Source organism: Cyanistes caeruleus, chromosome 16 (genome assembly GCF_971803275.1).
Source record: "Cyanistes caeruleus chromosome 16, bCyaCae1.hap1.1, whole genome shotgun sequence".
In the NCBI taxonomy this organism is placed as follows: Eukaryota; Metazoa; Chordata; class Aves; order Passeriformes; family Paridae; genus Cyanistes; species Cyanistes caeruleus.
Window position 1 is genome coordinate 12,558,220 of NC_141716.1, and position 69,942 is coordinate 12,628,161.

A 69,942-nucleotide genomic window follows, 5' to 3' on the forward strand; every position below is an offset into this window, starting at 1 on the left:
AAATGGATTATTCTAAACCATCTCTCTGTGTGGCTGTCCCATTTGTCAGCTTCCTGCAGGCACATTCCCTGCTTGATGTTTTCATAAACTCCACTCCTTTTCCTTGGCTTCTGGTGATTAATTGTAATGGCAAGTGAAAATATTCCAAAATAAATCTGTTTTCATGGCCCTCTGCAAAGTCCACTCTGAGAGCCCTGTGCAGATGTAGCACTTTGGGAGGAGGTGGGGCAGCACCAGGTGCACATCACACATCAGCCCTGTGGTGTCCACATTTTCAAACCCTGCCCCAACTCTGGCCATGAAGTTGGGAATGCACAGGAAATGCCTCTAAAGTTTTGCTCTGAGGATACAGGTGAGATGAACTCAATTTCTCCTCCTGTTTCCTTGAGAATACTTCCAACTTCCTGCTGTTATTTTGGTAGGGTCTGTATTTTCAAATAAGGAGCAAATTATTATTATTATTATTATTATTATTATTATTATTATTATTATTATTATGTCCAGGAAACCAAAGGAACATAAGGAGAAATAACAGAAATTTTTAGGTTGGAAAAGATCCCAAGATCTAGGAGATTCTAAGATGCAATCCAACCATGAAGGCAACCTTTCCAGGCCTCCCAGTGATCCCATGGAGAGGGAGGTGCCAGCAGCAGCCCCAGAGCTGGGCTGTGACAGAGCAGGGATGAGGCCAAGTCCAGAACTGCTTCCCAATGACCCCCCCTCACCCCTGAATCCTCTACTCCTGGTACCAAGGCTGCTGTTTTCCCTGGAAATGTGTCTTTCCAGCCCAGAAACTCCTCTCCACTGGAGAAGCCCCAGCAGCAGAGCCCTTCTTGCGCTCTGTGGATGCTGCAGGGCAAAGCCTGTGGTGGCCCCTTGGTTTGGGCTCTGCAGCTCTCAGCACCCAGAAGAAGCTCTGCCAACACCTCCTGCTTCTGCTGCATCCTTGCACACTGTCTGATGATCTGAGAGCTTTTCCCAGCCCAAATGAGCTGCAGTGAGCACAGCAAGAGATGAAAATGAACTCCAGTGATGCCTTTTTCCTGCAGGAAGATGAGGATGGGCAAGTCCTTCCTCTGAGGTGCCCTTCAGCCCAACACTGGGACACTGCTGCCGAGCTGGGCTCAGCTTTGTTTTCTCTCCCAAAGTAAAAGACAGGCTGAAACTAGGACAAAACAACAAAGAGGGAGAGACAAAAAGGGAGAGCCTGGGTTTGAATTGACAGAAACCCCAGGAACCGGAGTGCAGCCCAGTAAATATTGGAATGACATTACCTGAGCTTGAGAAAAAATTGACAAATTGTTAGGCTGAATTCCTGTCTCTAGTGGAACTGGAGAGCAACCACCATGGAGATAACGTTATTTCCTTTAATCATTTTCTTTGGCAAGAGAATCAGAAGGAAAAAGCTCCAGAGTGACTCTTATTATATTTTCCCTCCCTCTGCCTTTTCTTTCTGATTCCCTCCATCGTTCCCAGCTCTGTCAAGATTGTGACAAACTTAATTACCAGCAAACAGCAGGAATCCCAGATGACATATCCATGGTTTTTTCTTTCTTCTGACTTCATGAGATCTTTCTGGTCTTTAATGTAGAGTGAATGAGGACGGGGAGCAGATGGTGCTGGTGTCCAATACCAGCAGCATCTGAGCCCTTATCTCCTTGAGATCTTCAGTGTCAGGATGGGATGTGGATAACAAAACCTGAGTGATGAGATTCAGGGGTGGAGGTTCAGAAAACGGGATTGTGCATGACAGGCCCAGATCTGCCATTTGGGGGCTGTCATAGAAACCTGCACTCATTTCAGGGCTGCTCACAGCAGGGACTGCACAGCCCAGGCCTCTTGCTCCAAGCTCCTGGCACCAGGATAAGGCACCTTTGTGCCTCCTGCATCTGTAAATTTGATGCTCGTTGGCTATAAAACAAGAGCTGGGTGAAACATTGTCATTTGCAGGGAGTTTGCTCTAAAACCATGTTTCTAGGGCGTGAAACAGCTCAGGGTGAGGTTCAGTGAATGGTTTTGAGCAAGAAAAAAGATTTAAAAGAAAAATTCCCTAAAATACTTTGAGTATTTTTAAGTGGAGTTTTGCCCTTTGATCTTTTCAAAGGGAATTTTATTGTCTTGCTGTCTTGAAGATGTTTTGGCTGCAGGGGTCTGGAGAGGCTTTTCAGAGTCCTCACCAGTTCTCCAAGTTCAAGAAAATTGTGGCCAGCCAGGTTTTGGCTACCTGTGCTCCCATTGCTGCAGAAGCAGGGAGCCCTTGCCTCCACCCTGCCATCATTATTACTATTATTATTACTATTATTATTACTATTACTATTATTATCATTATTATTATTTTTACTATTTGCTATTACAATATTATGTATATGTTTATGATATTTATTTTTACACCCAGGCAATTCACTGTTTTGCAGGAAATGTCAAGATTTTCCACACAGGCACCTCTTTCCCCTGTGCACCCATCTTGAGAGAGAGAAAATGGTCATGTGCCACTTGACCAAAGCAGGGGCTTTGCAAACACACCAAACACTGGAAGTTTGGTAGAAAGAAGCAGCAAATCTCTTTTTTATCTTAGTTTTATCTTCACCAAACCTTCTCTGAACAACTCTGCACCCCCTTCTGCATTCATTTCCTAAAGCTGGGTATCTCAATGGCTCCTGACTTGCAGAGCAGCTCCTGCTGGTCCAGCTTCTTCTGCCTGCAAGGAAATAAGTTTTCTGCCAGGATTTTTGTTTTTCTGGGGCTCAGAGCATGGCTGGGGCCCTGTGCCAGCTGCACTTCAGTAAATCTCTGCTCTGAGCACGATGCAGCAGGGCTGGGACAGGAGAACGTGGACAGTTTTGGCTTTGGGCTGTTCATCAGCCCAAAGTGATTTAAACTGCAATCCTGCATTCCTGGATCATGAAAAGGCTCATATGGGGATGAGGATTTAGCAGGACTCTGGGTGTGTCTCACTGCCCACCAGTTTGGGCACCGGAACCTCTGGTAAAACCCAAATTTTATGGATATTTGGCACAGCTGAGGCATGTGCCACGTCCAGGCTTCCTAAAGGAAACCCCATTTTGTTATTTACAATTAAACAAAGGCACGAGAGAAAGAGAACCCAAATCAAAAATTATCTCCTAAGCAAAAAAAAAAATACATCATCATATAATTTTATAAAATCCTTTTTTTTTTTTAATTTTATTATTTTTCCTCTGTCTAAAGAGAGTGGGGAGGTTGCAGGAGAAGGTGGTGGGAACCTCTCCTCCCTTGGGCTGTTGAGTGCAGAGTTTATTCCTGCTTTCAGATGAGTCCTCAGGGAGGGCCAGGCCTGCCAAGGGGTGGGAGAAGAGACCATTTGCAAGGGGCATCTTCCAGCAGAATTCCCAAGTGTGACACATTCCTGTCACTTCCTCCTTTGTTCCAGCCTCAGCAGCTGAGTTATATCTTTCTTGAGTGAGGAAGCAGGGAATGGATGGAGGCTGTGCCTGATCAGCAGCAAGGGTTCATTCTTGGAAACACGCAGGGAAGGACTCGGGATGTTCCAGCTCCTCAGGGAACAATTTCTCTGTGGCTGGCTTGGTTTCCTCACACAGAAAACAGCCCTTTTAAAAGGTTGTATTTCTACTGAGTTTTTCCTTTGGGAGCCCTGGGACTTTGCCCTTAACACAGAGGAGAGGATGGTTTAAAATGAGCAGCTCTCCAGCCAAGGGGGCTCTGGGGAGATGCTGCTGAGGGATGGGGAAGTTCAGCATTTTGGGAAAAAAAAAAAGGAAAATATTCCATGCCTTTCCTGGCTGGAATTACTGCAAAGAGAGCAGCTCTTTTTGCCTTGCTACTCCAGAGTGAGCACATGCCATCCCTGTCCTTCCAGGGCATTCCCAGGCTGTCACCTCCTCTGTCAGCTCTCCCCGATGTCCCCAGCCTGACACCTCGGTGTGGCTGGGACTGCCCGAGCTCCCTGCCATGCACTGCCACCCCTGGCTGGATTTATCAGCAAACAGCTCACTCTTTGAGCAACAGCTCAAAAACCAGCTCATTTTGCACTAAAATCAGAACAGTGTCCTGACATTTCTCTGCTTGCTGCCTGCCCTGCCCTGCCCTGCCTGGAGGATTTTGCATCACCCAGTCCTGTGTGTGTGAGCACAGCCCAGACTCAGTTCCACATCAGGGCTGCAAAATACAGATTTCATGGATTAAATAAATGGTTTGGGAGTGTCCCTCTGTGATCCTGGGCTGCTCTGCTCACCCCAACCCAGCTGGGCTGCATGGGGACGTGAAGAAAAGGTCCAGGACAAAGAGGGTGGGAAGGAAGGGAAGGAACAAGCAGAGCATGAGGAATGGAGAGAGCAGAGGCTGAGCACGAGGCAGCCCAGCCTTCCTCAGCAGCTGGATACTGAGCTTTTCTAAACTGCTCATTAATTTTTCACATCACTCTTCAGAGACTCTATTATTGGAGTTGGACTTTCAGCCTGCTGTGTGACAAATCCCTCTCCTGAATTCTTCTGGGAAGGGAGTGAAGAGATCCATCTCTACCCAGGTCTAAGTACACCATATTTCAGAATCTGCTGGAAGTCTCTCCAGTTCTCCTCCTTTTGCTCTCAGGAATGCACAGGGTGGGATTGTTGGAGTGTCTGTGCAGGGCCAGGCCTTGGACTGGATTTTTTTTGTTCCTTCCAGCTCAGGGTATTCCATGATTCTATGAATCCTGAAACAGAGATCTGCTTTGTAAAGCAATTTATGTTCCCAGTTTGGCTTAACTGGATCCACACCTTGATGATGTTCCCTGGATGTCACTCATATTTTTCAGACACATTCCCTTCCCATTACAAGGAATCTGTAGGATTTATGAGGAGCTGCAGTGTGTGGTTTGTTCCATCTCTTCTTAGACTGTCAAACCAGCAGAAAATCTATCACATTTCTTCTGCTTTTCTTCCATATCAACAGTACTTTAAGAAAGAACATCAAGTGGAAATTAAAGAAGTTTAGTTATAAAACTCATAGGGAAGCACCAACAGGAAAGATCAAAAAAGCAGAGAACAAAGAAGGCAGAAATAAAATAGTCTGACAAACATTAGAATCGATATTAAAAGGGGAGAGAAGAAGTACAAAAGGCTCAAAAAAGCCCCACAGAAACTGTGTAAAAAAGCAATGCCTGGCTTTAGAAATGAGAAATGCAAGGAATGTAACAAATGATTTCAGATCTGATCCTATCAGAGAGAAATCTGATTTCAAAAAAAAAAAGCAGCAGCTATAGAGACAGTTTGATAAAAGGCTGTACAATAAAAGATTTGAAAATTGCATCTTCTGACTACTTTAGAGAATGGCAAAAGAAAGGGATACATATTAAAATACACTAATGCTGCAACATCGAATACAAAATGTTCTGTTAGTGGGAAAAAAAGGTGTTTTGACAAGTGTAGAGATTTACCAGCAATCACAGTGACCCCATCAATAAAAAAAAAAGGCACTGAAAGAATAATTTTTAAATAGCTCCAGCAACTGACTGGGAAGAGCATGGAAGCAAACAGCTCACAATTATTTCTGTGGCTGGAAAAAGATCAAACCTTATTTCAGGGCTATTTTTACGGGAGGCAAAGTAGGGCAGCCCTATCCCACTGCTCGGGATAAAAATGCAAACAAAGGCTCCTTGAGAGCACCACTGGGATAAAACCCCAGCAGCTCGTGGGCTGTGAGCCCCAGATCCATGGCACACAGGCATTTCTGGAAAAGTCTGCAGTCCCAGTGATCCCAGTGAACAGGGAGAGGAGCTCCAGGCCATGGCTCACCACTGCCAGGAGCTCGGAGCCTCCAGGGCCTCAGAAAGATTTATAGAAATGCACATTCTCCTCTCAGAGCATCCTGCCACAAAGCCAGGGCAGCACCAGCTTGGAAATGGGGCTGATGGAAAATCCCCCTTTGGAGCTGAAGGCATCACTCTAAAGTCAGCTCTAACATCTGTGACTTCTGCCCTCAAAAATCCAAACCACTAAAAAAAGGCAATGAAAAAGCTGCTGGGAAATGGGGAAGCAATATGTGAGTGTTACATGCAAGTCACCTCTGATTGCAGCGGGGTTATCCCATAATATTCCCACATTTATAAGTTATCTCAGCTCCCTGCCACCGTGTAGCCATGTAAGATTGGATGTTTATTTGCAGAACCAAGCATTAAAGCTGTTTTAGCCCTCAGGCCGCCAGGTCTGAAATTCAAATGCAGAATAGCTGAGCTGGCGCACAGGCTGCTGCTTCCATCCCCACCACATTCCCAAAAACTTCCTGGGATCCAGCAAGGAATGCCTGGCACTGGAGTTCCAGCCAAGGGCACAGGGAATGGCTGTGACCCATCCTGACCCTGATGGCATTAAATTTCAAATTGAACCATGGAGAAGTGAATCTCCCAGCTGCACTCCAGCGGTGGCAGCACATCCCGAGTGTTCTGTGGGCATTCCGAGCCTCAGGGTTTGGGCTGGGAGCTGGAATCCCACTGGAAACCTGCACTGGGACACACACAATCAGTGACTCCCATCCCTGGTCTCTCCCTGCCAAGGGGCATGGCACAGATTATCCCCTGTGGAATGATGTTTCCAGGGCTCTACATTTCATCCTCATCCTCCCGTGAAAGCCTCAAGGCGTGGGGAAAAGAGGTTTCCCTTTGGGATCAGCCAGTGGTACAGTTCAGACAATAATGGTCAGGTGATTGTCAAAAAATAAAGACAATAAACAGGAGGATTCAAAACACCCAAATGCCCCAACCATTCTTATCCATCTCCTGCAGTTCCTGGGACTCTCTTCTGCCTGGAAGAAGCATCCCACACTCTCCATGGCCTGTGAGCCATGGCAGTGACCAGGGGTGAAGGGAACAGGGATTTTTTGGGGGTTTAGCACGATTTGTGCCCAGGGGAATAAGCGAGAGAAGACCCCAACCCAAAGCAGTTGGAAACACCACGGGTGGGAGGTGAAGATCATCACACCTGAGTTACCCACTCACCTCTGGGGCAAAGCCCAGGAGTTCAGGGACAGCTTTTACAATTAAAAACATAAATATCCACACACACACAAGAAACTTTAGTTAATAATGTGCTTTCTGAGCTTTTCCTTCTCATTTGAGTTATATTTTTTATTCTGTAGATGATGAGCTGAGGGTGCTGTTCTGCCCAGAGAGAGGTTCCTTGAGTGGGATCATCTCACTGGTGGTGCCAGGCACTCCAGAAATTTCGGTGGGAAATGAGGGGTCATGCAGGACTGGAATAAATTTCTCAAAACTCTATCATGATGTCAGCCAAAAAGGAAAAATTGTAATTTCTGTGGGTAAATGATACTCAGCTGGATCAATTGTTATTTCACATTGCAGAGTAACTGTCTCCTTTGGGTGTTTAAATTGTGCTTTCTGCATCCATTACTAAATTTCAACCAGATCTTAGAGAGCACGAAAAAGGTTTCAAAGGTAATTAAATTCTTACAAAATGTTTAAAAATAGGCAGCTGGCTAAGAGACAGGCAGGGGAAACATCCTAAATGATGGAGACATCGCTGTGTGAGCTGGGAGCACAGCAGCCAGCGGAGGATTGGGTGGGGAGTGTCCAGATCCCAGGGGAAGCTCAGCCAGGAGCTGGAATCAGTCCAGGGCCCCAGCGTGTGGGGACAGCGTGGGGACACACAGGACTGAGATCCTCCTCAAGTGCTCCACAGCCTCTGCAGCATCAGGCCTTGATGCCAGAGAACTTCTGGCCTTACCCCACCTTCTGCAAGAGCCTGGAGAGGTTTTTGCTGCTGTTGAGAACAGGAGTTGGTGCATGCAGTCACCACAGGAAGGGTGGTCTAGCAGTGCATGTTATTTATTCATGGTCTGGAGCTGCCCTGGGCCCTGGAGAGGCGCCATCCTCTGCTCTTTTCAATGCATCTCATTTTATTTATGTTTGTAAACAATTCTTTTCTGGGCCCTTTCCCCCATAACTCCCAGTGAAAATTCAACAGGGAGTCTCAAAAAACTGGAAATGCACGTTTCCCAGAAATACGAATTTTTAGTGATTGTTTCTGGGTATTTAAAATAACTGTGGCCTGGGTTGTAATTATTCAGCATTGCCCCATCCCTGCAAGAGTCCAAGGCCAGTTTGGAGCGGGGTTGGAGAACCCTGGGATAGTGGAAGGTGCCCTTTTAGGGAAGCTGGAATAAGATGAGCTTTAAGGTTTCCTTCCAGCCCAAACCATTCATAGATTTTATGATTCAAGGGAGGTGTGAAATGAGTTTCCTACTTCCCCTGTACAATATTCCATCTTTAAATGCAAGAGGTAAAGCACAAAGGCTTTACTCATGTCCTTCCTGCCCTGCCTCATCCCTGCTGTCCCCAGGGATGTCACTGGCAGGAAAGCTTTTCCTGGTGGGTGATGCTGCCCCTCAGGTGGGGCTGTGTCCACAAGGACAATCTCTGGGCCACTGGGGGATTTGCAGGGAGCCTCAAGGTCCCCACAGCTCCCTGGTCAAAGCTCCTCAGCCTTTGCTAATACAGCAAAAAAATGGCCCCAGTGTCCTTCCTAGTTTTATTTTCTTTCCCAGCCAAGCTGCCCGCTCCTTGGATTTGGATTCCTTCAGCTGCACAGAAGGGCACGTGATTTATTGAAATTGGAAAGCTTGCAGACAAAAAAAGGCTGTGAAATTATTTTGTATCTGACACAATCATTAGTGGTATTATTTCTTTTGGAGCTGGGAAGGACACTTATAAAACATCTAACAAGCTGCTAAGGAGATTGCCTAAAGCAGTGATTTTCAAAATGTGCTGCTGGAGCCCATTCTTTGTGCTCTGCACATATATCAAGCTCCAGTTTCTTTTTATGGAAAGGACTTCGAATAATATTTCTGAGGGCTGTTTATGACAGTTTGCTGGTCACCCTCTTCAAATATATGCCACCTGCTGATGGCTTGATATGGAGATGTCTGAAAGAGGCCAGGGCACTCTAAACAAGTGTGTTGTGGGGCAGAGGGGCACCCAGAGCTCCTCTTCTGCTTTGTGACTCCCTCTGTGCACGTGCACCATGCCAATCCTCCAATTCCAATACTGAGCCCAGGATCATTCTCTAAGGATGCTGTTGGAGGGGTGTGGATGGTGTCCTCTGGGTCTCCACTTTGCCTGCTGCAGCCAGAACTTGTCCAGCAGTCCAGCCTGCTTGGATAGCTTGGTCCAGCCGATGGTCTGGATACAGGGGGTGCTGGTGGAAGGCACCTTCTGGGGGGACAGACATAAAATCATCACAGAATGGGTTGGAAGGACCTTAAATCCCATCCAGTGCCACCCCTGCCATGGCAGGGACACCTTCCACTGTCCCAGGCTGCTCCAAGCCCTGTCCAGCCTGGCCTTGGGCACTTCCAGGGATCCAGGGGCAGCCACAGCTGCTCTGGGCACCCTGTGCCAGGGCCTGCCCACCCTCACAGGGAAGAAATTCTTCCCAATGCCCAATCCAAATCACCTCCCTTTCAGTTTGAAGCTGTTCCCCTTGCCCTGTCACTCCAGGCCCTTGTCTTTCCATCTTTCCTGTTGACTCCTTCAGGCACTGCAAGGCTGTGATTAGATCACCCCAGAGCTTTCTCTTTTCCAGGCTGAACAACCCCAACTCCCCCAGCCTTTCCTGACAGCAGAGCTGCTCCATCCCTCTGATCACCTCAGTGCCTGTCTGGAGCCACTCCAGAAGGTTCCATGCCCTTGCTGGATGTGTTTCCTATCTGGAGGAGGAGCAGGATGGGCTGGAGAGCAGAGCCCAGCCTGACCCCTGGCAGCTCTGCTCTCACCTGGACTGGAGCTCCTGCATGAGAACTCTGCCACGTCAGAGACTGGCTGTGCCTCCTCCTCCCAGAGGGGAGAAAATCCAAGGATTTGGCAACTTGTGCTGGCCAGATCTGCTCTGGGAAACTCTTATTTCCCTGGCTGAGGGGCTGTGACTCGAGCAGGATGTGGTGAGTGTGGAGTTTATTAGCAGTGCCCCCAGCTCTCCCCTGGCACTTTGCATCAGCTGATCCCAAAGCCTGTTGTGGAAAAAGGTCACCATCGTGGACACCATTTTAAAGCTGAGACACAAACCCCAGCAGCCTCAGACAAAGTCACCCCACAGGCAGCTGGCAGGGCTGCACACTCAGTCCCACAGTCCTGAAACCCAGCCCAGGGCTCCAGCCCTCCCATTCCCATCACCAGCACTGGGATGGACACTTCAGTTGCTGTCAGCTGGCTGAGGGTGGCTGGAAGGAGCTGTTGTCATGGATACAGCATCCACAGGCTGTGTCCACAGGAGCTCTGTGGGCTTCAGACACCTGAGCAGCCATCAGCACAGGAAGGGTGGTTAATTCCCAGCCTGGCACCTCTGGACCCACCCAGCTGGTGCTCACCAACCTCTCCAGCACCAACAGCTGCCAGGACCTGCTGGAGTCACCTCCATCCATCCTGGAATCCAAATTGCAGGATTTACACACAGCTGGTGCCCTTCCAGCACCACAGCACCTCTCATTCCCTGCCTTGGGGGTGTCTTTCCTCCAAAACAGGTGGAGAGAGACACCCCAGCCACACACACACACAGGCATCCCCTGCAGGTGAGAACCAACCTGTAACGCTGAGAACTCAGCTGAGATTGTCTGGATTATGGGGAAAAAGTGCAGCCAAAGCCTGTTTTGGCCTCTTCCCATGCACTTTTTCTTTCATAGGATCATGGAATATCCTCAGCTGGAAGGGACCCACAAGGATCATGGAGCACAGCTCCTGAACAGACACCCCAACAACCCCACCCTGAACATCCCTGAGAGCATTGTCCAAACACTCCTGGAGCTCTGGCAGCCTCGGGGCCTGGCTTGTGCTGTGCTGATAAGCCAGAGGAAGCTCGTTCTCTGGAATATGGTAGCTCCCATTTCAGCAGGTTGAAAATCCAATTTCCCATGTAAACATCCTCAGAAGATGGAATCAGAATCATGGGATCATGGAATTATTAAGGTTGGAGAAGGCACTTAAATCATGAAGTCCAACCATTCCCCCAGCTCTGCCACCAAACCATGTCCCCAGGCTCTACACCCACAGGATTTTTGTGCATTTCCAGGGATGGTGAAGCCACCAGTGCCCTGGACAGCTGTTCTAATGCCTGACCACCCTTTGGGTGAGGAATTTTTTCCCAATATCCACCCTAAACCCCTCCTGGTGAAACTCAAGGCTGTTGCTGCTGCAGGCAGAGGGGACTGCCTGGACATCTCAGGCCACCTTTTTGTCCCTGTATGAGGTGACAACCAATATGAGCTTGCTCATCCAAAGGCTTCCAGGAGCAGTGAGACTGAGCTGTGGGAGCTCTGTGCAGGGGGGTGACACCTTCCAGGGTTGCTGCTGTCACAGCCTAAAGCAGAAAGATGAACCTTGAGGCAAAGCACAACCACTGCTCCCCCCTCCAGGGCTGGTGGATCCTCCTCCAGGACCTCAGCACTGCTCCAGGGCTTGTCTGGAGGACAGGAGGTGCTTGGAGGGGTTTTCTCCTCTCTTATAGCACAGACCCCAGGGAACACACAGAAACATTTCACTGATCACTCTCCTGGCCTCTGCTATGGGGATAGTGAGCTCTGATAACAGAGCTGATAGCAGACAGTGTGTCAGAACCCCCAGATTTCCTGGGTGAGCCTCCAGCAGCGAGCTTGCAGCAGCTCCATGGCCATTAAAACAGGTTTCTTTGGCAGCCCCACAATCAGCCAGGCTCAGCACATACAAAACTGCTTGGGACTGTGATCTTTGTGCAGCCAGGCCATTCCAAAGTGGTTTTTTTTTTCCTTTTTCTAACAGTGAGTTTACCATTAGATGTGCCTGAGAAAGCACACTTAATGCCATCTATTTAGTGTAGGAATTATGATCTTTGGTACTGTCTGCCATCAGAAAACCCATTTTAATAAACAAATAAAAACCTCAATTACTTGCAATGTTCAGAATCCAGGGAGATTCAGAATCTAAAAGGAGAGCTGTAGACAACAGGTCAGAGAGCTCTGAACATGCTTGGCAAAGGATTGTAGCACCTCAGACAAATTTAGGAATTAAGTTGCCCTTAAATAACCCAAAATCTTACTGCTCATCCCTAATCTAGGAGCATAATTAATCATTAAATATCATTTATGCAGGAATAGGAAACTGCTTTCACACATTCCCATACTCACTGCTGATGAAGTGAAGATCTCCAAGTGAAGCTACTGCCCCCAGGACAAGGTGTGCCAGCCTAACCCAGAGGAATTAATGAGCTCCAGCAGGGCCCATTTCAGCCCCATTCCCCTCTAATTGCCCAGGACAGGGCTGGGCTCCCTCCTGCTGCTCCCCAGAGCTGAGGCTCCTGCCCTGCCCCATCCCAGCCACTATAAAAAGGCAGGAGGGGCTGATGGAGCATGGTGGGTGCTTGGTTCTTCCTTGCTGCTGGTCTGTTCACCTCTAACAGGTTAAAAAAAAAGGTACTGTTCTGGAATATTCACGTGTTGGGGTGTTATAGCAGCCCCCTGAGCTGTGTTTTCTCCCAGTTCTGCTGTTGTTGTTTCTTTTATTCAAGAATTTCTTAAAGCCTTGGTAGGAAGGTGATTCTTTTTCTGTGTTTCTAAAAACAGAGGCTGGGCAAAATTAAGAGACTGAAAAAGCAATTCTATATATTTAAGGGCATCCAGGTGCATTTCTGGTGGACAAAGCCTCTTAGGGGCTGCACCCAAAATGGACCAGGGGTCATGGGGGTTTCACACTTTTATAAGTTTGGTTCATTTGCACATTGGGGGTTAATATTCCAATTCCAGCTTCAGGTAATGAAGTCATTTACCCCAAGTTTGCTCCCTCAACTCCCTTTTGTTTCCATCTCTCAGGCCTGAGGCAGTGAGGTGTCCTTGATTGCCAGGCCTGGAGAGGAATTGTTGTGTCTGCCCAAACTGGGAAAGCAGCAGCTCCCAGTGTGTGTGGAGTTTAGAGTTATACACTGAGAACTGCAGGGTCACAAATAGATGGAAAATATAACAGCTAAAATCCTAAGGAGTCAGAGGAAGGAAGTACCCTGTGCCTCTCCTAAACATATTAATAATGTTTGGCCTCTAGGGTGAGGAAAGAATGTTCTCCTTGTTCCTTTGATTATCACAAACCACCTGGAATTTAAACTTGAAACCAGGAAGATTTGCAAGAGGCACAGAGCCCTTCCTATGAGGCCATTTTGGGATTTCCCCTGAACAGGCACTAAAGGAACTTCTCTCTTTTATGACTTCAGAGTGTCCCTTTGGAAGGGGAGCTCTTTCCTAAAGCCTCGGTGTTCTTTGCATTCCAGCTGCCATGGCCTCTGCTGTGCCCGACAAGGAGGAGGTGGCCCAGAGCTCTCTGGAGGAGGAGGTTGGTGCTCCCTGTGGGATGTGAGGAGTGGCAGCTCCTGGCTGCAGGGTGAGGAGGTCCTGCTGTGGCTGAGGGGAGCTGAGCCCCAAAAATGGGAGTTTCCTCTGCTCAGGCTGTGCCCTGCAGCTTCTGGGTGACAACCCAGACAAAGATGTGGACCTAAAGTCCCTGTAGCCTCTTAGACTCAGCAAAATTCCCTGGTTCTTGGCTAGGAAAGTCTCTAACTCAAGGCCCTGGCTCCTGGCAAGCAGTGCTCCCAGGGAAAGACTCCAATGCCTCAGCCTCCCTGAGACCTGCTGCTCTTGCTCTGCTCTGGGACCAGCAGCATCCTTGCAGGCAAGGGTGATGTCTGTCAGCTTAAAACCAGCTCAGTCCTGGCTGGTGGAGCTCTTCTTGTCATGTTGGCTTGTCAGAGAACCATTCCAGATGAAGTGGAGATGGGTGTGTGGCAGAAGAGCTGAGGTTGCCCCCAAACTTGGTTGCTCTTTGTGCTAGAGGAACATTTTCCTGGGGTGGACCATCATTAATGGCAAAGCTCCCCAGCTTGTGTCACAGCTGAGTTATGGATTTAATTGTGTGAGCAAGGCAAGAGTTTCTCCCTGAGGTGGGCCAGGTGATTTGGTGACAATTCCTCCCAAGCAGGGAGTTTCAGGGCAGAACTGCTCAGGGCCGTGTTTGGAGCTTCATGGCTGCACTTTGCTTTGCTCTTCCAGGCTGTGGTGAAGGAGGTGGCCAGTCTGAGCCTGGTGGGCTCTGCCTGTGATGTGGTTTCTGCAGCTTATGCCTCCAGCAAGGAGAGCCACCCCTACGTGAGGTCTGTGTGCGCTGCTGCGGAGAAGGGAGCGCAGAGCGTGAGCGAGGCCACGGCCAGCTGCGTGCAGCCAGTGCTGGCCACCCTGGAGCCCCACGGTAAATCCCTGGGGAAGGCCATGGGAGGGACTCTCCAGCTCCTTCCACACCTGGGAGGAGTCCTGGGGTGAGGAAATGCACCTTTCCATTGCCACAGTGAAAGGACAACTCCTGGCTTATAAATGAGGCTACAGCTGGGCCCCAATCCCAGCAGTGAGACGGAGAATCAGACATTGACTGTGATGCGGGCTTTCCTAAAACTGATTTTTGCAAGGTAGAACTTGAGGTGTAATTGCAGAAAACCACATTTTGACACGTTTTTGGTTCTCTCTTCAGTTGCTGCAGTGAGTGAGTATGCTTCCAAGGGTTTGGATAAACTGGGGGAGAAGCTGTCACTCCTTCAAAAGCCAGTGGAGCAGGTAAGAAATAAAGGCTGTGCTGTCCCTGGCAGGCAGAGGGGCCTGGCTCTTGTGGGATTTCTCAGCTAGGGAGTGATGCAGGCTCACACACCTGAGTGTGTGATGTGAGCTCCTAGCAGAGTAAACAACTGACTGTGCTGTTTGTCCTCTTGGTGCAGTTCAGAATTTCAGAACCCACTCCAATATCTACCATTCCTCCTGTTCCCCAGATCCTCTCTGGCACAAAGGAGCTGGTGTCATCCAGCGTGGCTGAGGTGAAGGAGGCTGTGAGCAGCAGAGTGCTGCAGGCCCTGGATGTCAGCAGGGAGGCTCTGCAGAGCAGTGAGGGGGCTGCAGGACCCGCTCTGACCAGCACTGCTGGGCTGGTTCTGGAGCCTGGAGCGGGTGTGTGTGGAGCAGAGGTGATGGGGACAGCACAAGGTGACTCCCTCCCTCTTGGAAATGAGGAGCTAGGTAAGGAAAGGGGGATGTGCCTGTGGAAGTGGGAACTATTGGGGATGGTCAGCCCCATTCATCACCCTGCTACTCTGGAGTGGGCCTAATGGGAAGAGAATCCCAGAATGGTTTGTGGTGGAAGGCACCTTAAAGCTCATTTTGGGTTTCTCACCTTGGGCAGGGACACCTTCCACCAGCCCAGGCTGCTCCAAGCCCCATCCAGCCTGGCCTTGGACACTGTCAGGGATCCAGGGGCAGCCCCAGCTGCTCTGGGCACCCTGTGCCAGGGCCCCACTGGGGGGTACCTGGCTGCCAGTCTGGGATCTCCTGGGCCTGTTGCTGTGCCATCTGTGCTCAGGCCCTGTCTCTGTCCCCAGCCCAGCTGGCAGTGTGTGAGGAGGGCACAGAGGCGCTGCCCCTGGAGCAGCAGCGGGAGCAGAGGAGGTACTTTGTGCGCCTGGGCTCTCTCTCGGAGGAACTTCGCCTCCTTGCCCACCTGCATGCCACAGCCAGGATCCAGCAGGTCTGGCAGGGCATGCAGAGGCCCCTGGCACAGCTCCACTGCATCCTCGAGCTGGTAGGTAGAGCCCAGCCCCTGAAAAGATGGGACTAAAGCCCTGGTCTTGTCTCAGCTTCATTGCTGTGCTGAGGAGCTTTGCGGTTCCCCAGCTGATCTGTCTGTCCTGGCACTCTGATCTTCCCCTGCCACAGATTGAGGCGTTTAAGCAAGGATTTAATCAAAAGCTTCAGGAGGGACAGGAGAAACTACACCAGATGTGGCTGGACTGGAGTAGGAAGTATCTCAAAGAGAGTGGAGATGAAAGCTCTGCGGAGCCAGAGGTACCTTCCTGGGGAGGGAGGTAAAGGGCTCTGGGCATCCCCTGCATTTTAACTTTTAAATAACTCATTCCTGATCGTGTCCTTCCTGCCTCCTCCCAGGAGCTGGAGAGTCTGACCCTGCTGATGGCACGCAGGGTCACGCAGCAGCTGCACCTCACCTGCTGCAGGGTGGTGGCAGCCGTGCAGGGCCTTCCCTGCAGCCTGCAGGACAAGCTGAAATGGGCTCCTGCTGCCACCAAGGAGCTGCATGCTGCCTTCTCACTGGCAAACTCCTTCCAGGATTTGTCCAGCGGTGTCTTGAGCCAGAGCCAGAGGGAGCTGGCTGTGATCCAGGAGTACATGGAGGAGCTGCTGCATTACCTGAAGAACAACACTCCTCTGTCCTGGCTGGTGGGACCCTTCTCCCCCAGAGAGGAGGAGGAGGAGGAGGATCAATCCTCTCAGGAGGAAGAGGCAGCAGGAGCTGGGCATCTGGAAACCTCCAGCACCCCCATGTGAAGGATAAAACAATATTTGCTGTTGGCATTAAACCCTCAGAAAGTGTAAAGAATTGTCATCCTGAAAGCTGCTTGTACTGGGTCATAACTGCTTAAAATAAAACTGCTGCATACAAAAACCCTGTCTCTGGTCTCTCTTGGACAAAGCCTGGGAGCAGTGGGTGTGAAGTGTGCTCTTCCCACCTCTTCCCTGATGGAATTGCACTGTGGGCTCAGGGATGCAGGAACAGCAGCCGGTGGTACAGGAAGGATCACAGCTGTGAGCCCTGCTGATGTCCTGGGAAGTCTTAATTCCTTCTCTCTCCCCAGAGGTAACTGTGTGCCCTGCTGGCACTGCCCTGTTCTTGGGGGAGCTGTCAGAGCCCTGGCATCCCTTGGCACTGCTCCTCCAAGGCCAAATTCTCCTGCTGTGTTTATCTGCTGCTGCCTGGAGCGGGTTTGTTTGGTGGGATGGAAGGTGTGGGAGCAGCTGCCCAGGGAGGCAGCAGGGTCTGGGTGAAATCCTTGCTGCCCTCTCCCCTCCAGGGTTTCTGGGGAGTTCAGAGCTCTTCCATCTCCCTTTGGAAGAGGCTGGGGAGCCCAATGCCTTCAGCCTGGCCAGGCAATGCTGTGGGTTGGGCTGATGGAGCAGGTGCCTGTGGGACTTTGAGAAGAAAAGCTCTGCTCCTGGCTCTCCATCCTTCTGTCTTTAAGACCAAAAGTGGAATCTGCTCTCATGTGAGTACTGCTTTTTTCCAAAGTTATTATTTTTTATTTAAAGTCTTTTTTTTTTTAACATAATTGAAGTTTTTTATTTAAAAGTTTTTTTTTTATTTAAAGATACCTAAATTTGTTTCATGGCAGGGGTCAGAAAGAGGGACTGGGGATGTTTTTGTGGATGATGAATACAGGCTTGAAGAGCTGGAACTTCCTCCCCTCTCACGTAAGAGTGTCCCCTTTTCCAGCAGCATCCTCATCCTCCAGCCCTGTGTGTGAAGGCTTTGTGCTGAGGCAGCAGTGTGTGGGCTCTGGGGCTGGGCAGCAATTATTCCTTCATGCAGCACAGCCCCCTCATGGAGGGGAGGATTGGATCCAGATTCCCTGAGCTCAGCATGTACCAAACAAGGGTCTTCCTCTTGTAGCAAACAGTTTGTGTTGAAGGCAAAATCATCAGGCAGTTTCATTTGCCAGGCCAAGGTGTTGCTGAGATGTGAGAGAGAAATTGCAGGGGGCATCCCTGTGAGCTCTCAGCTGCAGAGGGAATTCTCCCTGGAAAAAAGCTCAGCAGTTCTGCCTCCTGTAGCTCCTGCTGAACTTGGGGAGTGGGAATTGGGAATATTGCAGCCAGTCCTGCTGCTTGGTGGGAATAAACTGTGTGTTGTCTTCTTAATAGCAAAGTTGTGTCTTACTTCTAGGAATGCCTGAAATGTAAACTTGCCTGATTATAAAAGTGATTTTTAAAGGAATAGCTGGGTGTTCCTGCACTTGGTATTGATTTGTCAGTTCAGCACATCTGAGCTATGCTAACATAGTGCTTAGCCCAGCAAATCCTGCTGCTCCTGCCCATGGATCAGTGGGATGTGCTCTTGCATGGTCATTAAATCCCTTTACAGAGAATATTCCTGGCTGCCTGTGCCCACAGCTCCTGGGATGCTCTGGGAACTCCAGTCCTGTGTGTGGCCAGAACCTCCCTGTGCTGGAGGGATGAACAGCCCAGGAAAGCTAAAAAAGCCTCAAAAAAGGCTACAGAGACTGTAGCAGAAGAGCTACCATGGGCTGAAATGACCTTCCTGTGGCAGCTCCTAAAGCTCTGCTTGAAAAGAGGAGGCTCCTCAAGCAGAGTTTGAGGATTGGAAGCCTCTCCCTCTTTCACTTTTTAACATCCCAAGATTCAGGGAGGCATGGAAACTTCTTACACCAAGCTAGAAGGGAGAAGTCTGAGCAGCTGCACATGGGAATAGTTTGACTTTTTTATTTGAGCTGCTCTCATCCATGCTGCAGAAACAGCAGGGGATAGAGGTGGGGAGAAGCTGGGAATGATGAATGGACTGGCTTCCTGCAGTGTTTAGGGCTGCAGCTCCTCTGAGCTCTGGGAAAGTATCCAGGTTGTTCTTCATTGTCTCCAAGCTTGTCTGATTATCCATGCTTGTTTTGAGTAGTTTTGGATAGAAATGAGAAATGTGTTGGTAATGTGACAACCCTAAGCAAACACCTTGGCAGGGAAGATGTGCCTTGAGGCATCTCCTCTGGCTCTCAGCAGCCCTGGGGATGATGCTGCAGGGCTCCTTGATTCTGGTCATTATTGCCCTGGTGCTTGTGTCTCACCCTCCCCTGCTGCTGCTGTGCCCCTGTGCCAGCTCACCTCTGGGCTGATTTCAACTTTAAATGCACTCACAGGGGGCACTTGCTTCTTCTTCCACTTTTGGTGGGTGCCACCACATCCCTCTGCCGGTTTTCTTAACACTTCAATGATTTCACTCTCACATCCACGTCCTGCTGCTGTTCTTCCTCCCAGCCCTGCTGCTCTCTGCCCCAGTGCCTGACCTGTGGGTCAGAGCCTGAGTGTGCTGCTGCTGCCTCCAGGCCTCCTTGGGCACCGCTCCAGCAGGCTGACACTTTTATCAGTGAAATTAGGAGGCATTAACCAACCTGTCTCCCTGTTTTCCTGCCTGGCAGAGGGAAGGGCTTAAGGAGAGTTTCCCAAGCAGCTTTGTTAAGGCAATAGGTTGGGAAAGTGAAGCTCTCAGCAAGTGCTGGAAGGCAAAAGCTCTGTAGTTGCTTGCAAGGGGCTTCATTTCCCCTTCTCCTTTTCATGTTTCCTGTCACTCTTGGATATTGTCATCCCTTCTCCAGAGCTGTGTTATTGCTTGCTGCAAAATACACCGAGTATATAAAAGGTTTGAGGCCTCCCTGAAGGGCTGCTCGGGGAGCTGAGTGAGGCCCTGCACAGCCAGGAGCTGTCTGGCTCCAGCTTCTCTGTCACCCTGAGTTCTTGGGATTGGGAAAATTCAAGATGCTCAGAGCTCACAGGAATTCATTTGGAATGGGATGGGTTGAAGTGGCTGTGGCTGGTCAGTGTGGGAGCAAAATCAGATTGTGGTGGCTGATGTGGGCAGGCAGGAGCTCAGTTCTGCTGCTTTGCACTTGGCTCTGTGCTTTCCTTGTGTCCCCTCTCCTACTGCAGCTTCCCTTGTATTAGAGCAAGCCAAGTGTTCCAGCTGTAATAAATGGAATTGATTCATGCTAACTAAATTGTAATTATTTGGAAAGTTATTATTAGAAGCAACCAAAAGAATCAGTGTTACAAAGCAGATGTACCCTTTTACAGATGTTACATGTTAAAATCGAGGTACAGGATGTAGTTTGGAAGGTAAGTGATGTTCCAAGTTGTAAACGACCTTGAGATGGACAAAATTGGAACAACTTTAAGCATAGGGCATGAAAATTATTAAATATAAGATTAATTAGTAGATTTACATAACACAACACTTAGTACACAAGTGCAAACCTGTAAGGTTATCCAAAGGACAGTGAGGAAGAGGAGAAGCCTTTGCCAAAATACCCCAAAAGAAGACTGAAGACCCCCTAACAACAAGTGAGGCATGGGCCGTGAAGAAAAGTGATGCAAAGTCAGAAAAATCAGAAACAGGAGGAAACTTACAGGTAACATTAATGAATATGTATAAACACACAGTATATAAGTTTAGCTTGAAGTGCTTTGGTGAGGTGGGGTGAGAAGCCCTCCCTGTACCCTGATCAGTTTTGCTTATGCTTTAATCACACTTAATTACTGGCAAATTATATCTATAAATTGTAGTTTTTATTCAATTGTATTCTTTTACTAAATTGTATTCTTTTATACTAAGTCACTATTCAATTCACTAAATTTTATTCATTTATAACTAAACTGCTGTTAACTCAAAGGACCAGTTGTCAAAATTCTAAGTTCATTTATAACGCAGGGCAGGGGAGAGAGCCCTGGAGGGATTTCCCTGCTCTCTGTGCCAGCCTGCAGTGGCCAGGTGAGATCAGTGTGGGTTTGGGAGCCCCAGAGGACACAGATCCTGGCAGTGCCATCACTTTGGGTGCCCTGCTCTCCCATTGAAGCATTCCAATGCTTTTCCAGCCAGAATCTCTGCTGCTGGCAGCATTCAGCTCTTGCCCTATTCAGGTGCTTGTGGCAGGTCCTGGCAGGACTTTGGGCTGGACTTGGAGCATTTCTTTGCTTTCTGTCCCTCTGTGCCCTGTGGGGGGTCAATAAATCCACTTCAGACTGCTTTACAAACCGAGTGTCAGCTTGTGACAGCTCCAAACGATCTTTGCAGGGCTTGTTACAGCCCCTGATGCCTCCAGCACTGACAGGCTGCTGCCCTGATCGATGCTGGGCTGCCCTTTGCTGCAGAAACAGGGCCCAGCTCCTCCTGGGGGATACACAGCACAGCCAGGGAGTCACTGCCCTGCTGTGCTGCCTCTGGAGCTGCCCCTGTGTAAGGAAAATCCATTTGCAGGAGCAGTTCATCTGCTGGACTTCCTCTGATTCCTGTGTTTGTTTAGATCCAGCAGTGGCATTGGAAGGGAGGTGATCCAGAGGGTGACTGGATGCTGACAGGGCTGGAGTTTGTGCCATTCTCTGTATGGATTTCACTTTTAATTCATGTTTTTGCTCCATAGTGACAGGAGTTTCGTGCAGGAGGAGCAGATTCCTGCCTGGCTCCCCCCAGGTGCCCTGGGAGGCAGGGTGGCATGGGGGCTGTTAAAGGAAATTATCTGGGAAAGGAACAGCTGGGAAGGCTGGGGAGGAGGTTGGGACTAAGGCTGGGGTGAGCTGGAGTGGGAAAAGGAGACCTGGAGGAGGAGACAGCAGGAGGGCTGGGGACAGCTGGGGAGCAGGTGAGAGGGAAAACCAGTGGAAAATCCTCCAGGATGGATTGGGAATAAAGGTGAGGATTCAGTGAGTCTGGAGGAGGAGGAGTGAACTCAGTATCTGGAGGATGGGAGCAGGGAATTCGGGACTGGGATGGGGCTCAGCTGGAGCAGGGTGCAGAGAGCAGGAGAGGAAACAGATGGAAGCTGGAAATTCCTTTTTTACAGTTATTTTAAGGGCACTGAGTGTGTGTCTTATCAAGTTGATTCACTGGGTGTCTCAGTGCAAGGCAAAACGCCATCTCTGCCCCTTGGCAAGGGAGTGTTGGAGAAACATTGATTCCCCTGCAAGAGGAACCCCAAAGTATTTACACTGCATGGACCATCCTGCAGGGCACTGTCCCCACACACCTTGGCTCTGCAGGATGTTTCTGTGAGGAAACACATCCTGAGCTCTCCCAGCTGAGGAAATGCCAACTCCAGTGGCCTTTTTCCCAGCAGAGAAATCCAACATTTTGGGTTTGTGCCTGCTGTCCTCCCTAAAAACCTGCTCTGCTTCAGTTTTGGATGAACACCTGGCTGGCAGATCCAGGCACCTCTCCCCTCCCTGCTCCATCTCTCCCGTGGGATGGGGATTGCAGCTGGGAGCTGAAGGTCACTTGAAATGCCATTTTCATTTAGCTGCCTCGATGGGGTAATTACAGCTGGAAATGTAAGGTTTGCTAAACAAATTACAACCCAAATGCAGTGTTTACCTTGTGAGAGATGGATTGGGAACACCTGTGCCAGTTTGTGGAATAGAAAAAAGCAGTTTTAGGGGTTTGGAGTCCTTTTGCTTGTGATGTCTCCTGTTGGCTGTGTCTTGTGTCCCCTCCCACTGATCCCCAGCAGGTCAGGGTGTGATACTTAGTTTGTTGTGGCTGTTTTGGGGACCCTCATTCTCCTGGGGAGGCTGAACCGTGCCCCCAAGGAGGGCAGGCGAGCCCCAGGGGCAGAGAGCACGAAGGGTTTTGTGCTTCACTGATGGTTTGGGCACTGGAGAAGTGGCTGAAGCAGGGAAGGATCAGTCCTGCTGCACTCTGACAGGATAAGGGCAATGGTTTTGAACTGACAGGGTGGAGATAAAGGTGGGAAAATGGGCAGGAATTGTTCCCTGGGAGGGTGGGGAGGCCCTGGGAATGGGGGTTCCAGGACTCCTGTAATTCATGGCCTACCCCAGCACTGCAGGGAGGTGGAGGGGTTCAGCCTTTCCTGGGGTTATCCCTCCTCACTGAGCTTCATCTCTCAAAGCTCCTTTCCTTGGGAACCTGTTACAGTGACCTCCATCCCTGGAAGTGTCCAAGGCCAGGCTGGATGGGGCCAGGAGCAACCTGGGACACTGGAAAGGGGCATGAGCTGAGCTTTGAAGTCCCTTCCCATCCAAACCATAGTTTCCATCCTGCTTTCTCTGGAATTTGTGAGAAATTCAGCTGGAAGTGCAGCTCAGTGAGTCTTAACAGCAAAGCCCTGCTTCTCTTTGCTCCTTCTCCTTTGGCTGGAGACTGCTTTGCTTTGGGAAGTTGCTCTGTTGGAAGGAGGAAGGAAATTTTCAGGCTGTTCTCTGCTGAAGTAGATCAGAGGCTCCATTTCTAGTTTGGTACCCACAGCAGTGGGGCATCTGTGAGGGGGAAAAAATTCCAGGGGGGGCTCCAGGTCTGCCAGATCTTTCTGAAAGGATGCACCGAGGAGTTCAGTCACTGATGCAGTCCCTCAGGCCATGGCTCTGGGGAGAATGGTCAGAGCTTCTGCTTTTAATGAGGGGAGAGCTTGCAAAAGGTCAACCTGCAGAGTTTGTCATCCACATTCCCAAACTGGTGGGGCTGTAGGAGGCTTCAGCATTTTCTGAAGGTTACAGAAAACTTCAGTGGTTTGTGGACAAGTCCCAGCTCTGGATGAGGTTTGAGGTGAGGTCTTCAGGTGGTTGTGCTCTGTTGCTTTCAGCAGTAGAGGTGGAATAAGTGTCTAAGTCCTGAAAAAATGAGATCTGTCCTAAAATATTGATGATAATTATCACAGAATCATAGAATTGCTAAGTTTGGAAAAGACCTTTGAGATTGAGTCCAGCCATCAGCCACACTGACCACTAACTCACATCCTCAAGTGCCACATCCACATGTTTTTAGAATGTTCCTGGGGACAGGGACTCCACTGCTTCCCTGCACAACCTCTTCCCATGCTCACAACCCTTTCAGTCAAGGCATTTTCCCCAGTTTCAATATGAACTTCCCCTCCTGCAATTTTAGGCTGTCCTGTCCCTTCTTCCCTGGGAGAAGAGCCTGACCCCCCCCACTGCTTGCACCCTCCTGCCAGGTAATAATAATATTTTCCTAAGTCCAGCCTGCCCCTTAACACTTCCAAACACCCTTTCCTTAATTATTTTGAACTAAAGCCAGTGATTTATTCTCTCTGTCTGGGCTGTAATTGTCACATTTCTATCCCAGCCTTCCCTGGAGCTTTGTTTCCCTGTGGCAGAGGAGTGTGCCAGCCCCAGCTCTGCCTGGCACCGTGGGACAAATGGGTGAGCTGGGAGGGGGAGGCCTTCAGAAATGGGAAGGGATTTCTCAAATGGAGAAGTCTCTGCCCTGAGCCCATTGGTCACTGTTAGGGAGGTGTTGGGGAAACAACCAGTGAGGTGATGCCTTGGGGGTGCTGGTTTGTGCTTGCAGGGCTGGCAGCAGAAGGAACTGGGCTCCTTGTTGGTCACAGCTGGAATTGGCACAGCCCCAGCACAGAAAGGGCCCGTGGAGCTGTGCTTGGCTCATTCCTCATCATCCTGGAAATCACAGTAGGGTTGGAAAAGACCCTTCAAGACCATCAAGCCCAACCTTTGACCAAGCCCCATCCTGACTCCTACACCAGATTGTGAAATCTGCTCTTTTTTTGTCTTTTTGAACCTTCCATGGATGGTGACTCCACCACTGTCCCAAGGAGCCATTTCCAAGGCTTTCAAATAAGAAATTTTTCCACATTTCCTGCCTGAACCTCTCCTGGCACAACCTGAGGCTGTTCTCCCATGTCCTATTGCAGCTGCTTGGGTGGAGAGGGTGACCCCCACGGTGCCACAATCTCCTTTCAGGCAGCTGTGGAGAGCAGCATTGAGGTATTTTTCCCATTTCTGTCTCTTTTCCCAATTTTGAGGTCCTGAGCAATTTCTGAGGTCCCTTCTCCATTTCCATGACTATGCTGAGCACCTTCTTCACTCTGCAGTGCCTGACTTGCAGGGGCTGCTTCTCTGTTCTAAGGTGGGAAGGAAATCATTCTCCCTCCATCCCTGATGTGAAGGCAAAGGCTCAGTGATGCCCAGGAAGCCCCTGGGAAGGCTCTGGAGATGTGAGAGGGGCAGCAGCCCTGGGGCTCCAGCCTAACTCGAGGTTACACAGCTGTACCCAGATGTGCTGCTGCTGTACCCAGATGTGCTGCTGCTGTACCCAGGAGCTGCTGCTCCTGGGGCTGCTGAGCAGCTTCTCTCCAGGAGCAGGGAAGACACCCTGGAGCTCAGTCAGGTGGTGCAAACTCCTGGGGAAGCGTGCCACAGACACCTCTCAAAGCTGGGAAAGGATTCCAAGAGGATTTTATAGCCCTGGCACAATTTGTGAGCTCGCCCTTCCCAGCAAACACAGCTCTTGTACCCTAAAGAGGTGCAGAAGAGCAGGGACACTTTTGGGATAAAGTGAGGATGTTACTGCTTCCCCCCAGGTCCTTCTGGGGCCTTGGCAGCTCTTTCAACCCTCCTGTAACTCAGGATGATTTGTGTGCTTCTGTGAGCTCATTTTAGTGTTTCTCTGAAAATCCACAGCACAGTAATTTGGTAAATAGAGAATTACCAGACCTGAAGTACTCTAGCCCTGGCCAGCTGTAATTTGCTCTGGGTAATCACTATTCTGCTGCTTCTCTCTGCTAGGTCTGAAAGTGCTGGGAATTTAGAGTAGGAATCAATTAAACAGCAAATAGGTTTCTTTGTCAAAATCAATTAAGTCCTCCTCCCAGCCAGTGCAATGGTCTCCCTGGAATTTCATATTCTGCTTGGCTGCTGTTTCCTCAGCAGCTTTTGCTGGATAATGTTGATGTTTTATAGCTTGATTTAAATCATATGGATCAATGCATATGCATCCCTTATTTGGATTTTTCAATTACAGCCGTATATTTAGCCTAAATGAATTATCTGGGTTGTAGTTGCAGCTACACAGAATTTTTCATAATGCCCAATTCAGTTTCTACTTTCTCTGCAAGCATAAATTATTTCTTTGGGGAGAAGGATCATTAGGGTTGTTTTGCCCTTCTTGATGGAGTCTGGGTCTTCCAAATGGGCCAGACCAGGAATTTTCAAACATCTCCAGAATCTCTGTGGATTCTGCTTCAGCTTTGGGTGGAGTTTGGGAATTGTGGGTTGTGCAGCTGTGTGGATGAAAGTAATTTTTAAAGTCCCCTGTGGACTCCCTTGACCTGGCTCATGGCTCTCAACCCCCTGTCCCCTCCCCACAGCTCTTGGGTCACAGCCTGAGATCCCTGACCTGCATCTGAGCTCTTCCTGCATCTGGGTTTGAAACCATCCTTTTCCCTGTCTGTGCCTCTGAGCAGCCCCTGTCCATCTGCATCCCTAAACCCCCAAATGCCTTTGGGAATCTGGCCCTCAGCATGCCTGAGTTTCCATGGTCCTGCTGAGACACAACTTGGGCTCCTAAATCTCCAAAGTGTCCTTGTTTTCCATGTTCTCCACGGGTAAATCATCCCCAGTCCCTGTCTGGGAGAATGGAAGAGTGCTGAGTTTTAAGCCATCTTTAAATCAGAAGATAAAAGTTAATTACAGATATATTAATGACATGGGGTTGTGTCAGGGGAGGATCAGGCTGGGCTGTGGGTACAGCCCCTCCAAGCACCCATTGCCTATTTCATTCTTAAAACCCAATAGTTCCTTCAGGCAGAGGTTGTGTTTAATCCCTGCTGCCATCCAGGGGAGCTCTGTGTGTGCACCAGACCTTGCCAGGAGTGGGGGAAAAAAAAGGTGAAAAAAAGAAATTTTACTTCTATTTTATAGAATCTGAAATTGGTAAATATTGAAAAGACTGGAACAATGCAACAGCTATTTTGGGCTAGAATTGAACCCCAGGGTTCCAATTTTGACAAATTATTTCTAAAAAGGGGGATAATTTCTAGAGTGGTGTGAATGATTTCTTTTTCCATGTGACAGCCAAACCCAAACTTTTTCAAGGAACTCTTGAGCTTTGGAGAGCTGAAATGACACTCACTGTCCATCTCCCAAAAATCCAGCTCCTAAATACTTCATGTGGCTCAATGCACACTTTTCCACTTAATGCAGAATTTCTCATGCTGAAAATAGAGGCTGGGGTTACAAACTGCTCAAGAAGTTGGTGTCATCTGAATTTTCTTGCTGCTTGAGGGGATTTAGGGGCTCAGCCATGTGCCCAGGAAAGTGCTCTGGCCACAGGCACTCCAAGGAGAGGCCCTGGATGCCTCCATGGTAAATCCCACTTTTCCAGCTCTGAAGCTTTGTCCAAACAATTCTGTTCCCTGAGCAAAGCCACTTCCCAAGCTCCTGTGCCTTCCTCCAGGCTAATGAGCCTTTCTCCAGCTTTTGCTGTTGGAATTACCAAGGATTAAACTCCTCCCAGCTGAGGAACCACAGCGGCAGGAGCAGAGTCCCTCTCCTGGAGGCTCAAAATCCTCCTCCATGTGCAGAGCAGGGACAGGAATTGTGTCCCCAGGGCTGTGCTGTGGAGCAGTTTGTGGTGGAGATGCAGGATGTGGTTGGGATCCCTCCAGGAGAGGTGCTGGGGTGACCTGCACTTTGCTGTGTCCCCTGTGAGCGTTCCCAGACTCGCTCCTGGGTGAAAATCTGGTTATCCTGTTTTGTGACTTCTCTCTTTCCTCTCTATTTTCCCTCTGCTGCTGGGGGAACCAGGAAAATCACCTTTTGGGGACCAATTTGCCATAAACTGGGGGAGTGGGGGAATGCACAGATTTCCATTAGCGAGTGATTAATCACTTTATTGCTGCTGGGAGACCAAGGCATCCCTTTAATCCCTGGAATTCCCACGGGCCAGTGATTGAGGGGGTATTCAGGCTCCTGCCTGCATTAGCATGAATTTCCCTTCCTCACTTGCTGCTGGGCTCTGTTTGCAGCCTGTGCCATCTGTTAATTTAATAATTGCCTCATGTTGTAATACACACGTGCTCTAATGGAGCAATTTCCCAGTTCCCATCCTGGAATCTGTCAATATTTCTTTACAATGTCTATTTTTTCAGGGTTTTTCAAAAACAATGGCATGATTACAATAACTTCAGTTAAGCCTGGTCCTTCAGCAGCCTGGCACAATAAATATTCTAAAATCCCCATATGTCTGAAACAATCTGGGAAGTTTTAAAATATTAAAGTAACACATCCCCATTCATGCAAAATGGCAGGCCTGATGGTGCAATTATCCAGTCTATTAATTATTATCTGGTCTGCTTAGAAAGTGAGAACTCTTCTTCAAATGGCATCAGCTGAGATGCATAAAAATTAAGAAGGGTCAGGTTTATTTCATGTCCATTGCAACTGTAAAAAAAAAACAAACCACCAACCAAAAAAACCTGCCAAAAAACTAAAAAAGGATAGACCAGGAGGCCAAATAAATGTGAGGGATGCCAGATGAAGAAATGGATTTATTCCAGCACAATCCTCTCTATGCTGCTGCTGCTTTTCCTAGTCTGCAAACTAATGTGAAGCTCATCTCAAAAGGAAAAATAAATAAAGCCATGATTCCATGTTCCTTTACAGAGCAGGAGATATTTACTGCAGGGGGCATAAATGCTTCAGTTTCACTTGGGTGCCTCAGCCTTATTTAGATTTGCCATGAAATCTCTCCTAGGGCCAGGCTGCCCTGGGCAGGAAAGGGCAACACCAGCCCTGGCAGCCTCCTTAAAGCTCCTGCTGTTGTCATTTCTCTTTCCCTGGGCATCTCCTGCCTCTGGCTGGCTCTGGAGCTCTGCAAAGTGAGCACATAAAGTTTCTGATGAATGTTGGAGTCTGAGACACAGAGTGTGTGCCCTGGTCTCTGATGCCTGGCTCTGAGATCCAGGAGAACACTGAATTTCATAGAACATGAAATTTATGGGCATGTTTTTATGGTGTTACATGGAAACAACTGTTAAAGTTAGATGGAAAAGGTAAAAGTGTGAGTGTGTAAATTAGAGAGTTTTGTTAAGTCACTGAGTGAAAAAGTTAGAGTTTAAAATAGTTTAGAAAATAGAAAACAAGATGGAGGAGTTAGGGTGTTGTCTCTTGTCCTTCTTTCTTCTTCACATTCTTCTTCTAGAGGGTTTTGGGTAGCAGTAGATGATTGGATAGAAATTGCCACAGTGCAGCACACAGGTGAGGGGTCATTGGGTCATTAAGAAAAACAATTTACATGTCTATTATTAATTGGATAAGAAAAAGGATAAAAAGGCTGCACAGTTTGAGGCCATTTTGTGCCATCAGAGCCAAAATGTGCCAGGTTGTAGTGAATTAAACTTGTGCAGAAAGTCTGGAGAGACCTGGCAAGTTTTGTGATAACATCCTAATAAACAGGAGAAACAAGATCCTGAGGAGCTTTGGAGTTTCCTTTGGACCCGGGGAATGAGATGAGTGGAACTCCCCATGAGGGGCTATCCTGAAGGAGCTCAGCTCTGAGAAGCTGAGAAATCCAGGAGTGAGGAGAAGTACAGAAGCAGAATCAGAAAACATTAAAAAGTTATAATGAAGGCAGCAGGAGCCCCTGTGAGCTCTGTTCATTCTATCTGTGCCCGGCTCCATCCCCTCCTCCCTGGCTGCATCCTCCTGGAGCCACTCCTGGCTCCTTATCATCCCTGTGCTGCTGCTACCATCCTCACTTGGCTTTCCTGCTGGAATCCAAGTGCCCACAGCTTGGAATTGTGCTGGGACTTCGTGGCAGAGTGGGGAGGAGCTTTAGGCTGTGAAAAGCTGCGAGTGTAAATCCATGTTCTTCCTTTTCATGTTCCTTTAAAGCCCACGGAGAGACGCTGGCAGTGGGACATGTCTCCCACTTTAGGCCTGGAGATAGGATTGATCCTTCCCTCCTAGGGCTGTTTTTGGTCCAAATGGGCTTCTTTCAAATTTAGAGAATCCCAGAATGGTTTGGGTGGGAAGGGACCTTAAATGCCATTCCAACCCCTGCCATGGTTCCTGCCCCTAGCCCAGGTTCTCACCTTGTTTTGCACCTTCCTGTCCCTGCTCGTTCCTTGTGGGGTCTCTCCTCCCAGTCTCCTGCAGAAGGAACACATGGTTTTTTCTTCGTTGCTTTGTTGGAAGACTTGTGGAGTGTTGTGCTGGTGGTGGAAAGAGGAATTAAATGCAGATTTCCCAAGCAAAAGGCAAGTGGGTGCTGGGCAACACTTCCTCTTTAGGGATGTGAGTTCAGGTTTTGCAGAGTGCAGGGAAATCCCCTGGGATGGAAGCTAATGGGGATGTGACAGCTATTATAATAAACTCCCTCAGCAAACTTGAACTTGCCCATGTGTCTATTCATAAGCTTATTAGAAATCAATTCCAAATAATTGCATTATGTCCATTGTATTGCTGGATTTTCTACAGTAATTGACTTTACAGAAAAGACGTCTCAGCTTAGTGAGGGGTTTGTGCCCAGCCCGCTGGCAGGAAAGCTGCAGGATTCTGTGTGAGAAGACATCTCTGACAGGGAAAAGCAGCCCTGACAATGCTTCCCTTTCCAGCACCCCCTGGGCTAATCCAGCTGCCAAAGGCTTTAATGCTGAGGGAGTTTCCTGAGGAGTCAGATGCATCTGCAGACAAGAAGTGCCCAGTGAGGGTGTTTAGCTCAGGGTTATGTTGGTGGAGGTGTAATTCTGGAGTTGAAATTTGAGGTTGTCACCTCCCCCAGTGGGTCTTGGGGGTGGAAACAGCCAAGAGACAGCAGCATTTATCTCACCAAAACCACAGTAGCAAAACTCCTGCCTGTCAGCAGGTGTGGAACTGCCCAGAGCCCCCCTCAGGTGTGCACCCCTCTCTGGAGAGAGGCTGAGAGAGCTGGGGCTGCTCAGCCTGCAGAAGAGAAGGTTGTGTGGAGACCTCCCAGAACCTTCCCAGGGTGTGGAGGGAAGCCAGAGGGTGACTCTTTGTCAGGACAGGACACAGGGAATGGGATCAAGCTGAAAGAGGGGAAATTTAGATTAGAGAAACACATTAAATTCTTCCCTGTGAGGGTGCTGAAGCCCTGGCACAGGGTGCCCAGAGCAGCTGTGGCTGCCCCTGGATCCCTGGAAGTGCCCAAGGCCAGGCTGGACAGGGCTGGGAGCAGCCTGGGATAGGGGAAGGTGTCCCTGCCATGGCAGGGGTGGCACTGGATGAGCTTTAAGGTCTGTTCCAACCCAAACCATTCTGGGATTCTGTGACTTCATGCCTGACATTTTTCAAGCTCCAGCTCAGGGTGATTCTTTGGTCCTGCAGTGCAGCCCCTCAGGCTGAGCACAGTGGAAGGTTTAGGGTCACATCATCACTTCCTTGTGTCTCTGTTGAGACCAGCTGGGGTTCCGGGCATGTGTGGGGTGAGGAATCACATTCAGTTCTCTGGGTGAAAGGAGGAGCAGGGAACTGGGCTGCCAGACCATGGAGGTCATAGAATATGGATTGTCCCAGGCTGGAAGGGACCCCCCAGGATCCCCCAGCCCAGCCCTGGCCCTGCCCAGACCCCCCAACAACCCCACCCTGGGCATCCCTGGCAGCGCTGTCCAAACGCTCCTGGAGCTCTGGCAGCCTCGGGGCCGTGCCCATTCCCTGGGGAGCCTGGGCAGTGCCAGCACCTCTGGGGAAGAACCTTGCCCTGACATCCAGCCTGAGCCTCCCTGGAACAGCTCCAGCCGTTCCCTGGGTCCTGTCCCTGTCACTGAGCAGAGGGGTCTGACCTCAGTGTCCTCTGCTACAGCTGAACAGAACAAGTGCTCTTCATGCCCTTCATCATCCTCACATCCCTCCTTTGGGCATTCTCTAACAGCTTTTAAGTTAGAAGTAAGAAAAAAAAAAAAAAAATCAAAGTTCAGAAAAGATACAGGAAAATCCCCAAGTCAACCATCTGAAAAGAGACTGAACCACTCTCTGAAGAAAATCTTGGATTGTGTTTCCCCTTTATTAGCATCAGAATCGTTCATTTAGCCATTAAAGCATTTTCCCTTTGCCTAAATATCTTATAATAATATTTCAGGCAGTTTTGAAATGTTACTTTAAAAATTCTGAGGCAGGAAATGGCCAAGTTTTGCCCTTTCACACAAAGATAAACAATAATGTGCAAAAAAGAAAATAATCATCTTTCCTTTTAATAGAAATGTTCTGAAACTTCTGCTGGCTTGCTGAGATTTCATCTCCAGTGAGTGATTTTTTTGCAAAACAAAAGGACTTTAGGAGAAACCTGTGGAATTGTACTGTAGGGCCATGGAAGAATTAGAGGATTCCCAAGAAAGATGTGTGGCCATCAGTGCCATGTCTATGCACATTTAACATTCTGTGCTGGAGGATTGGGAAGGCTCATCCAGGATCTTCCCAGGAAGCAGCTGAATTCCACAAACATTTTGAATCCAGCCTTATTCAAACATGAACTTTCAGGCACACTTGGTTGGGAAGCTGATCTTTAAACCACTAATGAACACCTGGAGGGAAAAGCCTGCTCTGGCTTCGTGGACATCCCTTTCTTTTTGAGGCAAACAAGGAAATTGTGAACAGAAACACAGTGAAACCCAAAAAATCAATTCCTTCAGCAGTTACAAGGAATCTTTCCTGCATTCATAACAAAGCCAAGATTAATTGGGGAACACTGGTCATTAGGAAAAAATGGAAAGGAGCAGCCTTTCCATGGATTCCAGAATAATGAACATTCTGCCTCAGTAATCAATAACTCTGAGCAGCTTAACAAGGCAGGCTTTGCTGTAGGACCAGCTTAGCCCTGGAACCAGAGCAGCTGTCCCAGAGCCTCGGGGTGATTTCTGTGTCCTGCTCTGGAACAGCACAGGCACTGTTAACATTCCAGTGCTTTTTGTACCTCGAGGATTGGGAATATTGCACCAGCACAGTCTCTCCCCCTGCCACAGGGATAAAGAACTGAGAGAGACCAATGTGTAAAATTCAGGTGCAAATATCAATTCCTTCTGTCCTCCCAGAGATTTCAAGGCTGGAATTTCCTCTTCTGGTTTAACACAGAGACACAACCATGCTGTCTAAACTTTAGATCTGGCTCTGGTTTTGATTGTTTTTAAGGCAGCTGAACATTTTCCCCACAGCTGCTCATCCCTTCCTACAAGCACATCGCAAGTATCCTGCACTGAGACAGGAATACAAATAGTGTCAGAATATTGGTAAACCTCTAAAACCCCCAGGGATGGGAGATGAAATGAAAATCCAGAGGCAGCAATAATAAATCTGAAATAACTTTGTTCGCAGTCTCATATTTATAATTTCATCTCCAGTCTTTGCAAATATGGAATTTGCGGAGCAGCGTTTTGGTAAAATCAGAGCATCTCAACATCTTAATGCATGGAAAGGGCCCCTCTGAGAGCTCACCTGCTTCCCTTTCCAGTCCTTCCACATGCTTCTCTCAGCACAAAACACAATTAGGAAAAAGCTGTGAGTTTGAAAAGGTGTTGCAATAAAATAAAGAAAGACCTCGGGAAGGCTTTGGAAGCTTGATAGTAATCAAATCTCCTGCAGAAAGGAAAATCAATGTTGCTATCTTTATATATCAACATAAACATTTTTATTTCATTACAGCAACGGGAAGGACAAAGTGTAATGAATCAAAAGGGATTTCAGGAGGGGAATGAAGATGAAACAACCCAGCTTGTCACTGTTCCCGTCTTGTGAAGGATAACCCTGCCTGTCCAAAACACTGTAAATCCTTCACCCTGAGAACCTTTGCAGCCCTGGGCAGGATGGAGAGCAGACCTCCAGCAACAATTCATGGCCAAATTACTGCCCCTGCAGTGGCTTCTCCAGTGGGGGACATTGCCTGGGGTCGTGGGAGCTGGGGCTGTGCACAGCCCTGGGGGCTGCCAGAGGTGCTGTTAGTGTTCAGGAACACATAATCACAAAATAATTATATGTAGGTGCTTTTATTAAACAGCTCTGGGTGTCAGGGGTACACAGACCCAAATCTGACCCAACTTGGTTTCAAGGTGAACATGTTTTATACTCTATTATTATATAACTTACATATTAAATATTAAACTTACATTGTTCTATTGTATGCATTGATTCCATCCAAGCATGGATTTTTCGTGATCCCCCCAAACCCCTAACACTGTTTTTCATTATTCTTTAAATAATATTTATATCTACTCACACCTAACAATTATATAATTTATCATACACTGACTACACAAGTGCAGTTTCACCTGATCTTAGCAAGCACAAGGCCTAACATTTCCCAGGGCCTGCCTTTAGCACTTTCCCAGGGCCTACCAAGCGTAACTTTCTTTTTAACTCCCCAGATTTTCTATGATTTTAAAATCTTTTACTATCAGTGGGATCCAGATGTTCTTTGGGACAGAGGCTCCAGCCTGTGGGAGGGGGGCCAGGGGTACCCCCAGGGGTACCAGATCTGTAGATGTCCCAGAGGACTCAGAAAGGACATTTCTGTTCAAAGAAAATGTGATTATTTTCCTTTTGCACATTATTGTTTATCTTCCTGTGAGAGGGCAAATCCTCGGCATTTCCTGATAGGAAATTTTAAAAGTAGCACTTCAAAAAATATCACAGTAAGATAACCAGAGAAGGGGAAAATGCTTCAATGGCTACATGAAGGAATCTGATGTTAATATAATGGAAACACAATCCAAGATTTTCTCTGGCCTAGCCCATGGACAACAAGAGCTGAGGCCAAGCTCAGGAATTCCTGAGGGCTCAATCCTCCCTGGCATCAGGTTCATGTCAGGGTGGGACTGAGCTCAGTGTCTCAGCCATGCCCTGAGTAATAATTCTCATTCTGCATCCCCTCTTTGGCAAACAAAGCAAAGTGTTCCTAAATCCTGCCCCCAGGCTGAATGTCCTTCACAGAACAAGTCAACAAACAGGAGGGAGCAACAAATACATTTGGAAAAATGGGTTTGGCTCCTGGACAGAAGGACTGAACCACTGAATAATGTATTAATGTGGGCAGCTCTCATCTGAATGAGGGAAGGCAGATTTAGGCACATGAACAGGTCAGGCATCAGGAATTTTGGTTTGGAGCACAGAATGCCGACTCCATTTCAATTAAAAATAATCTTATTATTTTCTGGTTTAAATTGTATGGAAACATAGCAATGTTCTCATAGCTGTTTCAGAATAAAACCTCTCGGCTTGGCAGCACAGGCTGAGCTTCCCCACGTTTTGGGGGTCGGTGGGGACCCTGAGGAGAGGGCTGCTGGCCATGGGGCAGCTGCTGGGAGCCTCAGAAAGGTCAATAAATTCAAAAGCAAAATCCTGGCAGGAACACCAGGACCTGACACTGCTGGATCCAGGGAAAGATTTGCAGGAAAAAGGCTGTAGATGGACAAGTGAGGCATAAATGGACACTGAACCCCTGCAAAAGCTGTCAGTGAGGGTGGCAGAGTGGCAGGGAAAGGGAACCTTGCCCTCTTGGATCCCAGTGCAAGGCCAGTGGGTCCAGCCATCAAAATGGGCAGGGATGGAGAACAAAATGGGCAGGGATGGAGAGGCTGAGGGGGCTGGGGCTGTTCAGCCTGAAGAAGAGAAGGGGAAGCTGAGATTCCATCGTAGTCTGCAATGGCCTGACAGGAGGGGGATGAGGTTGCACTTCCCAGGGGTTTGTGGGGAAGAGGTCAGAGTCCACAAGTGGGACCATGTTAAATCCTTGTTAGCCAGAAGGGGAAAGAAAACCATGCTGAGGGTGATCAGACACTGAAGCAGGGGTGCAAAAGAGGCTGTGAGATATCAAAAATTCAACTGGGCAAGGCTTGGAACAGGAGGCCATGGATCTCCAGCACATGTGGAGCTGGATTCAAGTCCAGCTGAGGGGGTGCAGAGCTCTGAGAAAGGAAAGTCTCAAATCCTTGAATAATCACCTTGAGGCTCTGGCATCCCCTGGAAGCTGCAGCCATTATAATCACTCCCTTCTGTGCACTGGGGGAATGTCCACAGCAGCTCCCAGGAGTGCTCATGGAAATGTGCCAGTGGCTGCTGCCCAGCCAGCCCCTTCCTCTGTGATCCACAGCAAGCCTTCTTCTCAGCCTGTTAAGGAAATCATTTTCATAGCCTGGAGTGTTTTCCTCTCGGCTCTTTCCCACACCAGCTGGCCCACAAGAAAACTCCTGGATACTTCTGCTCCTCCAGGCTGCTCCCTCCTGCCCACCTCATTCCCACTTCCCCATGGCTCAGGAAGCACTGCAGCCCTTTGCTCTGTGCTCCCTGGGCTGTTTCTCCTCCACAGCTGCCTGCAGCACACCAGGATGATCTCTCCAAAGGTGAGATCTGTGCTGCCTGTCAGGGAGAGGCTGGGACTGGCTCTTCCAGCTCTTGTTTTACCTTTGCACCAACGCCTTTCCCACCGCTGCCACCACCCAGGGCTCCTCCTTTGGTGGTATCAGAGCTGTTTCAGTAAAACCCAACTTCTGACAATACCTGTCCTCTGGGATCTGCCTGCCAGGGCTTGGAGGCACCCAGCGTTTCCTCCTGTGTCGCTGTCCCCTCTCTCTTTTTAAACAAACGTGACATCCCTTTTGCTCCTCTGGGCTGGAAACTTTCTTTTCTCCCCAGGGAGCTTCATTCTGTTGCCCCGAGGTCTCAGGAGGCTTTGGGAATAAAGAGTCCAACAAATTAGATTGGTTTCACCGAGTGGATGAGCCTGCAGCGGGGATATTGGGGTTTTGTGTGCTGCAGTTTAATTTCTTTCTCATCCTGTAAGCTCTGCAATCCCTCCCCAGCTCTTATCCCTGAGAGCAATGTTGGGATGCTTCCCTCTGCTCTGACACTTAACTCCTCCAAGTCTAAGGGGAAACTTGAGGTTGCCTGCTCTGGGCTCTCTGTAGCCCAACATCTTGTGCTGATTTTCTCTCTGGAGGATTTGCAGAGTCTGGCTGGGGAGCCAATTCCCAGGGTTTGTGACACCTCAGTTCATCTTTGTCACAAATTAACAGCTGAGAGGTGATTTCCCACCTCCAGCAAACATCTTTTGACCCCATTTATCTCGAGTGAAGGTTGTCCACACAGCACAGAGCCCTCCCCTTCCTCCAAAGCACTCTCAGAGCTCAGGCAGGAGCAGATGGAGGCTGAGCATCCCCAGCAGTGAATCCATCCAGAACGCTCGTGCAGCATTGTCTTAATTACTCAGATGTAGGTACAGAAGGTATAAATAATTCAGAGTACATTTGTTTCTTTTGGAAGCCAGAATTCTGAAGGCACTGACACTCCCACAGCCCAGAGTTCCAGAACTGGGCTCCCCAGCCAGCAATGCAGGAGCTTGGCAAAATGTTGTGGGAGAATCTGGAGCTGAGCCAGGTTTCTGTCAGTCAGCCCCATCTCACCCCACAGATGCTGGTCCAGCCACTTCTTGAAGCCTCCCAAGAAGGATTCTCTGGGCTTGCACCAATCTCCTCCAGCCCTCTACTGCCTGCAACAATGTTTTTTAAAGTTCTTGATGAGTAAAGAGAATTTCATGCTGTATTTGAAATGAATGGTTTCCTGCCATCCACACACATGGAAAACACTCAGTCTCCTTCTTTGAAGCATTTTTAAAAAGTTTTTCTGCATCCTCCCCTTCTTCTGTCTCCTCTGGTTTATGCTGAGAAGCCCCAGTTGGTTCACCTTCCTCCAAAGGTCTGGGGAACTAAAATATGGAATAACTGCAAGGATCAGGGATGAGTTTAGCAGCCCTGGTCCTTCAGGGAATGCAACTTGTGACTAAGAGATCTTCTCCTTCACGGCATCAGTACAAAGCCAGCTGAGCTTCAGTGAAATGGTGTCAGGGGTGTTAGAAACAATCCTAAACCTCATTCCCTCCCTTCAGCTGTAGCCTCTGGATTCATCCCATAGCCTGAGCTACAGAGAGAGGCTTCAAAGGCTGAAGATTCTGCTTCTACATTTCTTAAACACAGCAATTGTTGCAAGATCTGCCGAAGGAGCCGCGTGTGAGCGGTTCCGCGGTGCAGAGCTGCGAGCAGGGATCTGGAATGATGCTCGTGCTGCTCTTCCCAGGAACCAGGGAAAAACTCACCAAGGAGCCTCAGGCTGCACTTCTGTGAGAGCTTCTTGTGCAGGCTCTAATGATGGGCTCCTCTTGTTTTTACTGAGTTCCTCTGCTGAAGAGCTGAGCAATGGGGCTGGAATGAACCCGGGTACCAAATAAAGTCTGGAAATATCCCAGAGATGGCTTAAAGGACACTTTGGACACATAATGCTGGAGACAAATTTATGCATCTGAGACCAATTGCCTTCTAAGGAGCAAATTGTAAACAATATATTTATTTTTGGAGTTAAAAATTATTGTAGTTTAATGATATCTGTTTAGTTGATGTTAGGAAGTAAATCAGTGTGTGAGTAGTAAAACAATAATGTACTTTAAAGCAAATTATTAGTAAACAAATCAGTCTGGTAGGCAATGAATGCATGATACATTATTCATTTCTATTATCCAAAACACTCCAGCAGCTCTCAGAGCCTGGCAATAAAGTATTCAGGATACAGTCTCCACCATCCGAGCTAGCAGTCTCTAATGTGATATAAAAGTTAAAAGAGAAGTGAAGGATATTCCCCCAAAGCAAGGTATTTGAGTAATCCTGGAATGAATCCATCTCATGCTTCTTTTTAAAGCTGGGTTTGGGTTTTTTGGGGACTAAAGCACTTTCATTACAGCTGGAATGACACTTGTTCCCCACTTGGGGCCTGTTACCAACCTGTGAATTTCTCCCAAGACAACTCAGCAGCACAGGAGTGGATTCTGTGCCAGGCTGGTCCTGCTGCCTCCCTCCATCCCACTGAGGAGCCTGGAGAGCCTGAGCCTGAGCCCAGCTGCCTTCCCACGCCATCAGCCAGGGCTGTGTCCACACTTTTCAGAAGGAAGGAGCCCCATGAGGCCAAGGGATGATGCCACCAGACCTTCCCTGGCCGGTTTCTGCCCTCATTCCTGGTCCATGATGGGATGGGAAGGAGTGGGAGCAGGATGAAGGATGGGGAGTGGGTTTCTGCCCACAGCCAGGAGAGCCTGGAATTGCACCCAATTCCACTGAAGTTTCTGAACACTGCTGCTTGATGGGAAGTAGAGATTGACCTTTTTTCCTCCTTAACATGCAGATCTCTGCTTATTTCTGTCCTGTACTGTAATAAAACTGCCTTGTCTCACCCTGCTGCTTGTGCTCCATCCCACTCCCTCCCCTGTCCCAGTGGGAAAGGGAGGGACAGAGGGACAGAGTGAGCACCTGGCACCCAGCCAGGGCCAGGAAAGCCGCAGGGAGCTCTGCCCTGCATGGCAGAGGGAGAACACGGACAATATCACAGAATCACTGAATGCTTTGGGTTGGAAGGGGCTTCAAGCTCCTCTTGTTCCATCCCTGCCATGGCAGGGACACCTTCCACCATCCCAGGCTGCTCCAAGCCCTGTCCAGCCTGGCCTTGGACACTTCCAGGGATCCAGGGACAGCCACAGCTGCTCTGGGCACCCTCTGCCAGGGCCTGCCCACCCTCACAGGGAAAAACTTCCAAACCTCTCCTCTTATAGTTTAAAACCACCCCCCCCACCATGTCCTTTCACCACCTGCTCTTGTAAAAAGTCCCAGACCACGTGGGGAGGAGGTCAGGGGGGTTTGAGCAGTGGAAGAGGAGCTGCTCTGCATGAGGCACTGTGGGCTCTGGCCTGTTTTATAGAAGGATCTAAAAAGGTGTCGACTTCTGGTGGGGATTTCATCCTCCCTGTGCTGTGAGTGGCTTTGTGTGCCAGCAGGGAACTCAGAGCCACCAGAAACAGAGATGCTGGTCAGGAACCACCACTGCAAATGCAGGTGGACACTCGGGTTTGGGGCAGAGGGCAGCTCAGCAGAGCAAGGCCTCAAGATGGACCAGAGAAGGTTTAGATTGGATATGAAGAGAAATCTCATCAAAAAGGTGGTCAGGCATTGGAAAAGCATCCCAGGGCAGTGGTGGAGTCACCATCCCTGCAGGGACTCAAACAAGATGTGGATGTGGCTGCTGGGGACACGGGTCACTGGTGGCCTTGGCAGGGCTGGGGGAATGGGGGACTGCATGATCTTGGAGGGATTTTCCAACCTAAATGATTCTGTGCTCCTGTGATCATTCTGATGTGCAAAACGAGGCTCCTGGGGCAGGGCAGTGGGCAGGGCCAGCAGTGACTGGGGCAGAACTGTCCCAGTTTTGGGGTGGACATGCTGCTGACAGCCCTGCAGTGACTCTTTTCCTGCCAGGTCTCCAGCCTTCATAACCCAGCCCAGTAACTTTGTTCTGAAGCACATAGTGTGTGATACTTTTTTTTTTATAAACTACCTGTTTCTTTTTGGTGATTTATTGGTCTCCTACTGAGGGCAGCAGAGAAGTGAGTCATGCTGGGTGCTGAGGGGCTTCCCCAGGGTGGTCTCTGCTCCATCAGCAGGGCATTCAGGGATTTTTCCCTCTGGATATTCCTAATACTTTGCAGAGGAGGGAGCTGGTGGGACTTGAGGAGTGGCTCAGTCTTTCCCCACAGCTGGGGCTGTTGCTGTCTCAGGTCCTTAACCCACGGGAAAGCTCTGGCAGCCAGTTTAGCTGTGGTTTCCTGGGTTTTCCAGCAGGTTTCCTGGGGGTGATGGAAGGATGTTCTTACATTCAGAGGAGACACACCCTGATGTGATAATCCATGGTGTGTGACCCTGCCAGGACATCCTGGAACCTTCCAAACCCCCAGATTTCTCTCACCCCCAGGTTTCTCTGGTGCTGCAATCCCTGGGGCACAATCCCTGTCCTGTCCCCTGCCCCAGCTGCCTCCAGGCTCCAGGGGAGGAGCTGGGCTGTGGCTGGGGATGCTGCTGAGCTTTGGGCTGGGAGCAAACTGGGGAACACCAAATGGCAGAACCGTGGCTGCTCTGCTCAGGAAGAGGAGGAGGGATGTTTCAGATGGATGAGTGGCTGAGCCACCGCTTCAGATTCTCTGCAGACACATCCTGCTGCCTGTCAGGCTGGGACTGGGAGATCCAGGGAATCTGTGCTTGCCAAGGAAAACCTCGCTGCAGAGAAACAGCACTCGACAGAAGGCACCCCCAGAAACGAGGCATTCCTGCCACACACACTCCAACAGAGACAGCAGCCTCCAAGCACACTGAAATACCTGATGGCTGCTCTCTGCTGGGATATTTGCCTTCCTAAGCTTAGGATTACAGAATTTGTAACTGGATGTACACATCATCAAAAATTAGTCATCAAATATTTCATCTGTGCAATGATCAGAGTGTGGCTGGGTTTTTTCTTCCATAGCTAATCTTGGCAGAACAAAATCACTTCCCACGGTGGCTGTGGAGTGCTGAGGTCCTGAAAGGCTGGGGCCAGTTTTTCTGCCCAGGAACTGAGATGCATTTTCAGAGTCTTGCCTGTTTATTTGTGCAAGGGTCTGCTTGCAGAGGTGTTCTGACTGCGTGGTCAACAATCCAAAACATAAATCAGGCTATGCCAAAGGGGAGGAGGATTGAATGAGGTGGAAAAATGGCTCCAGGCTCTGCCCTTTCTGTGACAAGCTCTCCTAGAAAAGAAGATCCTCTCCAGAAGCCACAGCCCTTCAGTTCCCAAACTAAAAATCAAAAAGCATGGATAAACATCAAGTCTGTGAGAATATGAAAACAACTTCAGAAAAATTGCAGCAGAATCTAGATAAGGAATTGAGAAGAGAATGCAAACACTGCTTGCATGGAAAGCCACAAAAGGCAGTCCCTCAAAAAGGTTAAAAAGTTGTAGGAGCAGCTTACAAAACCTCTAACACCCTATAAAGGGATTCAGGAGCTGAAAATTGTTCTGACAACCCCTAAGACCTTTGACAATCCAGGTGTAAAAGGAGGCTCAGAGAAGGGAAAGGCAGAGCAGGAAAACACAGGGCTCGTGTTCCATCTGCACCCACCGAGGCTCAGAGCCTCCCTGCTCGGGAGATTTGTCATGGATTGAGGCATTTCTGGGTGAGGGCACAGGGAACATGATGAGATGAGCAGTAGCAGATAGCCAGGATGGTGACATCCATGTGCTCTCAGGGTCAGGGAGGAGGAACTGGAGCTGGGCACTGCATCTCCAGCCTGCCCCAGTCCCAGGCTGAGCGGTGACAGCTCTGCTGCTGTTTTATAAAAAGAGCTGGAAAGGTCCAGGCAGTCACATCTGCCATCTGCAGCAAGGATCTGGCTGGAAGCTGCTCCAAAGGCTGGAATGAGGAGACACGTGGTGGAATTTGGTCTGTTAGGGATGGTTTTAGTTTTTTGGTTTTTTTTTTGCTTTGGAGAAAATCCACGCCTCAAAAATCTACAAAGGGCATCAAAATCCTGACTGATGCGTACATGGTGAGAGGGAAGCAGTTTTATTTTCTCTCCTGGGATCTCTTCCTGAGAGACAAACCCAAGATCCAGAGAAAGCTTCTCTGGCTCCTTGGGCACTTGCAGCTGGGAAACTCTTCCAGCAGAAGCAGCAGATGCAGGAAGTTTACCTTGGTTCAAAAATTAAACAAATTGATGGAGAGAATCCATAGAGGGCTCTTAAATATAAAACCACCTCTGTCTCAATGCTGCAGATCTCTGGTGGGTAGGAAATAAATCAGGGAATACCCAAATTTGCTGTTCTTGTACAAACTCCTGGATTAAGTGCAGCAATAATAATTGGAATATTTTGCCCATTGAGCTCAATGAGTGGTTATTGATCCTTGGCTCATTTATAAGTAGCTAATTGTGAGTGTTTGCTCTTAGCCTGCTGCATTAAGTTTATCAATTTAATTATACAACACAGCACTGTATTTATAGATTACTTCCACTGATTGAATACTTGTAGGAGGCTTACATTCCTTCACTTCTTTTTGACAAATATTTATCATTCAGCCTTATCTGTGGCTGCATGGATGTTGTTCTAGAACAATTAATAGAGCTGAAGGGGGGAATAAAATGTAATGGATAATTTATTTAATTAATTTAGCTACTTCTCCTTCTCATGAATTTATTTTTGCCAGCAGTTTGTGTTACATGTCTGTTATTTAAAAATACTGGGTGATTGTTAATGTTCCTTCCTGCTCTGGGAATTGTTTGTCTGTGGCCCTCTTCTGGTCTTGCTCCATTATGTCCATGTCTGGCTCTCAAAAATGGATCATTTGCTTTAAAATCTTCTAATGTTCCTTCAAAAGCCGACATTTCCCTGCTTTTTCAGGGAAGATGAACACAAAACTCAGGCCTGGACCCAAAATAAAAGAGTTGGGTGAGCAAATATCTAAAGTAATTGTAAAGTAATAATGTCATTTCTGCTCCCCTTTGAGCACCACACGGGCACATCTCCAGAAGTGATGGTGCCTGCAGGGACTTGGGGTGTCCTGGGTTTGGTGCTGCTTTTCCTCCTCCCAGCCCTGGAGGATTTGCCCTCCACAGCATGATTTCCACCCAAAGAAATGGGAAAAGAGGAAGATGGAGGGCAGCACAGAGAAGGTCAGAGGGGTCACTCATCCAGAACCTTCCAGGAGCTGATGGCTCCCTCAGGACTTGCTGTGGGGACAGAGAATCCTCAGCTGGAAGGGTCCCACAAGGATCATCCAGGATTAGCTCCTGCTCAGGCAGAGCCCCTGGGAACACAAATCGGCAGCGTGGCAGCACAAAGACAAACAAAACATCAACACAATCTCTCCCTGTCCTTGTTCTCCGAGGCTCTGTGGTGCCTGATTTACCCCTCCTGAGTTTGTGCCAAGCTCCTCGCTGGGAGGCCGGGCTGAGTGAAAGAGCTGGTGCTCAGCAGGGCGAGGGGGAGAGAATTCCTGCTCAATTTACAATATTGTGGCTCCATAATAAGATTTCCCCCCTTGTATTAGGTTTGAGGTGGATTTCTCGAACTGCAGGAAAACAGGCAGGAACACAATTTTTGATGGCTCCAGAAGCAGGTTATTGAATTCCAGAGTGAGGGCACAACAGAGATGAGAGGTGGAGTCAGAACCTTGACGCAAAGCTCGCGGAAGCCTCGGGCCCCAGGGCCCTGTGCTGACGTGGGCAATGGGCAGCAGATGAAAATCCTGTCTGCCTGCCCAAACTTCCCTGGCTGCTGCCTTCCTCATCCCCCTCCCCTCTGTTCCACACCTGGGCACTCACACTGAGGGTCAGGAGCACTGGGTGATGATCATGAGCCCCGCAGGGAGCGCTCCCAGGCTGGAGTCTGGGGTTTGCTGGCTGGGCTTGCTGCTTGTTTGCACCTTTGTCCTTCTTCCCATGCATTTATCCCATGGAAAACCAGCTGGGGTATGTGGCTGTGCTGATGTTCCTGGCTCCTGCAGGGCAGTGCTGGGTGCCTCACAGCTGGGATCAGTGAAATGTGGTGGGGTGCTTTCCAAGGGAATCATTTTTCATCAGAAATCAGGACACGGCAGCAGCATTTTCCATCCTCCACCCAGGCTTTTGGCATCAGGTCCATGAGGGGGTTTGGCTGGTGTTCAGCCTCGGAATGGGAATTTAAAGGCACATCTAGAGGTGGATGGGAATTTGTTTAGTGGAGTGAAGAGCTGTGGCTCAGTCATGGGAGGGGTCAGGAGGGTGGGATGGGGCTGCTCTGGCTCTCCCAGTGAGGATCCTGGACCTTGATGGAGAGGTGTAGGCAACACTTTTCACATGTTTTAAGTGGCTTGAATCAGGTTTTTAAGTGTTTTAAGTGTTTATAAACACTTCTAACCTGCAGCCCAAACATGGGGCTGCTGGTGCCTCAAAGAGAGGTTTTTAGGAGATCTGGGAGGTCCTTCAAAAGCTGGGGGAGTGGGAGCCCCTGGAACAAAGGGGAAACAAAGAACATCAGGGCAAGGTTCTTCCCCAGAGGTGCTGGCACTGCCCAGGCTCCCCAGGGAATGGGCACGGCCCCGAGGCTGCCAGAGCTCCAGGAGCGTTTGGACAGCGCTGCCAGGGATGCCCAGGGTGGGGTTGTTGGGGGGTCTGGGCAGGGCCAGGGCTGGGCTGGGGGATCCTGGGGGTCCAGCTCAGGGTATTCAATGATTCTGTGATCTCTCCCCAGGTCCAGGCAGTATCTCTCACCTCCTGGATAAGAGAAGCCAGCTGGAAAGAGGCTGGAGCCCCAGGGAGAAGAAGACCATGTTATCCTGAGGTTTCTTTCTCACCATTTCTGCAGCACATCTCTAATTAAGCTCTCTGAACACACCCTGTTCCAGACTGGCCTGTGGAAAATATTGACCTTTAAAAGGGAGCTGAAATACCCAAGGGGCTGGACAGGACTGGACAGCAGGTGAGCATTAATCTGAGAGATAAATTTTTAATGCTACAGCTTAAATCCCCCTCTGCAGTTGTCTGCACAATTTATTTCTTCTCCTCTCCAGGCTTGTTCCTGCACCCAAGAGAATTGTGGGAATGATGTGGCAGTGCTGGAGGGCAGATGGGAATCCTGCAGTTTGTGTCTCCAAGCCTGTTTGGCTGTGCCCTGGATGGGGTCTGAGGGACCTGGTGTCTGGCTGCTGAGTCTCCTTCCATCATCATCTGCCTCCCTGAGTGCTGGATTCCCTGTGAAAAGTTGGCTTTCCCTCATAATCCCCAAATGACATCCTCAGTTACATGAGGAAAATGAAGCTCAGGCAATTCACAACCCCATGGATCCAGCACCAGAGGCTTTTATGAATCTTTTTACAACACACTGCCAGGACTCATTGTCTGGGGAGGAACATGGGCTGCACCCCAGCCTCATCCGCCCCTCCATTCCCTCCTGTGGAAAAATGACTTTGCCACAGTGAGAAAAATCATCAGGAAACGAGTGGGAATGGCAGAGAACCACCTGTCCCAATGCCATGTGTGACCTGGGGCTGGCTGCTCACCATGGGGAGGTGCAGACAGATCCCTCAAACCCAGCTCAGGACAGAGCCAGGCACATCCCTAAATCTCTGCCACAGAGGCAGAGCAGGAACCTTTCAGCAAACTGCCTTGTTTAACACCACATTCTGTAGAAATGCAGCATCTTTTTAATGGAGCTGCTGTGGGAATAGAGATGGAGACATAAAAGGGATAAAAAAAAAAATCTGTATTTTGCATTTTGCTGGAATGAGCTCCTGCTAATTGTTTGTGTCCAGCTCCTGTTTATGCCACTGTTTTGTTGCACAGCTCCTAAATTAAGTTGGCTCTGGAGCAAACCTTCCCCATCAGCCCTGTGTGGCCTCCCTGGGCTGCTGCATCCACACTGTCCTGCTCCTGCACTCTTGATTAGCATTTCATTAATTAGGAACCTGTGCTTGCTCTGAGGACAGAGGATGTTCCATGAGGAAGCATCCTGGGAAGGAGCTGTTCAACAGAGCCTTGAGTGAGGCTGATCCAGCCTTTTTTTGCCTCCAAGGGGATCTGCTTCTGTTCATTTGCAGTGAACCCTCCTGGAGGGGGTGGTCCCTGTCCACCTCCTCCTGCCTCATCATCGCTCCTCTCCAAGGCTGATGTTGGGCTTCCCAGCCCACTGACCTCAGGATGGCTGTTGGTAGCCACAGCACATCCAGGGCTAATGCTGGGGTGGGCTGGGCAGGGAGGGATCCTTCCAGCTCCGTGTCCATCCCTGTCTGTCCCAGACTCTCTCTGGCCAGTGGCCGTGTGCCCTCTTCCAGAGCGTGGGTGTGTGGGCAGCAGTTGAGCTCTGACCTTTTTGGGAGCAGATTAATTGTCAATCCCCCCTCTCCTGTGCCAAGCAGCTGCTGATCTCCTTCTGGAAGCGTCCAAGGCCAGGCTGGATGGGGCTCTGAGCACCCTGCTCTAGTGGAAGGTTCTCCTGCACGTGGCAGGAGGTAGCAGTGAGATGGTCATCAGGGTCCTTTCAAACCCAAACCATTCCAGGGTTCTGTGATTCTCTCTTTTCATCTCTAAAAACCTGAAATTCAGCTTCTTCTGTCAGTCCCTTCTCTCCTCTCAGTCAGGGAACCACCCTCAGGTGTTTCAACTTTTACATATGAATGGCAAAGACATAGCAAGGAAAGAGCTTTTTCCAGCCCTGTGGAAAACCATCATGGCTCTGTGGAGCAGTAGGAAGGCTGGTGTGGCTCTTTCCTGCTCTCTTACATAAAGTTAGTGCTTCTCTGGTGCGCAGAGCTCCAAATTTCCACAGATTTTCCTCGTCAGGGGGGCCAGGAGAGTCCTGTCAAAGACATGGGTAAGGGTTTAGTAAAGGCTGTGCTCTTCCCTTCACTGGAAAGGTTTGGGAAAAGGGAAAATCCAGGCTGTGCAAGGCAGAGAAAAGAAAGATTTTAGCTCTACTGAGTCTCACTGCCTTTGGAGTTTTAAAGGCTTCTGCCTTTCCTGTAGATTTCTCTCACAGACCCCTTGCACAGAAGGAAGGGGAGGAACGAAGCAGGGATGGAGCAGTGCAGCTGGAGCAGGTCTGTGCTGCTCCAGGACGTGGATCCACAGGCTCCCAAGAGCTGCAGCTCAATCCAAGGGTGAGATCCACCCAGGGCATCCCAGAGCTGGGTGAGGGGCAGGGGCTGCAGTGGCAGGAAGGGCTCTGGGGGTGGTGGCAGCAGTGGTGGGCAGGGCTGCACCCTTCAATCCTAGAAGCTCCTGGTGCTGGGGCAGGGTGGGAGGACTCTGCTCCACTCTCCTGACCTGGGGCCTCCTCACTCCTGCTGCAGCAGGGCCCCTTGGAGCACTTTCCATGGCTATGAAGCTGCCATCCTACAAGAGCAGTTATTCCTGCCCCTGGCAGGGCTTGGAATGAGAAAATCTTTCAGGCTCTTCACACTCAAATAATTCTGTTATTCTGTAGTCAAAGCATTGCTGGCCAAGGAGAGGCTGCTTCACCCCCTTAACTCCATCACAGGGCAGAGATTTCTTCTCTTTGCTCCACCCTGGGAATGAATTTGGGAATGTCAGGGCGGCTTTGGGGTAGGATTCAGGCACTGGGCCAGGGGAAGAGCTCCTCACTCCCTGGATTCTCACCACGTGGAGCAGCCTGAGCCCGGTGGGACTGGGCTCCTGAGCAGCACAGTGGGAGCAGAAGTTCCTGCTGGTACTGCAGTGGAGAAATGCTGCATTAAAGCAGGAAATATCCAATGTGCATTGCAAATGAAGAGGTTTTTCATTTGTGTTCTAAGGGAGGAAAAATATCGCCAAGCCTAGTTAATAACACAGGAAAGCTCTTGTGGTTATCAGGGATCTTCAGCTCTAATCCCCTCTGATAACAGTAAATTGAAGCAGCTCCTCTGCTGAGGTTTTTCTGTTGCTGGATTGTACCCATATAATAAGAGAAATGGGCACTGCCTCTCCTATTTACCATTCCTTCATTTAAATAAGTTTTCAAACTGCACTTTCCTCCCTTCAGAGACATCTGATTTACTGCATTTTAAACAGAAACCACTGCTGCAACAATACCTCTTTCTATCAAGATTTGTAATCAGGCTGTTCCTGTTGAACTGTTGTTATTCAAGTTATTAATTTGTCGTTTTGCACAGAGTCTGATCACAGAGAGAGATGAACAGGAGGGTCTGTGCACCTGCAGGCAGAGCAGGATGGATTTAATTAGAGCAAAGAAAGCTGCAGGTTTAATTTTGTGTTTGTGTTGTTGGTTTGGTGTTTCCTCAGCCCAGCATTTTACGAGCTTACGCAGCAATCTGCATAAATTACTATGCACATTTTTCCTTTGGTTCTTACACCTAATTTGATTAATGGTAATGCCTTTGACAGGGTAGATGGAGAGGGAGTTTTTACAAAGGCATGGAGTGACAGGACAAGGGGAATGACTTTAGGGTGAAAAAGATGGGCTATTGGGAAGGAATTGTTCCCTGTGAGGGTGGGGAAGCCCTGGCACAGGGGCTGCTGGGGTTGCCCCTGGATCCCTGGCAGTGTCCAAGGCCAGGCTGGACAGCTGGGATGGTGAAAATGTCCCTGCCCATGGGACAGGGAGGGGGGACTTTAAGGTCCCTTCAAGCCTAGCCCATTCTGTGATTGTTGGGTCACAGCCAATTCTGTGTAAGGGAACAAGATTGAACAGCCTTGGTGCTCTTCCCTCTCGAGCCAGCCAGCACTGCAGCCTGGCCTTTGACACTGATTTCAGGAGGATTCCCTTGCTGGCTTGGTGTCTGTGCAAGCAGGGAGGTGCAAACCCTTGCACTGAACATTGCTTTGTTTTCTGAGCTGGGCTCCTGGGCTGCCCTGGCCAGACCAAGTTTCTTCTGGTGGGAATTTCCTGGGGCAGGTTTGAGTTCCCACTCAAACCCCGGGGATTGAGACCTCTCCAACACTTCAGGCACCCTCCCTCCACTCACTGCCTGACACAACCAAGTGAAGTTCTCCATCCATTTCTTCTGCTCACAGTTCAAGCCCAGCAGCCCTCTGCAGTTGGTTTTTGCACCAGAAGAGGTGTTAGGAAGAGTAGAAATATTAATTAGAAGATGCTGACATATTTTATCTCCATTTCTCTTTCACACTTTCACTCATTTTTTACACTGAGGAGAGTGCAGCCCTGGGACAGATCCTGGAGAGGCCAGGGGATCACTGTCCACGGAGGATTTTAGGGCTCAGCTGGGTAAAGTCGTGGCTGAGTTGGTCTGGTGTTGATTCTAATCCTACTTGGAGAAGGGTCTTGGGCCAGAGAGCTCCAGCAACCCCCATTTCTGTGGTCCCTCAGGTTCTGTGCAAAGCCAGCCCCACTGTGCTCTGCCTCAAGAGCCTCTGTAGGAGTGACTTGGTTTGGCTGAAAGAAGAGGAAGCTGAGGCTGTGATCCCACTTTCCTGACACGAATAAAATAAATTAAAAAATACAACAAAAAGACCCCCCCAATGAATTCTAGCAGTAAGAGAAGCCCCATTTTTATTGATGCTGCACAGAGGCAAGTGATTTTGCATCCAGTTTTAGGAGAGCAGTATAACTGCTTTTTGACAGCCTGGTCTAATAATAATAAAAAGGCCCAGCTCCTCGAATTGCAACCTGATAGCAAAGCTGGAGTGTGAATTTATCTCGTAAAAATTCATCTACCATGGCTAAAGCCCTGTAAATTGAGTCCTGTATTTTGGTTGTTAAATAAAAACAAAACCACACTGCAGAGTAATGACAGAAACATTGCTCAGCTCTTGCAATTGTGTCTTGTTAAAACATCACTTAGGGTAACTTACAGGGTTTGATTAAAACAGGTATTTAAATGAATTCTTGTTTCCCATCTCTCCCCTTCTCCTGCTCCCCCTTCACCCTGTGGGGATGTAAAACCCCACACTGAGGCTGGGGTGTCTTCAGGGACAAGAGAGGAGCCCATCACCCTGCACAATAAATCCCTGCCACACTTTGTTCACTGCCTGGCCCCAGCCACCAGCTTTGCCAACAGCTCAGAAGGTCAGAGGATGGCTGAGGTGCTCCCTGTGGTGCTGGAGAAGCTCCTGGGAAGCAGCAGGGGAGATGCTGCCCCACAGCCAGGGCTGGGCCCACCTCCCCTGCCCATCTCCAGCCCAGACCTCCATCCCTGCTCGTGCCCAAATCACTGCTGAGAGCAGAGCAGAGGATGTTTGCAAGCCTAAAACCTGAGCACAAGGAGAGAAATTTGTATTAAAGTGCTTTTACACATCAGAGATTTTTCCTGGGCTCGCTCAGTTAAGCTCAGCTGTGTTGGGAGCAAAAATCCAGAGAGCTGTGTCTGCCTCTGCCAGTGAGTGAGAGGGAGCACATCCTCCTTTGATCCCTGTCCCAAGAGCCTGGAACATGCAGCTTGTGCTCTCCCTGAGCCACTGCCTCAGCTTTTTGTTGAATTTAAAGGCCTTCAATGGATTATTCTTCTGTGAACTTGCCCAGCTGCTTTTTGAACCCATCTAAAATTTCCTCTCTGCAGGTTCCTGCAGGGAGAAGAGCGAGAAGAGCCCCAGCTGAGCTCTGGAGTGTGTGAAAAGTCCCTCCTGAGACTGTTCTGAACATTACAATTACTGATTTCACTTTGTGGTCCCAAATTCTTGCATTCCAATAGACCACAGTGATTCATTTCCTCCCTCCTGTCTTTGTGTCTCATTCCATCGTCTGTGCCTATTCCAATTTTCTGTTTCCCATCCTGAAAGGTCCTAATCTGTTTGGTTCCTTCTCATCTGGGAGCTGTTTCATACCTTTGATGACTTTTGCTGCTTTCCCCTGGACATCTTTCATTTCCACTTTGCTCTTTTCCAAACAGAAGGCCCTGACTGTGCCCAGCTCTCGAGATGCTGGGAAGCCATGAATTTATGCAGTGGCAGAAAGCACCAAAATAAATGTTCTCTCTTTTGTTCTCTAATAATTCCCACTCTTTTATTCACTTTTTTTGGCCATCTCTGAGTTTTTCACAGAGCCTCAAGATCCCCATCCTGCATGCACAGAGCCCAATATTAGAAATACAGAATTGCTGATTAGCATCCCATTTATCCTCATGCACATGCACCATGTGAATTTATCCATATTAGGCTTAATCCAGCATTTGCTTGCCTGGTCAGCCAGGTTTTTCTGCAAGTCTTTGCAGCCAACTCCCTTTTTCTGCCACTCTGAGAAACTTCGGTGACAAGGAAATGCAGTTAAAGCAACACAAGTACCTGGAGTTTTATGTCATAGAAACATGGAATAGTTTGGGTTGGAAGGGACCTTAAAGCCCATCTCATTCCACCCTTTTTCATGGGCAGAAACAACTTCCACTAGCCCAGGTTGCTCAAGCAGCTGCAAATCCATAAACACTTCCCAAACAGCTCATCCCTGCCCATGGTCCTGTCAGGAGAATGCTTTAATTTTCATTATTATTTATGGGTTTTATTTTTGTGTGCAGAACTCACAAGGCTTGGAGTCATGGAAGAATTTTTCCCTGTGAAATTCAGCAAGAAACTGAGAGCATAGAGGAAGGTTTGGGCTGGCCAAGGCTTTCCTTCAGCCCAGATTATCGTTGCCATTTCTATCCCCAGACTGAGCCAGCCCCTTGCAGCTCAGAATTATTTGAATCCCGTTGTGTTTGACAGGCTCTGACAGACCCCAATCCATCTCTTACTTCCAAAAGTGTTGTTTGAAGCCCTGATTATTTCATAACTTCCATTCTGTTTGTGTGCTGACACTGCTTTCCTGTGCTGTGCATTCCTGGCAGATGTGAGTTTTATAACAAAACACATAAATTTACAGCAAGTCTCCCCAGAAGTAATATCTGGGAGTTTTCCATCAGCTGCCAGCGAGCTGCAGCAGTAAATGAGCCTCCCTTCCAGCAGCTGCACTGCACTGGAACCAACAAAGCCTTCCTGTGCCAGCCCACAAATCAGACTGAGCTCTCTCTGAGGGGACAGGGACGTGGAGGGGCAGAATAACAACATTTCTCCACCTTAGTGCTATTTCACTTCTGTAAAATAAAGATGCAAGCCCTGCCTCTTCATGGCAAACTGATCCTAACTGCTCATCCCAGCTCCCACTGGAGGAAGAAATAGATTCTGATCCATAAGAGGGTCAGAATTCCCCCTTCCCCATCACCACTCCTGCAGCAGCAGGCTGTTCCCCTCCTGAGCCCTGCAGTGGTTTCCATTCCACATCCATGAAATCCAAACCTGAGCAGCTCCAAACCAAACCAAACCAAACCGAACCGAACCGAACCAAACCAAACCAAACCAAACCGAACCGAACCAAACCAAACAAAACCAAACCGAACCAAACCAAACCAAACCAAACCAAACAAAACCGAACCGAACCAAACCAAACCAAACCGAACCGAACCGAACCGAACCGAACTGAACCGAACCAAACCAAACCAAACCAAACCAAACCAAACCAAACCAAACCAGCTTGATGCCAGTCTGGTATCAGCATCTGGCCACCTTTCTGCAGCACTGGAAGGTAAAATCAGCCATTGTGTGGCACCAGGGGGACAGGCAGTGACCACACTGGCAAAGCCTGGTCTGGGACAAAGCAGCACAAAACTGCCCTGGGAGGCCCTGAGTGAATCGGATCCAGTGGGGAAAGCCTGCAATGCCTTTTCTCACACACCTACAGCATCTTTTCTTTGGGGCTAGATCCTCCAAATCCAGCATTTACCACCAGCCAAACACAGGCTTGGAGCTCCATGCTCTCAGGGAGGGAAAGCAAGGACAAACAGACATTTCTGCCCTTCCAGCAGGATCTCCCAGGAGCATCCTGCAGCTGGGGGAATGTCCTGTGTCCTGGCTTGTGTCAGGGCAGGAAGAGACTGGCCTTGTTTTGGCACCTGCTGAGCAGTGCAGCAGCTGGGAGCTCTTGGAAGAGCTCAGCCTTAGCCAGGGCTGGCTTTTTTCCTCTCTGTTTTTGACAGCAGCAGAGGGGACCTTTGGGCGCTTCAAAGCCCGGTTTTAATCACTTACCTGATTGAAGCAGTTGCCTCCTTTAACTTTGATATTTCTTGTCATTAGCCTGCCGACCTCTGGGATGAAGAGATTCATCTTCAAAAGCCAAACTGGCTTTGTCTGTGCTGGGCCTGGGGCTGCTCCTGCTTTCCCCAGCGTGGGATTCACTGCTCAGTGCTGGTCACAGGGGTCATGCTCTGCCCTGGGAACAGGAGGGGCTGCTGCATCTCTGCCAGAATCGTTGTCCTTACTTTATTTGCTGTGGAGGTATTTAATTCCACTGTCTTAGTGTGGGATTAAAGGGGAGGACGTGTCCCTTTCTCTTGGCAGCTTTAGAGATGAATTTTTTCACATACACCAGAGAATTCCGCACTCTCCTGTATCGGTCAGAGGTGCCCAACCCCCCCTGCCAATCCCTGCGTTCTAAAGCCAGCCCCGACCCTTTCTGTGTGTAAATCCCATTTTCCCTGGGCATTTCCCATGAGAGCTGAGTCCCTGTCCAGGTGGGATCCCTGCTCCCTGTGGGAGCTGGAGGAGCCCCAGGCTGGTGTGTGCCCCTCGCTGCTCTCGGGGTGCAGAGGGGATGGAGAGCAGCAGTGAGTGGCTTGGAGACAGAGCTGCCAGTCCAGCCTCATTTTTCCCAGTCTTGAGATCTTCCAAAGGATGAATTTTCTGAACATTTGTTCCTCTCAGCAGGAGCTATTGTTTCTGACATATTTATCCAGCTCAGCACTACCTTGAGATATCACTTTTGACAGATAACCTTCTTAAATTAAACATACAAATGTGCCCTACTGAGAGGGAAGATGTGAGCACTAATGGCTCAGAGAATGATGGAGAAACCTTCCCATTAGCTCCTCCTGAGCTGCTAAATGTGCTCCTGTATTAGGGAAAGAAACAGGGAGCCAGCAGGATCACAGAGGGGATGGGGAGAGACATCACAGAGCTGAGATTTGAGATGAAATGCACTTCAAACTGAGGGGTGGGAGAGGCCAGGGCACATAGTTCAGGTGTCTGTGTATGAGAACTGGAGCCAAGCTGCAGAGGAAGGGGCTGAGTGCAGGGGCTGAGCTGCCAGCAGGATGTTCAGCTGCTCCAGGACCCAGAGAATTCCCTAACACCTTTCCTGTGCTTTGCCAGCCCTCTGCCCATGGCAGCTCTGGCACAGGGCATGGCCCAAGCTGAGCTCAGAGAGGAGAAGGAGGTCTCCAGGCAGGGTTCCTGTGAGGAGGGTTCAGGATAACAGGGCCTCAGTTCCTGTTATTTGTTGGAAACCCTTCCCCAGAACCCAACAATGTGGCTGCAAGGGATGGAGCTGCAGCTGGATCATCCCAAAGAGAAGGGCTGCAAGGGAGTGCCTGGATTTTCTCTTTTCAAGCCTTCCCAGTCCTCCCAGCTGTGCAGAGTGCTGGGATGCTCCCTGGAATGCCAGTGCTGTCCTTTGGAATTGTCACTCTTCCCTCCTCTCCTGTCTCACCTGTCCACAAATAGAAATTCTTTGGAGCAGGGATGTCATTTTTTGGCTCATGGCACCTGGTCAGGCCTCACATCTGACCAGGGGCTGTGCTTTGGTATCAGTTATATAATGAGGTAAAAACCCACAGGTGACCTGCAGTGGGACAGCCTCAGATGCTGGGGAGGTCTGTGGGAAAACCAGCACTGCTCTGCAGCTCCTAAAACCAGGGGAAGGACCACCTGCCCACCCCTCCTGGGAAGAAATTCCTTTTAGTTTTATGAGATATATTTAAATTATACTATATATTTCAAAGTATATTTTAAAAGGTATTCACCAGTTGTTCTAAAAGTGAGCCAGCTCACACAATTTCCACCAAATTGCTGCCACCCTTTCCCCCCTCCCTGTCCCTCTCATGAGAAGGAAAATTTCAATTCCATCTTTTCCTCCTGCCTTCTCTCTGCCTCCAAGTCCCTACTTTTCCTTTTCTCTTTCAGCCCATTTTTCTTCCCTCATTGATGAAAACACTTTGACTGATTCCCCACCTCCCTCCCCTGGATGAAATACCCAGTTTCCTTGACACACTGAAATTGCTAATGGTTCTTGCTGCTCCTTTTCCTAAATGGATTATTTGTGAGGAATTACTCAGCTCAGTGCTCCATCAGTTCCTTTCCTGGGCTGGGCAGTCACCCAGGCAGGAGCTGTGCAGCACCAACACCAGCACTGGAATTCCAGCCCTCTGTGTCTATAATTAAACTGCTTCAGTATCTGGGCTCTGTTTTTCCTTAGTGAACTGTGAGGAACTCTCTGAAGGAAGTGCTAGTGCTGTTTGCTCACAGTTACATATGTTATATATATAATATGTTTTATATATTCCTGCCTGGATTCTCTCCCCACACAATGTCAGGAGGACTCTGTTGAAAAATGGATAATCCATACGCTGAATTTTACAGCCAGGGCCCATTTTTAAAAGTCACAGATAAAACCCAGGCAGCAGGAAGGAAGAGAATGAAAAGAAAAAGGAGAAGCAAAGGGAATGGAAGAAGGTAAAGAGGGAACCAGCTGTAAAAAGAGGGGGAAGAAGCAGGAGATGGAGCATGGCCTCGTAGCAATGAGGGGCAGGAGGGGAAGGGCTGCTTGGGGAGATCATGTCCAGCTCCCTTTTCACTTTTGTTCAGCTGTCCCTGTCCCTCCTCCCCCTGCTCCCTCTCCCAGGATGGGATCCCACAGCTCCCCTCTGCAGGGCTGATGCCCTCTGGTTTCCAATCTCTGCCCATTTCCAGGTCTGTAACAATTCTTCAGGATCTCCTCGGGGCTTTCCTGTTCCTGTATGGGATGAGGTCACTTTTAATGCAGATTTTCAGAGTGACAAATGCAGTTTCTGCACAGTCTCCTCTGCAATGCCAAGACAACCCTCAGGTCTCTCTCTGCCCCCTCCAGCTCCTCATCTCCATCCAAATTCCCAACAAGGGGCTGTGCTGCCATATGGTTTCCTTGTACTCTTCCATACCATGAGCTGGCTTCAAATTCACTTTAGAGGGAAAGGAGCAAATAACAGCAAATATTCAAGAATGCCCTGAAAGAGCAGTGGGAATTTCAGCCAGAAAAAGGTAGGGAGGATTAAAAGGCAAAATAAATTGAAAAATGTAATCTGGGAATTTCCCAGCTGAAATGCTTTGGAAACAGCAGCAGGTTTCATTAGCAGGCTTTCACAGCAAAGCCTGTTGTGACCACAGAGTTGTTGTTTTGTTTAATTCCTAGAGAGTTTTCAAATTTAAGCCTTGGCTTAACTAGAGGAAAAGGTGTTAAAGGAGTAAATGGACCCCAAGAAACAGATTGGATTAAAATGAAATGTTCCTCCTCTAATCCTGAGACTCATCTGGTGGGAAGTGGCACTGGAGTAGTGTCCATCCCCCAGTGTGTTCATCAAAGAAAATATCTGTTATTTGTCCATGGTGCAGATGGGAAGAATATCAGGAACTGAGAAAATGTGAAATTCAGCCCAAGGAAGGTTTCCTAATATCCAGCCTGAGCCTCCCCTGGATCCATTGAGTCCATTGTCCCCTGTTGTCTCTGCTTGGGATAGGGAAACGAATCTTCTCTGTTTTTGGGGTTTAGCTCTAGGTCTGCACCTAAACCATGCCCAGCAGGACACCTTTTGTACCTGTCCCTACCCACACAGCCATTTTTACATGCCTTGGATAACTTGGGTTCAGGCTCTTACTGAAATATTACAAGCCAAATTCCAAGTGTTTCTAATTTTCCAGGCCCATTTCTCTGCTCACTGGTGACAGTTCCCATAATTACAGCAGCTGGGAATACCAGCCAGAATCCACAAGTGGTTTTTCAGAGCAAGCAAACAAAAAAATAGTGGTGGGGGAAGGAAGAATTTTTGTGTTTCATCCCCCACAAGTGATTACAGGAGCTGTATTTAATTGGGACGAGCAGTGCTGCTGGTACCTCAGAGGAGAACATGGATGAGGGGTGAGGAAGCCTTCGAGGAGGGGAAGGAGAATGAATTCCAGCAGCAATAATTAAAAATCCTCGAGGGAAATTCAGGGCACTTCCATGCACTGGGAAACAATGAAGTGCAGGGGAGCTCTGAGCTGTTCCCACTAATTGGACATGGTGCCAGGGAGCTGGCAAAGCTGGGGAAAGAATGTGGAGCAAAGCCCCAGCGTGGCCTGGGGAGTGTAAAATGTTGTAGCTAATGGGACTGTGTCAGCACTGAAAGGGAAGGGAGCTGTCCATGGAGTGTGTGAGCTTGGAAAAGGGCTGGCAGGAGCATCAGGAGTTGTGCTGGGAGCAGCAGATTCCTCACCTGAGCTGGAGCACCCTGCAAGGGGAGAGAGGCTTCAACCTTTGCTCCAGGTGGTTCCTGTTCAGGAAGATTTGGGGAGTAAAAATCTGGGCCACAAGCAAACACCTGCAGCAGTAAAGCTGAGCTCAGAGGCTCTGCAGTGTGCTACCCCAGCTGGAAAATCTCAGAAATGAGGGGAGGAGGGAGCAGCTCCATGAAGGAGCTGCCTTGGGCCTCTCCATCCCCCTCCAAACCTCCCCTTGCCCTCCTGGCCATGGGGACCCTAAGCTCTGGCCACACACCTGAGGCTGAGCAAGGCCAATAACACCTGCAAAAGTGATTTTTATCATTTTCCTTTGTGTTTTGGAGTGAAAAGACTAAAAAAGAAAATTAATATCAGTGATACAGCAACAGGCTGGGGAAGCTCACTTTGCTCTTGCTGCTGTTTGTTTGCTCATTGCTTTTCTTACTCTCGCAGGAAAGGCACAATAGAAAAATGTCCAAGCCAAAATGAAATGTTTTGTCTCTTCTGGCAATTTTTTAAAATAATGGAGGGTTTGCTTGCTTTGGCTTTCCCCCTTTGTTTGCTTTCGGTCCTAGTGCTCTTTCCAAAGAAATGCATTATTTATTTATTATCCTATTTCATAGAAACACAGAGAAAAAGCTTGAAAGCCATCAGGGGAGACTCTCAGGAAATCTTGTGGTCCCTGAGAGGTGCCTGGCTCAGGATGGGGTGGTGGGAGAGGCCAAGGTGAGGGTGGGCAGAGCTCAGGAACAGGTTGGATATTAGGGAGAATTTCTTTATTGGAATGGTGGTCAGGCACTGGATGAAGCTCCCCAGTGCTGCAATCACTGTCCTTGGAAGTGTCCAAAAACACCTGGAAGTGGCACTTGGGGACTGGGTTTAGTGGTGGGCCTGGCAGGGCTGGGTTAAGGGTTGGAATTGGGATCTTGGAGGGCTTTCCTACCCTAAATGATTCTGGATTCCATGGACATCTCAAGGCCTGCAGGCTCAGGGCTTGTCCTGGTTGCTGCCACAGAGTGCCTGGGCCATGCTGGGATCCAGGCTGATCCCACAGGAGTGGTTTTCCAGTGGGAACAGCACCAGAGGCCAGGAGAGGATCTGCTCCAGGCCACGGGGCATTTCCAACCATTTCCACAGAAACCCAGATTCAGACAGATCCAAGGTGCCTTGGGAAGCACAGCTGGGCTTTCCCCTCCTCAGGAGCCTTTTCTCATCCAGTGGCTGGGATCCTTCCCTGGGAGGGTGGGAAGGCCCTGGCACAGGTTCCTTTTGGGCCCTTGTAGGTCCTGTCACATAAAAGCCTTTTATTCACCAGCAAAATCTCTTCTTTATCCCCCCTTTCCCTCCTCCTGCTGCAGCAGTTCCCTGCAGGAGGCCCTGTATCAGGAGAGCCCACCCTGAAAGCTCCCATGGGCTCCCACAGGCACCAGAGTGGGCCTGAAACACCAGAATTCCCTGGATCTGCTTTTCCAGGGACTCTCTTGTGAGAAGAAGGAAGCTCAGGCAGACCTGCAGGTGTGTTGGAGCCACACCTGCACTGAGAGGTGGCAGTGAGGTGGCTGCACACCCAGCCTGGCAGGGAGATCCCTGGGGAATCTGCTCCTTTCTCCCTAAACAGGAGCCCTGCACGTTCCCAAGGGCCACAACCACGCGGCTTTTGAATCCCTGCAGGGATGGGGGCTCCACCAGTGCCCTGGGCAGCTGTGCCTGGCCACCCTTACACTGAAATAATTTTCCCCTCATATCCAATCTAAACCTGGTACAATTTGAGGCCATTCTCTCTCATCATGTCCTGTTGGAGTCAGGGGCACAGAGTGTGTGCCCTTATCTCTGATACCTGGCTCTGACAGCCAAGAAAGCACTGAATTTTATATAACACCATGAATATAACTGTTAAATTTAAATAGAAAAACTAAGAGTGTGAATGTGTAAATTAGAGAGTTGTCTTAAGTCACTGGGTAAAAAAGTTAAAGTTTAAGGTTTAAGCTAGTTAGAAAACAAAAGACAAGATGGAGGATTTAGGGTGTTGCCTCTTTTCTCCTTCTTTCTTCATCTTCTTCTTCCAGGGGTTTTTGGGTAGTAATTAGTGATTGAATAAAAGGTGCTGCAGTGCAGCACACAGGTGTTGGGTCGTTGGGTCACTAAGAAAAATAATTTACTTGGCATTTGTTAATTGGAAAAATTAAAAGACCTTGAAGAAGTTCTTTGTTAGCCATTTTGCACCTTTCTATCTTAGTGTATGTAGCTCCTAGTACCCTGTATATATGGAATGTAGATAAGAGAAGAATAAACAACCAAGTCCAAACAAGAGAAAACTGCCTCCCTCTCATCAATCTCAGTCCAAGGGGGAAAAGAACCCAGCCACAAGTGTCCCATTAGGGCACTGTCCCTTGTGGGAGTTGAGCTGCCCCGGCTGTCCCCTCCTGTCAGGGTTGTGCAGAGCCACAAGGGCCCCCCTGAGCCTCCTTTTCTCCAGGCTGAGCCCCTTCCCAGCTCCCTCAGCCCCTCCTGGGGCTCCAGACCTTTCCCCAGCTCTGTTCCCATCCCTAAACACCCTCCAGCCCCTCAGTGCCTTGCTCTGGGAATTTGGGTATCTCTGTGTGCCCACAGCCCAGATGGGTGTCTGGACTCTGGGGACTGGGGGATGAAATGAGAGTGGGAGTTGGCAGAAAGGAGCAGCTGACACTGGAATGTTCATTCTGCAAAGCATCTGAGAGCCTGGAATGATCCTAAATTTCCTTCTGTCACCTACAGGGATGCAGCCATTTTTTTCATGCCCTTTGGATAAATAGAGGTTTTCTCCAGAGCCTCCAAGGAACCTTAATTTTTCACCCATCCTAATAACCATAAAACTGAGACAGGCGAGTAATAAAATGTCAAAATCCATGTGTTTTAAAATCAGAGAGGACTCGCAAATGTCACTGAAATGTGGGATGGAAAGGAGATGGGAGGATGTGTAGCTGAGCCTCTGGTGGTGGCTGGGCTGTCCTTTCCACACTCCTTTGGCCTGGCAGCCTCTGGGAATGGGGATGGAGTGGGGATGAGGTGATGAAGGAGCAGTTCCCTTTCCTGGGGAGGGGGGATGAAGTGAGGCTGTGTTTCTTCTCCGTTGGCTTCCTCCTGAGCTTCATCTGCTGTTTGGGCCCAGGCAAATCTGGCTGTCCCAAAATTCCTGTTTAATGCAGAGTGTCAGTCAAGAGCTGCACAGAACGTGCAAGTTAACACAGAAAGTCCTGGACTTCTCTCCACCCCCTTCTCCCATCAAAATCTTATCTAAAAATGCCCATCACAGGGATAACTGGAGCAGAAACGGGGAAGGGTTCTCTCTTCTGGTAAAAAGGTCTTCAGATTTTAAAAAAAACAAGAACAGCATCCTGGTCAAATTAGGATGAAAAGAGGAAAAGTCAAGATTTTTGGGTATTTTTTGTTTCATTGTTTGTTTGGGGTTTTTTTTTTTGTTTATGGAGGGTTTTTTAAATTTTTTTGTTGTTTTGTTTTATTTTTCTTTTTTTGCTAAGCATACTGTTTTTGCAAACCATGCTTTTATTTTGCACAGCCAAGTAGAGTCCTGGACTGTCATATATCCCATATTCATGAACTCCAGAGGAAGATAACATTTGACATTTCTTTCTTTGCCTTTTGGTTAGTCCAAGATTAAACAAGTCTGGAAACCAAAGCCTTTCTCAACTCTGCAACAAAAAAAAGCCTCAAAATCAAAACAGGATATTTTGACAATGCCTAAATTATTTTATTATTTATTCCCCAAATTATTTTCCTGTGGTTTTGAGCCTCATCAAACCCAATCTTCCTTTATGATGGTTTGGTTTGAACTTGTAGCTCTGTGAAAAATTTGGGAGAGGTTCTCGTGCTGCTGCCAGGGCACTCTGCCAGAACGTGTCCCCTGAATGCAGACCCAGCACCTCTGCTGGGGAAAGGCTGCTTTGAGAGCAAAGGCTTTAGGGAAACATTTTAATTGAGTTCAGTGTCACACACCTTGCACAAGAGATTTCCCACTCAGCTCTCTCAGCAGGATAAGGGCACCTGGATCACGGAGAGCCTGGCTGGGTGCTTACTTTGTTCTCGAAGCTAAAAAGCTCCTTGAAGCTCCCCCAGAAATCTTAGAGGATGGCATGAGGTCTCTGAACGGCTGGAGCTGTGCCAGGGAGGCTCAGGCTGGATGTCAGGGCAAGGTTCTTCCCCAGAGGTGCTGGCACTGCCCAGGCTCCCCAGGGAATGGGCACGGCCCCGAGGCTGCCAGAGCTCCAGGAGCGTTTGGACAGCGCTGCCAGGGATGCCCAGGGTGGGGTTGTTGGGGGGTCTGGGCAGGGCTGGGATTTGGACTGGATAATCCCTGTGGATCATCCCCTCCAGCTCAGGATATTCCCTGATTCCCTGCTCACTCCTTCCCGCTGTGCCCAAGGGCTCTCTGTGGAGCCAGGCAGGGCTGGTGCTGCCAGAGCCCTCTGGGATTTGGTTGTGCTCATGGGGGTGGTGGAGGCTCCTGCTCCATGCTGGAGAAGAGGGAACAGCAGCACAGGGATCTGCAGGGCTTCCTCCCTGCTCCCAGAGGGGATCCAGCAGCTCTGCCCTGCAGGTTCAGCTGAGCAGGGCCAGAGGAGCCCACGGAGCTCAGCCATGTCTGGTGCTGAGCGTGGGGAGCCCTGGAAGGTGCCCTGGCCTCCTTCCCAGTCCTGGTGCCTGGACATCACCAGTGACAGGGCAGACTTTGGTTAACGAGCTCAGTGGCAATGCTGAGGTGAAAACAGAGTGAGGCAAAGCTCTCCCACAGAGAAAGAAACCCAAATAAACCTGTCAGGAGGACAGAGCTATTGTGTGCAAAGCCCCGTGGTTTTACTGCTGAGGAAAGCCCTCTTCTATAAATACCCAATAAATGAGTTAGAGGCTAAATAAAACACCCCATATACTGTAGAGTTGAGACCAACAATCCTAAATGAGCAAACATTTCCAAAGGAATAACTCTGCTTGGTGTCAATTTATGTTAATGCCGTACATGATTGAACCCATTAGAGCAAATAGCCAGTAATAAGAATGCAGATACACCACAAACTAATTGCATTAGAGACTAACAGGACTCTGTCTCTCCTGCTCCTGCCACTGCTCAGCTCCCTGGGATGCAGCCAGCAGCACATGGAAGGTGTCCTGTTGTCTCCAGAGGTGTTGGTGGTTCGGGATCAAAGCTCAGCAGCAGAGCTGGGGGGTGTTCAGTGCCCCCTGCTGCATTATCTTTGTCCAATTTGTGTTTCAAGAGGGTCAGGGGGATGGAAGAGGGGTTTGGCTCACTCTGGGAAAGCTTGGGAAAGCACGGAGAAACAGAGTGAGATCTCTTCAGGGGATAGAACAAAGAGGTCAGATGACAACCTCTGCCCAAACCACTGCCAGCTCACTTTGAAAGAGGCTTAGAGTATATATTGGGAAGAAATCCTTCCCTGGGAGGGTGGGCAGGCCCTGGAACAGGGTGCCCAGAGAAGCTGTGGAACCCTGGATCCCTGGCAGTGCCCAGTCTGGGACTTGGATGGGGCTTGGAGCAGCCTGGGAGAGTGGAAGGTGTTCCCTGCCCATGGCACTGGATGATATTGAATCCAAACCATTTGGGGATTCCCTGACATGATTTTAGGGATGTGAAGCAGAGGCTGCAGCAGCACCATCACCCACCCCCAGCTCACTGCCCCACTCCCAGCACCTGATCCATCCTCAGCTGCATCTCCCTGGGCCCAGATCCCCCCAAACCTTCGAGCCAGAGACAGGAGCTGAACAACCACACGTGTTCTGTGGTGATCAGAGTGGCTCTGAGCAGTACCAGACTTCCCAGGTGACATTCTGGACTCTGTTCCCAGGAACCCAGGCAGATGGGCCAGCACAGGAGCGGTGCTTACTCAGCCCAGAACAGTTCCCAGGCCACTTTTCGACTTAGCAGTGCACATAAACATATTTTACATGTAAAATGGGCAATTAAGAAGGCAAATGTTTTAAAATACGAGGATTTACGGGCATAAAATTCACCATCTATCAACGCTGCATAAATAGTTCTACATAAAAAGCCATCTGGAAACAGGTTGTTTATCATATTTATTCAGTTACAACTTGCTGGTTTCGAGGCTGTGCCTCCCTCATTAGCTGTCAAGACAGTTTGATGTGGCTGATGAGAAGTGGATGTATTTGAAATCCTGGATGTATTTGGAGTTCTGCACGGTGCATGAATATTAACTGGGGCTGCACTATTTCACACAGCCTGGACATGCTTTACACTGGAATTCCTCTGATACCTTAGGATTTTAGCTGTTATATTTTCCATCTATTTGTAACCCTGCAGTTCTCAGTGTATAACTCTAAACTCCACACACACTGGGAGCTGCTGCTTTCCCAGTTTGGGCAGACACAACAATTCCTCTCCAGGCCTGGCAATCAAGGACACCTCACTGCCTCAGGCCTGAGAGATGGAAACAAAAGTGAGTCAGGGGCAGCAAACTCGGGGTAAATGACTTCATTACCTGAAGCTGGAATTGGAATATTAACCCCCAATATGCAAATGAACCAAACTTATAAAAGTGTGAAACCCTGTGACCCCTGGTCCATTTTGGGTGCAGCCCCTGGGGGGTTTCATCTGTCCTGGATGTACCTGAAGGCCCTTCAATAAATAGAACTGCTTTTTATTCTCTTCATTTTGTCTGGGGCCTGTTTTTAGGTAGTCCAAAAAGGCATCACCTCTGCAAAGAAAAAGCAGGCTGGGAAATTGCTCCTTACACCAGGCCTGACTGGAAAACGTGTGGTCAGGTCTAGGAATGTGTTTGACCCTCCTGGCTTCAGTGGAAGGGTGTGAGGGTGGGAATGAGGATGGGAATCATTGATTCCAGGGAATGGAGCCTCACAGTCGTGGGAACAACAACTCAAACTGGGGATGAACATCTTCCTGTGTCAGGAGCACATCTCTCCCCACAGTGCTGCTGTTTCCAGCCAGCCCTGGATAAAGCAGCATGGGTTGTATCCTCTGAAGGGGTGCTGGAGGTGTCCCCCTGGGCTCTGTGCTGTCCCCAAGGCCACCTGTGCCTGCTGCAGTCCCTGGAGTCGCAGCACGGAGCCAACAGCCACCGGCTTTTCCTGACATTTGCCGTCTCCCTTGGTTTCAGTAATGAGATCCCTGGTTTTAAATGTCACCTCTCACGAGGTGATGCTATTGTATTTAGCTCCGTGCCCTTCTCCTGGTTCCAAAACACTTGGCAGAGTTACTATAAATAACCCAATAACAAGAGCCAAGTGGTTACAGAGCAAGGGAGAGGAAGTTGTTGCCTGGAACCAGGGAGAGCTCCAGGAATGCTGTCTGCTGCAGGGGGGACAAGGCTGTCCAGGGGGACAGGGGACAGGGACATCTGCTCTGTGGCCTGGGCATCTGTGAGCTGGGAGGGTGGCTCAGCCACAAGCTGGCATGGCCAGGTGCTCGTCTTTGGCCAGGAACTCCAGCCTCTCCCAGCCCAGGAGCCCCAGTAAAATGGGGCAATTCCCTCTGGCACCCCTCCCTTTGGCCCAGCTCCTTGTTCCATGCCCAGCCTGGAGCTGGTGGGATTTCACCCTGGGGAGTTGCCTGGGCTCTGGCTGTGCTCCCTGGGACACCCACCCAGCTCCTTCCTCTTGTCCTACCACAGGTGTCACTTTCTAAACTGAGGTGAGAAAAATCCTGCACAGCCTCTAACCCTTCAAAACTCACACACACCAAATTATTTGGACCTCAGGGTGCTGCCAGCTGCCAGCATTTGCCTGGGCCACCATGTCCTTGTGCCAGCTGGATGTCACAGAGAGCACCATGCAGATGTGGTGAGCTCGTGCCCCAGCTGCAGGTCAGTCCCAGGAGCCTCCTGGGCCAGCAGACCACAGCTGGGGAGCCAGGCAGCTGCACAGACATGGACAGTGCTCCGTGAGACAGGAGAAGTCCCATAGAAGAAGTTCCATCCCATGCTGGGCTGTGTGCTGCCCTGGCAGTGAGGCTCTGTGCCCTTTGTGGAGCCCACAGGCACTGATGTGGATTTTTGGTGCTGGCAGGAAGGGGTCAGCAATGGGATTTTGCCCTTCACTGGCAGAGGGGAAGCATTTTAACCTGGGGAGATCCATTTCTCTAGCACCATGCACCGTGCTGTCACAGAACAATTTGTCTTTCACCACCAGGGCTGATCCCACCAGAGAAGCCCCCACATTTGGACATGTCTGAGCCCTTTAGGATGAGGAAGGATGAGTGACACCACCTTTCCCAGGCTCCCAGGAACGATGAAACCCCAGGAAGAAACTGGAGAAGGCACAGAGTCTCCAGTAGCCACCTCCAGCCCCTGGCTCACTAATTAACAATAACCCAGACTAATTAGCAATTACCCCTTGGCTCTGCTCATCCAAGCTCTCCAGCAGCAAGTCCCAGAGCAGATCCCAGGTGAAGGGAATGGTTTTATCTATTAAGCTGTTCCTGGGGTTATTAATCATGGAACAACTCTATCTGGGCACTTTATGGCTGTCACTGCATCCCCTGCACAGCGAGGGCTGGGCTGGAATACAAACCTCTCTTTGCAGAGCCCCTGGAAGAGAGGGAAATTCTCCATCAGCTGCAGAATCAGGCACAACTGCACTGCACAGAGCAGCTCTGGTGGTGCTGTCAGGCCAGTGGGATACTGCCAGCCCACAAATACTAACTACTCTCTCTCACAAGCAGCTGAGGAGTGGCTTTTGCTTGGCCCAGGCTCCTGAAGATCTGAGGAATTTTGCTGTTTTCCACTTGTATAAACTGATACAGCCTCAGGTTGGTGGCCTGTAAAACAAGAGGTGCAGCTCCAGGTTAGAGAGAAGGCTGGAAAAAGGCTGAAGGGCTTCCTTGGATCCTGGAGTGGAAACTCTCCCTGTTACAGAACAACAACAATTTCTACCAATTAAGAGGTAATTAAAGCACCCTGAGAGCACCTGAACTGTGGATGCTGCAGCAGGAGCAGCACTGCTGTCCCTGTCTGAGGTACCAAACCTGCTGGGCTGAGCACATCAGCAAGGCAATGGAGCTTTTTTGCCAGAGGTTTCCTGAAATACAGGACTTTTCACAGGGCTGAAAAACCTTGACTATCCTTAAATTCACTTCCACACAGGGAAGCAGAGGAGCAGTGGGAATTGACTGGGGATTTTTAGTGTCCACATCAGTTCTCCAGCACCAGATAATGGAATAAATGAATTGTGCACTGATTCAGTGCCTAATTATCAACAATTAAGTAGCTTGAGATCTGCAGAAAAAGAGGAGCATCCAACAGGAGCATTGATTACTGACAGTGCAGGCCTTTAAATACTTTGTGCTGCTGCTAGCTGGGAGCAAACCTCTCCAGTTCCCCACATCTCCCTGGGCTACTCTTTTTTTGTTGTTTATATCTGTTCAGCAACAGAGAAAACAGCCCATGGCAGGAGTACAGACAGCAAAGGGCTTGGCAGGTCACCTCTGTGCAGCCACGTACATCCCCTGGGCCTGGGTCAGACAGCAAACCCCCATCTCCCCCAGGCTGCTGAGATGTGGAGGAGCTTCCTGAGTCTCTAATGTGACATGAAACCATCAAATCTCCCTTCTCTCCCTGAGCTAATAAGAGGGAAGGAGGCAAAAACACAGGTATTAATGCAGCAGGCTGACAAACACGCTGCTGACAGCAGCGGAATGGGAAAAATCGCAGAGGGAGCAGAATAATAACCCAGCCAGAGTTAATAATAAAAGCCTGAGAGCATTCACATGGCTCTGGAGAATGGATATGTCACTGGCTCCTTCCTGCCTGGGCCTGGGCACAGGAGCACACTGGTTTTGGGGCTGTGCCAGCCTCCCTGCAGCCCTCTGGGCAGTGACAGCTGCTGAGAGGCAAAGCCCAGCGTGGAATGGGGATAATGGGATGGGGGGGTTGGAATCTGCTGATCTTTAAAGCCCTTTCCAGCCCAAACCATTCTGTGGTTCTGTGATCCCAGCCAGGTCAGCACTCCACAGTTTGCCCAGAGCTCAGTGCAAACAACAATCTCTGCAGAGATGCACAAACCTCCATTTTCCCTGCGTTTTTAGGCACCATTACTCCAGCTTTCCCTGGTGGCAGAGGCTCTGGAAGCCCCCTGAGGTGGTGTTTTTGCAGCATGCCCCAAGCTGTAAGCACAGCTCATCTCAAAAAAAAAGAGCAGATTGTCATACAAGGTTTTGGGGCAGAGGTTTTGAGAGCTTCAGCTGAGTAAATACCCCGACACCAAGGTCTTTAACCAGAGTGATGCTCAGAGCAGCTCCCAATTAACCTTTTCCCTTGGTTATTCCAGCAGGCTCCAGGACACAGCGGGAGTGACAGAGCAGCTCCGTGGACAGACCAGCGAGAGCAGCACTTTAACCTGTCAGGGCAAATTTATAATTCAGTACCAGGATTAATAGCATGTATCACATTTAAAGTCCTTAATATATGTGGCCAGGCCGATTAGCAGAGGAATATGAAATGAGTGCCCTGGCAGCAGGTACAAATTATTCAGGCACTGACTGTCCTACCCTGCAACAAGCAGCAGAGCCAGAGGCCTTTGGGTGGAGCAGGAATATGGAGCACTCATAAATCTGTACCCAGCCCACATCCAGCACAGAGAAACCCAGTCCTACAGTGTGGATATCAGTGATTAGAATTTAGAGAGCTTTGTGTTTTCCAGAGCACTGTGAATTCCAGGGTCCAAGCAGCACATCCCAGACACACACAGGTCCCACGGTTCACCCAAAGGACACAGAGCTGTAGGGAGAGACTGTGCCTTTTTCTGGGCTCATCTGAACTCTGCAGTGTCCAGAGGGTGAATTTGGTGATGGAAGTATCCCAGGCCAGGTTGGACAGGGCTTGGGACAACCTGAGATGGTGGAAGATGTCTCTGCCCATGGCAGTGGAATGGGATGAGCTTTAAGATCCCTTTCAACCCAAACCATTCTGTGATTCTGCATTTTCTCAACTCACAGAGCTGATGATCCTTGCTGGGGGGGAAGGAGGGAAACTCCAGGGTGCTGCTCACAGCCACAGCTCTGATCCCAGGCAACTCATGCAGTAACACTGGGCTTAAATGAACCTCCCAAGGAAACAGCTCAGCTGGCAACAGCTCAAGGATTTCTAGCATGGAAGCATACCCTGAAATCATGGAATCATGGAGTGGAACAGGACCTTAAAGCCCGTCTCATTCCACCCCTGCCGTGGCAGGGACACCTTCCACTATCCCAGGCTGCTCCAAGCCCCGTCCAACCTGGCCTTGGACACTTCAGGGGTGGGGCAGCCACAGCTCACAGGAAAGAATTTCTCCCCAAAATCCCATCTTAGCTCACCCTCTGGCAGTTTGAAGCCATTGCCCCCTGTCCTGTCACTCCAGGCCCTTGGAAACAGTTCCTCTCCAGATTTCTTCTAGATCCCCTTCAGGTACTGGAAGACTCCAATGAGGTGACCCCAGAGCCTTCTCTTCTTCTTCATCTTCTTCATCTTCTTCATATTCATCTTCTTCATCTTCTTCTGGGCAGAGGGGGAGCTGCCAGAGGAGTGACAGGCACCTCCCTGCTCCTCATCACCCCCAGGGCTTGTCCACACCCGTGAGGAGGGGTTTAGTTAGGAACCACAAGGAGAAGTCCTCCTGTGGCATTGGGCTGCACGGCTGAGGCTGTTGTGAGATGCTCTTGCAAAAGGTGCCCTGTGGGATGCAGTCACAGAGTCCAAATTTCAGCCATCTGATGGCTCCCAAAACTCATAAAATTAAATGACAGCTCACAGAGAAGGTAAGAAATAATAGAGAGCCATGGGAGACAATATCTGTGTCTGTGTGACCCCGAGGAGGATGTAATTGGCACTGATGGGACATGAGGGATTGTCAGTGGCTTTTACAGGAGAGTGAAACGGGGCCACTTGTTGGTGATCCCAGTTCCTGAGACTCATCCTGAGAGCAAACTGGGTTAAATATCCCCCAGATTAATTCCTCCTGTGGGGTAAGGCCTGTGTGAGTCTGCACAGAGCCTTGTGCAGGCTGCCAGCCACACCAGCCTGTGGGAAATGCTGCATTTGCAGCTGGGACAGGGAGAGAGCAAAGCCTGGTCCTGATGGAGCCAGGGTGGGAAGGGCTGTGTAAAACAACCTGGAAAGTTCTGCTCCACAGCTGTCCTCAGGCTGAACACAGAGTCCAGCAGGTCCCCTGGCACTGCAGAAAAAAAGCCATTGAAATAATGTGCAGTGAGAAAGAATTAATTTTATTTATTTTGTAATTTTTGACACCTGGCTACTTGCTTCCACTGCAGAGGAAAGGAGGTGGAGCTGAGAAGGAGCTGGGCAGGTTGTGGTGGTCCTGGGGGCTGTAGACATGGACACTTCCCCCAAAGGCTGGTAAAAATCTGGGATTTCATCCTTCTTTCCTAATGCCCATCTGCAGCTTGAATGAAAGGCAGCACTGCTGGTGCTCACAGGGCACATCTCCTTTGTCCAGGGCATCACCTCAGGCTTTCATTCCTGCTAGAACTTCCAGTAGGTCCCACAAACATATCTGACCCCTTTAGATCTTCACAAAGTGTTGCCTTTGGGTGCTGGTGGCAGGAATTCAGCCTTTGGGCTGCACAGCCTTCCCTGCAGAAGTGGACACAGCCACCCACAGACTGAATTATTTTTAATGTTGTTGTTGTTATTGCTTGTTTCTTAGAATTATTTTTATTTTAATAGAATCTGTGTGATTTTATTCACATCATGTGGCCATGTGAGGGAGGCCTGGGTCCCTGCTAGCTGAGCCTGTGCAGAGATGAGATAATTCAGAATTAACCTTGGTGCATCACAGCCCTACCTTAGGGAACTTTAATGTCCCAAAGGGACATCGGGGTCACCTCGTCTCCCTCCACACCACAGACATCCCTGTGCTCCTGTTGGAACTGGGCTGCACCCACAATTAACACACCCAGTTATTATTGTTCATTGCATGTGCTGGA

The 69,942-nt window shown here is 49.3% G+C and overlaps 1 protein-coding gene and 1 long non-coding RNA gene across 5 annotated transcripts; both read left to right on the forward strand.

Moving 5' to 3' along the window:
- The first annotated feature begins 10,485 nt into the window (after positions 1–10,485).
- On the forward strand, positions 10,486–16,492 carry LOC111938311 (perilipin-3-like). Of its 4 annotated transcripts, none has more exons than XM_086852607.1 (8): positions 10,486–10,554; positions 13,272–13,333; positions 14,047–14,242; positions 14,519–14,601; positions 14,811–15,054; positions 15,414–15,613; positions 15,748–15,876; positions 15,976–16,492. In XM_086852607.1, the coding sequence occupies exons 2-8, from the start codon at positions 13,277–13,279 to the stop codon at positions 16,372–16,374; spliced, it is 1,308 nt and encodes a 435-aa protein (XP_086708733.1). In that variant the 5' UTR covers positions 10,486–10,554; positions 13,272–13,276; the 3' UTR covers positions 16,375–16,492. The 4 variants fall into 4 exon arrangements, with proteins under 4 accessions (XP_086708733.1, XP_086708734.1, XP_086708732.1 ...); XM_086852608.1 differs by lacking the exon at positions 10,486–10,554 and adding an exon at positions 12,114–12,426 and having other exon boundaries at positions 13,272–13,337; positions 16,156–16,492; XM_086852606.1 differs by lacking the exon at positions 10,486–10,554 and adding an exon at positions 12,190–12,426 and having other exon boundaries at positions 13,272–13,337.
- Positions 16,493–16,779: 287 nt separating this feature from the next.
- On the forward strand, positions 16,780–49,468 carry LOC111938310 (uncharacterized). The gene is made up of 3 exons (XR_002868936.2): positions 16,780–17,090; positions 44,449–44,676; positions 44,768–49,468. It is a non-coding gene; the product is annotated as an uncharacterized LOC111938310 (long non-coding RNA).
- Positions 49,469–69,942: the final 20,474 nt, after the last annotated feature.

Excerpts from the sequence above, each read along its gene's own strand:
- LOC111938311 (XM_086852606.1), top strand. The coding sequence starts at position 12,364 with ATGGTGGGTGCTTGGTTCTTCCTTGCTGCTGGTCTGTTCACCTCTAAC. Across the intron at positions 12,427-13,271 it reads CTAACAGGTTAAAAAAAAAG|CTGCCATGGCCTCTGCTGTG; the intron begins GTACTGTTCTGG and ends TTTGCATTCCAG. Across the intron at positions 15,055-15,413 it reads TCTTGGAAATGAGGAGCTAG|CCCAGCTGGCAGTGTGTGAG; the intron begins GTAAGGAAAGGG and ends CTCTGTCCCCAG.